Genomic DNA, 52,906 nt, shown 5'->3' on the forward strand with positions numbered 1-52,906 from the left:
TTGAAATTACCGTGAAACACTCTTATTTGAAAGAATATTTTTTCTATTCATTTGATTATTCAATCTTATGAACTAAACACACTAAACAAAGTAGGTTAGATCGTAATTAATAATCTTATTGCCCGAATAAACAATAGAACAACGAAAAGCCAAACAGCACAAAAAATTATAATTATAACAAAAGAACTTAATTTAGTATAGGCGAGGTAGGGACATTACAGTTTGCTAATAAAGAATTTTCTATAGAAAACCTGCCTTACAAAATTAGGTTACAAAAATAATTAGGTTATATTAACAAATCCGCTCGCTATATAAATTCGTTTTGAAAATAATTAGAGAATAGATTGGTAATATATAGTTTGGTCGTAAAGTATACCACAAAACTGTAAACCTGTGGAATACTATGATTATTGCAAACGCACTAATTATGTATTCCATTGAGTCGAAGTCTACCCAACTAAAGCGATTTTGACGCGTGCGTTGATTCCTTTCATATGATAATGTAAAATAACACCGCTTCCAGTAACAATCTGGAAGCAGAAATAACTGACTACAGACATTTGCTGAATTCATTGTATGTTTTAGTTTATTTTTCTTTTATTTTCCTTTCTTTGGCACTAAATGTTTTCCTAATATTTTAAATGCGAAAGTTTAGACGGATGTTTTTTTTAATTTGAAGCCTAAACTGCTGAACGCATCTCGATGAAATTCGGCATAGATGTAGAGCATAATCAGGAAGGTTACATAGGTTTTTTTTTTACTGAATGGCCACTGTTTGCCTTGACAGATTTACAGATTCACCGGGCTTAAGGTGGCCGAGCGCAGTGGCGCTTAATCTAAACTTCGTTTATGAGTAAATTACGTAGGCTACTTGCTTTTTTTTTAATTCCACTCGGACAGCATCTTACACAAGATTGGAAAACATTGTCCAAATCTTTAAGTAGCTTTGAGATAACTGTTGTCAAGTATTTTGACATTCAAGTATTTTGTTTGTTTTAATTTCTTGCAGATCGATAAAATATTATATCCCAGATAAGCAAAGAGATTTTACAGACAGGTGTACTGAGTTGTGATTTGAGATAAGTGTAGTTACACTAGTCGCTAAATGCATTACTATTAAAGTCTATACCTCCTCTCGAAAGAGGATAATTTAAGCCATCGAAAAAATGACTTTAGAGAAATCTAAAGTCATTTATTCGATTGATATTATTAATAAAATATCAATAAAGCCAAACTTATTGGTTATAGGATTGTTATGGTGGACAAAACATGGGCAGAAAAATTACGCAGTGGTCATTTCTGAGTTGAAAAGATGAGTTATAACGTCGTGCGCGTTAACAAGTCTTCAGAATATTTCACGTTATCACTGATATTAAAATACGTTTGTCCACTTTAAAATAATCGAAGTTAGTAAAACCAGAAAATATTATCAGTAACATCGGTTCTGACCAGCAGTTTGAGAAAACAACATTATTTTGTAACAGATAAAATAAGATAAGGTATGTGCTTGTATCACAGTGATCAATCAATATCTCTGAAGAAATTGCATAATCTTCTAGATAGTTGGTCAAGTGAAATCCAAAACTGAAGTACAAAGGGAGGGGCAGCTGCCACACTCCCTAGAAGGCCGAAAATTACAAAGTAATACGAACATTTACAAAAAACAGAACATTGACAAAAAAAAATACGCTTCACTAAGTAAATTCCAGGAAATAAATTACTGCAGCATTCTACCTACATTTTATTACAAAAGCGCGCTATCACATTTCTTATTAATACTACAAATGCAAAAGTTTGTATGGATGGATGGACGTTTGTATGTATATCCAAACAGCTGAAATAAAAAGTAAAAATAGCTTTATTGATTTTCCCTTTGAAGGGATTGGTGTCCAAACTAGGGTAGCGCCTTGTGTTATAGATCACCATGACCTCAAAAAATCTCGATATTTAGCTCAGATGTAGATCACAGTCTCAAAGAATCCATTGGTCACTTACTTTTAAACATTAATACAATTGTAACAACGTAATTAATTTAAACACTTAGACCACTATGAATGGCGCGCTATTCTAATACGACTGAATGACATTGACAGCTGTCACAGGGACGAGATGTATATGTCAATGATGTAATGTTGCTCCGCTACTCCGGTACAGTACTTATTTCTTCTTAACATTATTAAGTTTTTGGTTTCTTAATTCCACACAAACGAAGTCGCGAACAAAAACTAGATTCTATTTTCTTTAACAGAAGTTACGGTAGTCTGTAATTTGATTTCTACTCTCAACCGCTCCTCGTGCCAATTTCAATTGATAAGATTAGGCTTTTTGTGTCACTTGTCATACTGTGACAACCTTATCAGCATTCGAAACTTTTGAATTATCGATACTTACGATTATCTCTGGGTGTGGATTTGTTTATTCATATTGTTAATGTTCGTAAAATAGTACTTTCTTACGATTAGGTGGCTATAGCTACAGTAAGAAACCTGTATCTTACGAACATTATTTTTGTAAAAATCGGGACATTTGAAGGCTGTGTTTTTTTCTTATAAGAACTCAAGTTAACTTAATGTTTGCAGAATGTATAGTCAACCATATCTGGAATTACAAAAACATTTGAATAACGCTTTCTAATTAGTATTAGCTAAATGTTTTGCCTGCTTTTGAACTAAAAACTTGATTAGTAGATTGTGTTCGTCCAGACTATGTTCCACATCTATTATGGAGATATATAGCAAACACTCAACCATGAATTCCCATATTTTACGTCACAAATAGAAATATGCTACAACTTGATGACAACTATAAAATAAAACGATTTTTTTATAGCTGTTTATCCGTACATGTAACATAATACACACTTATGTTTCTAATTTAGTGAAGCATTGTCTCGGTGACGACATCCGCAGAATTGAAATCACAATTAACACTTATATATGTACATACTGCATTGGATCACACGAAGACATTAAAACAGTGAATAGGGCAGTAGCATAGCCCAGTACTGCTATTATTTGATCGCTCTTCTGAACAGTAAGTATCCGATTTCTCAAGATACTACATAGTCCTACTCTCTGCTGTATTCCTCTGTGAAACTAATGTGAAACGGAAATAATAATGCGATGAAGTAGATTGGTTACTCATTTTACACACTAATTTTAGCTGACCTTTGCGACATGATTTGTCAACGAGAATAAAAAAAACTGAGTCATGTTACTCCCGCTTACAAAGCTTCTTTCCATTAAAAGTCCCGTTTCTTCAATCGCTTCATAGACTTGATTTTTTATTTCAGTAGAAGTAATGCAGATACAAGCTAGATTTTTACAAATTTGGTTACATTTTCAAAATGTAACACTATAGAGTAAAGTTTGTCCAATCGTGATTCTTTTCCAGCAGATTGTAGTAAAAGGCCTGAATTGATAGACACTAAAATGAAATGAAACAAATATTTATAAAAGTCCTGTTCCAAGCTTCCCAAAAAGCGCAATTTGGTCCTTACTCCAATACTTTATACTAATATTTTAAATGCAAAAGTTTAGATAGATGGATGGATGGATGTTTGTTAGAGTTTGTAGCCTAAACGTCTGAACAGATTTTGATGAAATTTGATAAAGATGTAGAGGACTGTCTGGAAGAACACATGTGCTACTTAATTTTGTTTTTTTTTTAATTCCAAAGGGACGGAGTCGCGGGCGAAAGCTAGGAATTTAATAACTTGAAACATTAATCGAAGTTTCGTCACTAGGTTCCGGTTAGTTTTCTAATCTTTTCTATAAGTTTATCGTTGTAAGACGTCATCCCACTCTAGTCAGATTACAGTCGATTGCATGAGATTATGCATCTCGTTTACTATCTATAGCAGAGGTTCACAACCTCGTCGCCGAGGGCTCCATGACGCTCGCGTATTTTTTTTTAAACATTAATTAAAAATGTGAATTTGTTAGTTTTAATTTTTTTGGAGTGCCCAGCAAGGTTTATTAATGCGATATTCTATGTAGGAGTAGTTAAGTTATTTTTTTTATAATAGTAGGGGGCAAACGAGCGGCGAGGATACAGAAGTGGTCAAAGACACCCATGGACATCCGCAACACCAGAGGAACTACAGATGCGTAAATATATTTTTTGGGTGTATAGATTTGCATAATAAATCTATTATTTTGAATGTTAAATTTACGTTTAATTAAATTTATGTTCACATTTATTAATAAATTATAAGAAAATATAGATAAAGAATCCCATTGGCATTCTTATAAGTGATGGGAATGAGAAGATACGGAAGGTGTGGGTCGATTAAAAATAGGTGGTGCTCTCTGTACTTTAGAATGTGCTCTAGATTACAATAATGTTGGAAACCCCTGATCTATAGCGTTCGCTCATTTATCTTGTATCCGGTGGTTTGTTTTGCACGTTGAGAACAAGAGCACTCTTATGTTCCACGTGCCAATTTTTAATTTGAGATAATATTGATAATTGATTAAACAAAAGTCATATTCTACTTCAGTACTTCATTCAAAAGTACGAGTAGGTAGATACCTATTTCACCAAATGAAGATTCATTCGTTAAAATTAATACATTTGTCCGTAGACTGCAGACAGCCACAATCAAACTGACACATGCAGAATCACATAATTTCACTTCTAATCAATACTTTAAATGCAAAAGTTTGATGGATGGATAAATAAATAATCCAAAAATGTTTTTACATTTTTTGGTAGTGTTACATGTGACATAGTAAACAAGATTTTCTCATAGCGCCTGTAAAAAGTAAATAGCAAATACGTTTAAAGCAAAATAAGCTCTTTGATCAAAAAAATTAAAATAGGAGATGAAATCAAAACTATAGGGTTAAGTAAACTACTGGATTATCTTCCGCTGTTAGTTACTGACTACTACCATTTGTAAAATAAGTTATTTGAATGCAATTAATTTCTGCAAAAACCTTGTTTCAGCAGTTTAATTCGTATCTTTGAATTTGTGTTATCGCTGCAGTTTGTGAGTTAATTGTATTTTCCGTATTCTTTAATGGATTTGTCTAAAACAATGTGTAGCAGCAAGAATTAAAGAATTTTTTAGTTTATGCCATTCTATATTTATATTAAGCGAACGTTTTATTTTTAATTTAGCTGTTCCCGTGCGGTATCATCCGCATGAAATAAAACTTTATTTCATTGTTTACATTTGTCAAATTTCCCAATTGCAAATGTCAAAATGCATGCATAAATGACAACGAAGGCCCTTGACATTTGATAACAATTACCGTTACCATAATAACCTTGCAGCCTTAATGTTGGCATCTTGTTTATGGTCTCTTTCCCACATGAAGGATTTTTTCACATTTGTTTACCATGTGAATTTAATAGCGTGAAAATATAGTCTAAAGCGTGTCGTGAGTGTAGGGCTATTTTTTAAAGAGAGTATTATTCAAAAATATGCTGTGCTTGCTGATGGCGTAGGATCCACAAAACAGTGTGCTTTATTATGTTAAGTATTGATTGATAACTTAAAAGCACATAAAATGTAAATTCACTGCATAATATGTGGAAATAATATGCATAAAATTAATGGCATAAATTAATCTCTAGTCTAAAAAAATAGTTTTCACATCTCTCTTACGAAGATAAAGTCTTTTGTAACAATGAATCTCAAAACGGTTATGTACTGGAGGAACATTATTTAAATTTTGGATGAAAAAAAAACAAGAGTAGTTTCTGAAACTTTGAATAAACTCAATTCAAATAATAGCAATTGCGTGAAGTAATATTGAGCAGACGATTTTCTGAGTCACCAAGAAGATTTCAAAGTTATTTTGTCTCTTTAACTCTAATTAATTTCTACTGTAATTGGAAAACTTGAAACTTGAACTTACTTGTAACCACAACACCGTCTATAAGATGACGTAGCCTAATGTACAGCCACGGAAATTGTCGGTGTCAAACTTACAAAAATATTGCCTTGTACGCAACAAGACAAGCTACGTCTACTAACAAATAACGAATTAGGTAGTAATCAGTTGCTCAAACGATGGGATAAAAAACATACAGACGAGAGTACCTCCTTCTTTTGGAAGTCTTTCAATAATAAAAAGCAATTATTTGTGGACCACTAGTCGGCATTTTTCGTCTAATATTTAAAATTTTTTCTGCATTGTCGTCTCAATGTGTAAAGACAAACGATTGTAGTAAATACGTACAAACATGGAAACTATGAGAAAAAAAAACAAATGCAGAGAAATAACGCAATAACTGCAAATAAAACACTGATTTCTGTTACACAAAAAAAAATCTTATAACTTTTTAATTATAAATGTACATGAGATATCGAAGAGGTTATTTGTTCCATATTCTCTATAGATTTTCTATCGCTACTTAAATATTTTTAATTAACTGTGTTCAAATATTTATTTAAACAGTTATATGTTTTACTTCAGTCTTCAATATGCAAAATAATTTAATGAAAAACAGATGAGTATTGTTGTTTAAGTCCATATTTGCATCATTAATAATCTGCACTAACATTATATAGAGAAAAGATTTGCATTACATTGCATATACATACAAAAATGCATGTATAACTCATAAAGTAATGGGCCGATTTGAATTAATTTCGCCAATAAAAGCAACGATATCACAGAGTTACATAGGCTATACTGCTTAATTTTTTTTATTTCACTGAAACAAAGTCGCGAGCAACAGCTAGTATCTTAATTAAATCAACCAGAATGTTTCATACTTGTATATCAGCTGACCCGTTGCTCTCTTGGAATAATTCCCACGCCTTGCAATATTAAAATGATAAAATAGGATTGGTATAATGAGAATTTGCATTCTATGTTCTATCTTTAGGGCTGTAGTCGTTTAAACGATTTACTGTTCAGCCCACTACCACCCATGGCCCCACCTACCCTCGAATCATACGGGCCGAATCGCGGGAGGGGCGCGCGGTTTGGTTTAAACAATTTATACACATTGGAACTTTAAAAAAACTAACAGGAAGCAACTTTTAAATGTGTTTGTACGAAAAAGTCTCTATCAGTACACGGCTAATTGCTTTTTACTATTGTCTCGTTGTTTGAACAACTCACCTCCCTCCTCTCCTCCTAATTAGTTATTTATAAGAAGAGGCGGTGTTTGTTGTTGTTCCTTACAAAGCAATTTCTCTGCAAGTAACACCGCGATCTTCCGCAACTGTACGTGAATGTAATGCAGTATTGAATGTGTTCATAGAAAAATAATTTAATTTTCATCAAATTTACTTTCAACGAACAATCTGTTGAGTTTTCGAATCTATTGAAGCTCAATAAGCGCTGATGTAAACTCGCTACATCGGGTTAATTACGGTCTGGGGACGGAAAATATAATTTATATCCTATTGAAACATTATAAACAAGATCAATGGATATCAATAATGATTGATTGATTCGATATACACAAAGGATCCAAATGGATCTAAAAACAAGGGTTTCGAAAAACAGTTGACATTACGCGTACATATATTCACCATCATCATCACCAGCTCACTATACGTCCCCACTGAGAGGCTACCTACCCTAAGTAAGAGTGACTAGGCCTTAGTCAACCATTCTGCACTGCGAATTGACTTCACACATATCTTTGAATTTCTTCGTCGACATGTGCAGGCTGCATCATGATGTTTTCCTTCGCCGTTGAACATCGGGTAAATTGTGTACATATCAAATTAGAAAAATCGAAAATCACATTGGTACATAGCGGGATTCGAACCCAAGAACTGTTGAATACAAGTCAAATTACTGAGTCACCGACGCTCGTACAAATAATATTAAAGCATAAATACGGAATTTTCTACGGATATTTTTACCCAATACATTATTAAGCTTTCTCTTTTTCACAAAGCGAAAGCGGCAGTTCCATTCAGCACAACAAGATCATAAAAATACGAATTTCCGAGAATTGAAAAATCTCTTTTGAACAGATTGTGCTGGCTTATTTAATTAAATTACCAAGAAACAAACTCCAAGACTTTTTTAATTGTAGATAGTAAATACGAGCATATAACTGTATGATGAATGAATATTCATAGATTTTTCTAACCTATCTAATAATTATTTAACTTAATATTATATTAGGATGATTAGAAATTTAAAAGAAAATTGTAATATTGAAAATGACTGCCAATATCAATTATAAGAAAAAAAAAACTCGAATATTCTGAATTCAATACATTTATTTTATCATAATACGAGTACATTCAAATATAGAACATCAATATGTTTTTTTTTTAATTTCATTTATACGAGTTAATATTTATATACTAGGAAAATAATATAAACAGATAAAATAATATTAAAGCTTAAAACAAATTTATCTCACTCCAAATGCACTAATTATTTACATAAATAATTTTGAAAAATTGTTACAATCACAGATATCGGAATAATCGGGCTTATCATTAAAACAGTGTTTATCCACATTTTAGGGATACATTGACATTCAAAGCACTTGTACAAAAACAAACTGTCATCTATAATTCAAATACTTAAGCCCGCAACACACGCTCAGTTTTATCTGAACAGTAACTTCGTTCAGATAAATCTAACGTGTGTATCGGGCTTTACTCGTAGTATCAATCACTAAATCTCGCACAAACTAAGTCTTTACAAAATCGTTTGCATATTTAGTTAATACTCATAGTATTTAATTATAAATATTTAAATTCTAATGCATGAATTTAGTTTACTATTTACATCAAATTATGCCTATATAATGTTAGTCGTATACAGATTAGAAACCCTTACTGTCGAATACTGAAAATAATCTGAAATACTAATCTGACGTCAGTATTCAAATAGTGTTTGAAGTGGAGTATTTTTTAAGCCGCTGTTTTAATATTCGGCCGTTCGTTGCTTTAAACTATGGATTAACAATTTTTAAATTCAAATATATACATTTCTTAAAATCAGGTACGACTAAAGCTCTGTATATACAATCGTTGTTTTAATAAACTGATTTACATCTTATTTTAATACAAATTACTGTTTTTAAAAACAGTTAAATTGGAACACATTTTTAATGAATATTTATATATGAAAAAAGCTACACGGAATATAAATAAATTTTTAAAAACGCATCATAGACATAGTACGTAACTATTTTTACATGTAGAAATATACATATACATTTAGGTTTACAAATATGCTAAAGCTTCCATCACTTATTTGAACATAATAAATAAACACAAATTTACATAAATTTTGTAGATATTTAATAACAATTAGATCCTTATTTTTATAATAGTTTTTTTTTAGATATAATTCGTTTTCACTTGCTAATTACAAATAGCTATAATAATAATAAATAAAATACAATTAAAAAACATCTTAATATCACTACACTTAAGTTACCTTTTGAGCACTTCGTATAATCACTATTTAGAGTATAAATTCACGAAGCGGGATGGAAATGTTCACTTCACAAAATTCACTTAACTCTCAGTTTTAAACTTTACTCATATAGTGGGTGTGCGGGCACATTGGCCTTGGACTGAGCGGTTCTGGGCCAAGTTATACGATACAGGAATTGGCTGCCTTCTTCTCCTGTCTCTATTACCTGACGTGAAAGGATTAAAAGATTTATCAAAATTTACGTCATACCGATATAAGGAAGTTCTAGCTTTTAAGAAATATCTCTCCATATAACAAAACACTTTATGTGTATTAAATTATTTAATAATAATAAATGAATTTTTATTATCTGATTTCTATTAAGACAAGTTAATTTATGTTGCTCTCAAAAACATTGAATTAAGTATAATAATTACATATCAAATCACACTTTAGTTAAATTTCGCTAACTTAAAAATTTAACTTTGTTATTGAAGTAATGCGATGCATACATACGTCAACAAGATGTTATTATAGTGAAGGTAAATAACGAATATTTGCAACACAGTTGCGAGAATATATTTGGTGATTTACTGAGATTACTTAAATTGTACTGTACAAAAAGTATGCAGATGTTGTCGAATACGTTACGAAAATCCCATGAATTTTCGTGATAACTCCTCTATTAAGAGGGATACGCACTTGAGTGACAGGACGCGAGATGACGGGCGCGGGTAGTGCGGGATGCGCGGGGAGGCCGCCGCTGCCCAGAGCCGTGCTGTGCGAACCGCTGTGTGAGCCGCTGCTAAACACACTCCTCTCCTTCCAGTCCATCCAGCTCTACACAATAAAACATAATATAGTAAACATTAGTAGTTTTTCGTTAATTTAATAATATTTCCTTTAACCATCACAACTAAGCTTTAGGCTTGTGCTAATGGTTCATGACAATAATCGAACGGAGGGATTCGAAACCTCGATCGCAAGATCGGTAATCCGTACCACAAAGCATTAGGCTATTGTCGTTATACATTAACGTCGTAACAAATGAATATTTTTTCAGAACGGACACAAACCTACTAATTAAATTCAAAGTTGGACGGTATTATACCCTATATATTGTAGTACTTTTAATACAAAAGTATAGTACCTGTGCGTCCAGTATGGCTGCCCCTTACAACGCATGCAGTAGCGTCCTGACTGGACGGCGGCGGCGTAACCTGCTTACCAGATTCCGACTTGTCTGGGAAACACCGCCTGCAATACTTATTTCATTTTGAAAGCTGGAGTATACCATCCAGAGAGATTCAAATGTAAAATTATAGAGCGGACATACTGGATATCTTATTAATATTATAAATGCGAAAGTGTAGATGATTCAATGGATTTTTGTTAGAGTTTGTAATTTATTTAGATATACCATTAAAAAAATTGAAAGACTGCTGCCACAAAATTAGTCATGTGGAAAATTTGTAGCTATGAAAGAGCTATAAAAAACATAAGTGGAAAATACATATTCGATACATCTATATAACAAACTTACTTAAACAATCTGCAACTTTTCAACAAGTTGATAAACGCCTGTCTAAATTTTCTATTCATGAAGCAATACGTAATCGGGTTGCAGCAGGATGAGCAGTACGCCAGAAGTTGTAGCGATACGATACCCTTCGATCCAACGTATTTGTACAATTCGTCAGGATAGAACAAATAGATCTGGAACGATCATTTCAATGTTTACAAGGAAATGTATCTGTTCAAATAGTATTGCCCTTTATTTGGCATTCAATAAAAAGAAAATCTTACAAAGTATTTACGTAGACAGTCAAGAAATCAAGTTCTTACTATGACAGATAAGGGAATCAATAAAGGGTTTACAACTATATTGAAATTTTACTGTGTAGTATAAAAAGAAAATCTGACAACCGTAAGCATTAAAAAACCTAAAAGCTGTTTATATCTAGCATATGTTTACTGTTTACATTTTACGATAGACCTTGATACAAACATCAGGGGTGTCACAAATTGTAAACAACTTTCTAGAAACTTTATTGAACGTAATTAAAGTAAAGCTTTTAGATGTCTTTTTTGTCGAAAAGTTTTACTTACCGTATTTATAACATGCAATGGAGTCCAGCAGACGAAAAATTCTAGGATAATAACAAACAGCATTCGGATAACCTGCAAGAAAACATTGTGATAATATTCTAAATTATTTTAAATTATATCGGGTCTGTCCCACCAAATTGCAAATTGTCTGATAACAATCTAACGTGTAAAATGCATGATAGAAATATCGGATTTTGTTCCCTTATCTGGCAGCAACGTCATTGTTAAACTATATGAGCCTCTTCAACCAGTGGTGGGACAGGCCCTTACTATTTATAAATTATATTAAAAGCGTGGAAGTAGGTCACGCGATGCTATACAATTTCCGCGAGCAGCTAGTGACAAATTTGAGGTGATATTTTAAAAAGAAATCTGCGCTGCAAATAGATTCCAAAAACAAATAGAGGAAGCATAGTCGATCCTTCATTTGAGACATTTTTCACATGATCCACTAACGCTATTTATTGATAGGTCCTCAAAACAGATGTCACAATAGTTAATAGTATTTAAATTAATTGCCAATAGTTGTCATTAAATAAAATTTAAATGGTTAAGGTGCATAGACATGAAGTGGCGTACCAAACTTAACAACTAACATAGTACCTTGCAAAGAAGTTACCGGTGAAAAAAAGTTATTCCCTATGTCTAGTCTGTATATTTATTAAATTTCTTTGGCGCACTGCAAGTGAAACTAAAGTGGATCGTTTACCGCGGGGATCCGCTAGGCGCGATTGGAACCGGAATATCGTACAAGTATTACCGCACGGTTAAATACTTGTACTGTCATTTTATATGTTAAGAAATCATGCATGAAAATTCTTGAGAAAGGAAATTATCATCACGAGTTTATTTATTACGCTAACTGAAGAGAAGTGGCTGAAAAACAGCTTGACACTGGATTTCAACCATTATGAATTTAGCTGAGCCTCCTCCTTTTTGCCATCTCTTACAAATATTCATATACGTTTTTTATTACACTGTATTTTATTACGACAGCAAAAACGTTATTTATTTATTTTAATCATTACCTTACGCTTAGCTTCAATACTTTTATCAATGTGTGTTGAACGCACCACATGTCGAAATTCAATGTCAGTATGCATGCAATACGTTTCCTTCTTGTCCGCATCGACTTCGTAGTTTTCCTGTTGCTATAATAAATGTAAATCAGAGACATGTGAATCTTTTTAATTACGTATAACCTAGAAAAAATCATGAACCTGAATATCATTCCATTTATTCCACTATATCAACTACCTATCAAAGTGTTACTTTGTTTCGTTAGTAATCCCCATATTACCTTTACAAGTGGCTGCATAACAAGGAGAGCGTATTTTATTGCTTGTTTCAAATAAAGGAAATTTTTCCTTATTCAAAAAATTCTTTTCATAATCTGCATCAAAAGTAGCATTTTTCTGAATTGATAGCTAAGATGAAGACCTTTTATGATGTTGACTTAATAAAATAAAGTACAGTCGGGAGATTCTGCGGTGTTCTATATTTGAAATTGCCTTGTTCCTTTTAACAAGATGAACCCCGCCTCAAATATCCAACAAGATAGCAGTCTGTTGCGCAAAGACGGATGTAAAAGCAATTACCCGCGTACTACTGACCGACCTTTTTTCGAACAGACACATTGAATAGCTGCCTTCTATTGTTTTTTTTCTCACGTTGCCGTCTTTTTACGGTCGGGCACAACCAGATTTCCCGACTGTATATATCCCACGGATTCTAGATAGCAAGACCAAGGTGTAACCCACTGCGCCGACGTTATAGTCTTATTTAAGAGCATTTATAAATAATAACATATTATTAAAGATATTTACAGTTTAATTAAATCGTTCTAACTTACCTTGGTTACACTCTTCGATCCCCAAGTGTCCCTGTAGCAAACATCCCTCTCCTTGCTCTTCAAAGTTGGCGTCCGTGAGCCTAAATGATTGCTTTTGCAAGATTCCTCTCTAGTAACTAAACATTTCTATTATTAATATCAATTTTAAAAAAGTTAATTTAATTTAATAGCTTAACATTTTATAAATTTTAGCAAGAATGTCCAATTTAAGAGTTATAAGAAAAAAATTGTCTTACGAGTTTTTTGCCAGTTGAAATTATGTTGAATCTCATGTCTCATGCCTCGCCACAGCTTCGTGACTATTAGACAATACGCGAACGACATTATAAAGAATGGGACCAGAAGTAACGCTGCATCCAAACCCAGATTAAAGGCCCTCTCCAACTCTAAGCTGGACCAAACCTCCCTACATTTGTACGCTAAAATTTTAAATTTATATATGAATATAAAAGAACAATCAATCACAAACATTTTATCAAACGCATAAAAGTACATTAAAAAGAAAACTATACTCTACGTTTCACGTTATGGAATAATAATGACCCTTTCAACAGCATCGAAAAAGTTGCTAATATTTGATAAGATGCTTAAAACAAACAACAGAACAAACTCTATTCATTATTAAGCTAATAAAACCAAACATAAGCCAAGAATAAGTTAATTAAATCAAGTTGTGTTTTACCTGAAATGTAATCGTTAAAGTCAAATATTAATTTCATTGTTTATTACATTTGTTTAAATATTCTTACCATTTCCTCTCATAGGTTGTAACGTTGAGACAATTAATATCGGCGCATTTAGAACAAGAGATAGAATCCAAACCATACCGATCATTTTGTATGCGTGGCATTGTGTCTGCCATTTCCTAGATTTCAACGGCCGGCATATTGCAAAATATCTCTCCAGAGATATAGCTACTAGAGTCCATACATCCACCGATACTGATACAGCTAAAAAATTAAATATAGTGTAACATAGCTTTACAGAAGTAGTCCGGAATAATATTTTATGCATGAATAGTTTCATTCGCACTGTTCTATACCACGAAGATCACCCACCCACCACACAGAAGATCGTTTCAGTCCCTTTCCTGTCCACTATTTTAGAACAAAAAGCACGGTAAGACGAAGTGGAAGGAAACTATACAAAAGAAGTGTGAATTTTCTGTGCGTCTTTTGTCTTTTTTTTATATAACATAAGGTGGCAAACGAGCAAGCAACTGCAGATGCGTTGCCTACCCTTATACGACGGAGGAGGAGACGCACATAAAGAGGATATTTCCCCTTCCTATGCATCTCCTCCACCGTCAAATCCACTTCCTCTTCCCAACCTCTCCTTATAAGAAAAGGGTGGTAAAGAGAAAGGGACTTAAATTAGGCCTCCGGCACCACACTCATCAGACGAAACACGGCATTGGTTCCATTTCACGCCTGTCTTCTGTGTGGTCGTGGTATTACACCGGGCGTGCCGGCCCATTCGTGCTAAGATGTTAAATCGGGCACTACCACTGTTAAAAAAACTACTGCTACGTTTAAACTGTCTTTTAAACGTAGCATTGCAACTAACTAATTTTAATGGGCAACGGTCGCTTTGATTTTTAGGTAATTGTTGAGGTCCCTCGTTAGTATAATATAAAAAAAAACACAATAGAAGAGATGTATAGACTGTGACAAATTACAACGTTACGAGTTGAACCTAGAGTGGAATAGAGAAATGATAAATCCATTGGTAGAATTTATCTTTAAATCTTATACCGTAACTTATAAAAAGCATACAACGTTAAACTTGTTAACAACGCGAAAATAAATTTTAACATGAGCGTTATATAAAATAAGGTATCAGTGCTAGTCTAAAATTAACTACAAAAATCATTACAGCGAGAAGCATTCCCGTTTTGAATTCATATACGAGTGGACCGCAGTATTGATTAAATTCCGTATTGATGGTCCTACCAACACCAGTCTCGGTTAGCCAGAAACATGTATGTTAAATGTAAAATTATCTTACCTTGCAAATAAGGAATCAGTTTGCACAAAATCCCTCCGAATAGAAACCGTCTATATATTTGTCCAACTAACGTGAAAGGTAAACAAAACACGCCGAGCAAAAAATCTGAAATCGCCTAAAACATAACAGTCGTATTAAGCAATGTTTTATGGACAAAATCCAAATATAAATTCGAATTGTTAGATATTTTTGTTTATGATGCATATTGTATGGAAAGTAATCAATCTCTAAAGTAACAGCATACATTTTAAAAGAGTTTAAAAACATCAAGGATATATCGACGTTGTCATCCGTATAGTTTATGTTATATCATGTGTTTTAGTTCTTAATATATTAACAAACTGCCGCACTCAAAGTCATTATGTGATCGCTAAAGTATAATTTGGTATTATTTTTATACCATTTCTACACTTAATCATTAAATATTATGGCAACTCTACTGTAGTTTGAGTTATATTATTTATTGAACAGAATGTTTGAAGTAAACTTACCAAATTTAATAAATATACATTAGTGACAGTTCTCATTCGTCGATTGCTCGCTAACGTTGTAATAACAAGACAATTCCCAGATATCGAAAGCATGAAGATGATGAAGTACGGCGGGAGAACAAACCGCCATTCGTACGCGTTGCTGACAACGGTCGTGTTGCGAACCGATACCATCGTTGTCGCGCTAGACGGATTCCTCGACAGTAATAATGAGCTGACATTGTAAGTCAGCGTCAGATTGGTCTCCTCCATGTTTGCTATAATAAAATAGTTATTGTCCATTCAATTAAGGTACTTAATTCACTAGAAGAACGAAGTTGGAAGTCAATGTAGCAGCCGAGGGAGACTGGCGCCTGACAGTAACCTTGGAAAGTCTGACTTGACGGGATTAAAAAGCAATTTGTAGTTGTCCAACAAACTGGGATATCTTACTTCTCAACAATGTTGAAATTGTTTCCTACATAAACGTACAGTTCTTGTCATAAAAGAACAGAAACATTGACACAAAAATAACATCCGATATTGGTTTTGTTTAAGTACATTATTACAAGAAAGATCTTTGTTCGATGTATTGTATTTACTTAGTATACTCAAAGTGTATTTGAAACTATTTATGCCCGTGACTCCGTCTGCGTGTAATTAAAAACTAAGTAGTACATGTGTTCTTCCAGAGTATGCTCTATATTTACGCTAAATTTAATTGAGACCCATTACGCCACAATCTCTAACAAACAATCATCCATTCATTAAAGCTTTTGCATTGACAATATTAGTAAGATATTATATAGGTTGGCGACAGGAAGGCGGCCGGATGTAAAAATAACGTAAAACATTCAGGTTTATAATATCTTGTGGGCCGACTTTACATGAGTGGCCAGGACAGGGCGACTACAAAATATATAGAAATTCCCTTTTGATCTTTTCGTCCCTTAAAATATACACTTAAATATTAATTATCTGTCAAGTATATGTCGTTCGTGTATTAAAAAGTCAAATTAAAAAAAAAATCTTCTTGCGACATAAAAATTATTTTATTCTTCATTAATACTTTCATTCTTAAACCTTGGCTATTTATTACATTACCTATCAAGAAACATAACATAACAAGAAACATAAACTTTTAAGGGTTTTTTTTAAAGAACCTTTTTATTATCTACTAATTTTCGGAGTTAAAAAAGCAAATGCAAATATCCTATATGTTCTTCCAGACTATCCTCTACATCTATGCCAAATTTCATCGAAATCCGTTCAGCCGTTTAGGCTACAAACTCTAACAAACATCCATCCATCCATCTAAACTTTCGCATTTATGTTAGTAAGGTGGAGACATGTCCAAATATTCCTAAGAATTTTAAACTCTGTGGGAATTATCGTAGCTTCGTATTAGTGGAAAATGATATTCAGCTCGATCATACATACATAATGACCAAATGTAACTGACAATTAAACGAAATGTACAGCCAGTGATACCATAAGTTCCTCGAAACAAAGTTCACCTTCAAAGGCTATTGTAACAATTCCGGATATTGAAACAACGTCCGTCATGTCGTACCAACAATGTTAGCCTAGAATTTACCTTTGGGATATCACTCATGTGTAAATGTACTCAATGGTAGTAACCAATAGTAGTTCAAAACGGATATAAGTAATAGAACAACAGAGATTACTCGAATCGTCGGACGTACTGAGAGCAATAAATGAACAACATAGTACGAAGTACTAAGGATCAATAATAATTTGAGATCGATTTAGAAATCATTTTCATGACTTTCTTTGTAGCTGAGTACAAAAAATATTCATCCTCAAAACAATCATACTGATCATACTAATATTATAAATGCGAATGTTTAGATGGTTTGTAGCCTAAACGCCTGAACGGTTTGATGAAATTCGGTATAGATGTACAGGATAGTCTGGAAGAACACATTGGCTACTCTCTTTTGTTTCTTTTAATATCTCGCGGACGGAGTCGCGGACGAGAGCTACTAGATAATAATTTTATTGCTCTTATGATCTTTTTATTTATTAATTAGAACTAAATTTAAACACTGGATTTTAAATGTAAACTTTATTTAAAATGCGGGCAACACAGCTGTAGTTTCTCTGATATTGCGAATGTCCATGGTTGTCTTTGATCACCTTGGCGTTCCCTTAGTTCGTTTACTCCTTTGTCTTATCTCTATGCTATTATTGTAAAGAGAAAATATTGGTATTTTCGCATGTATTGAAATAACTCAAAAACTACTGAGACGATAATAAAATTCTTTCACCATTAAAAAGCTACACCTTCACTGAGTGACATAGGCCATATCTTTTACTTTTTTTTTAATTTCACGCGGACGAAATCGTGAGGAACTGATAGTAAAAAATAATCTCATTTCAAATAACATATGTATATAATAATCGCTAGTCAAAACTTTTAACATATTTTAAAAAAAATAACAAAGTACCTCTTATAAGTTATTTATGCTAATTTATTAGTCTTAAATAAAATAAAATTTTACTAAGAATACGAAAGTTTAGATGGATTAGTGTTTGTTAAAAGGTATCTTCTATACGCCTGAACAGATTTCCACGAAAGTTGGAGAGCATAGTCTAGAGAACACAGGCTACTTAACCATTATTTTAATTTCACGCAGACAGAGTCGCAATCGACAACTAGGAAATAAATAAAGTTGTATAATAATCACTAATTAACTTTACATTAACGTATTTGTAACTTAAACTTAATTATGTATAGTTTTCTAAACTTACCTTTTGGTTATATTAAGTTTTCACAAATTGTATTTAAGTTACAATGAATATGAACCATAATTCCACTGTCGTATAGACTGCTTACACTAAATACACGATTAAATTCATTAGATTAATAAACTTTAAATTGATAATAGTTATTCACTCACAACACTATATTTACAACTACGAGAAAGTAAAAAAATCACACTAATTTAACACTACACTTAATATAAACATTATTTTGAAAACATTACTTTACCACGAATTTTTGTTTATTATACTTAACTTTGAAACAACGGTCGCGAGAACGGAACTTGGACAGATTTCGAACAACACTGAACTTGTGCGCTTTTACGGAAAGCGTCGGGACCGAGTGAGATTTTAAACGACTGTGACCAAACTAATACGTCTCGGACCAAACGCATGCGCAAAATGAAATATAGCTTTATACATGTAAATATTTACTTCAACAAAATGATAAAACATTTGAAATCAATCTGTTTTTTAGATTCAAAGTCAAATATAACTTGAATCGATATTGCATGAAAAAAGCAAATTTATTAATAATTGTTTTATTATAAGGACATTGTCCAGTGGTAAAAATTTATTTTGATGATGATTGTGATGATGAAATAAAAATAAGCTGTTTGAGTGTATAACGAATACAACGAGGACCATTGTAGTGAGATAAATTGTCATACCAGTTGTCAAAAAAAATTCTAGAAGTGTTAATATAATAAAAATTTAATAAGTACACTGCGTCCACGGTCTCTACTCTTGTAATCAAGGTAAAATCTCATTGCGTTCTTCGTTGTATCCTTTAACATACCCCGATCATGTCTTACTCTTCTAATCCCCTATTAATTCCAAGTATACTTTCCTCTAATCTTAAAGATATTCTGCAATACAAATCAAAATTGCTAATAATTGCTTTACGATAAAAAGTCTACATTATCTTGTTGCTAATAAAATGCGCCACTAACTTAAGCTACTTTGAAGGGAAAATGAAATAAAACCATGATTTGATTTGCTTTGAATAATATATTTTATTTTACATTTTAGAAAGAAATAAATCTGTGACGGATTAATCTTCTGATTCTATTTTATAAGTAGCATCTATTGAACGTTGCAGGTCAATGACAGATATTGACTCGACGTCATTTGATTCACCTATCCGTACCTTTATTGGTCCCACAGGGAAAAATCTGCTAGAAAATGTGACTTCACCATTACCGAAGAATAATTCGATCGAACTTGCATCAATATATGCTTTCAAATGTAATTTATCAGTAGGTCTCCATTTAGCACGACGAACGCCATCTTTGCCTCCGCGATCTAACGTCACTATACCTCGCTTGTAGTTGTAGCTGATTAAAACGTTGCTGGATTCATTTGTAGATTGGATCCATATTTCTAAATCTTTGTTTGCCGATGATTTGATATGGATTTCTCCACTTTTGTCTCTGAGATTAATTTCAGCACCTGCTCGTCCCTTCCCAATGAATCTTGTTCGTCCTCTGATTGATGCTATTTCTTTTACGGGTCTCTGAATTAGGCGATTATATTTGTCTAGTGATAACTCTCTAGGAATTGTCATTTGACCGGTAAAACCGTCCTCAGCTTCCGCATAGTTCTGATCCCACATATCCATCCAAGCAATTACTATTCTACGTTTTGATTTGTCCAGAATAGTTTGCGTAGCATATAAATCGTGGCCGTAATCCAATTCAATAAATTCAGTTTTAGGAGTAAACATATTAGTCTTGTAATCGAAATCTCCGACAATATATCCAGTTTGATATAAATTCCTGTATTTATATCCTGATGGAGGTATTCCTTGTGGTGAAAATAAAAGAACGAAACGACCGTTCAGTTCAAAGAAATCTGGACATTCCCACATATATCCCAAAGATCCATCAGATTCATCCAAAATTGAGGCGAAGTCCCATTGGATTTTATCTTTAGAAGTATATAGAAGAGCTCGCCCTAGTGTACTATTAGTCTCTTCATCTTGGAAAGAGTTTCCTATCACCATATAATATGTGTTTCTATACTTCCAAACTTTGGGATCTCGAAAGTCTGGCTGATAATTACTTCCATTAATTATTGGATTAATCTTTTCTTTCGTAACATCTACTCCATTAGTGCTAATTGCGAGTACTTGGTGTTGTTGGTGATCAGGATATTGACCGGGTTTGTTCACATTGCCGGTATAGTAAAGATAAAGTTTATCATTCTCAACTAAAGCACTTCCGGAAAATACGCCACCCTTATCATACCACTGATCTGGGTACATTGCGATAGGTAAATGTTCCCAGCGGAAAAAGTCTTTACTTTTAGCATGGCCCCAGTGCGCTATGCCAGGTACAAGACTGCTATTCGGGTTGAATTGATAAAATAGGTGGTATTCATTTTTAAACTCACTGAAGCCATTAGGATCGTTCATCCATCCATACGGCGGGGCCAAGTGGTAGCGTGGATAATATCTGTCATCGACAACCGCAGTAGCTCTGTAACAAAAGAGAATAAACAGGAAAACCGTAATTGCTAACATTGTCACGCTGAAGTCGATCAGCAAACGGTTAGAATTTGCAACAGATTACTTCAGCTCGAGTAGCCTTTTTATATAGTGTCAATGTCATGTCTCTGTCTAATTGTTATTTGAACGCGATTTTGTTCTCTGCAACGGTGTTTTAAAGTATAATGGAATAATTTTGTCATGCAAACTATTGTTTCTTATTGTAATTTAAATTGAATATACTGGAGACTTAGACTCTATACAAATATGGCAATTTCCTGTAATACAGAAAAGGACTGTGATGCCGTATGATATTGCTTTAGAAAATATCATGCTCATCTGTTTTAAATAAAATATTGTTCAATTATTTATGTTGGTAAAAGTAAGATGATAACTTGTTCTAATAATTAAACTTTGTAGATCTTCCGTCTTTCTAAAACTTCTCGGTTAATGTGATAATTAATTTCTTTGTTTTATACTACCTGTTGCTCGCGACTTCGCCCGCGTGACTTGAGATAAAAGTGAAAATATATGTTACTCATGGTCAAGGGTTCGAATCCCACCTTTCGACTATTGTCGTGAACCATATTAGTAAATTAACAAAAATCCACCAACCTTTTCATAAAAAAAATATATTACAAGGACACAGTCCAGTAGTAACAAGTTATTCGATGATGAATAAAAATATGCCGTGAGGGTCTATCACTAAAATATTGCGTGACATTTGCAAGAAGTCATTAACGTAATTTTGATATTTGTTGCTGCTCTAATACAAATTTTGCTGCCGTTACGAAAATGTGTTCACGAATATTTGTATTAATGAATAATCTCTCGGATACTGAGATAATGAAACATTATGTCGTTACGATACGTAACGTTACGCGTAAGCCTAAAAGTAGGTAATTATTATCATACATTATTTGTCCATATTTCTGGTTTATTTACTTTATTAGCATATTAATTTATTATTTTTATTGAAAAAAGGAGTTACCAATATGTTTTATCACCAGTTTTATCTATACTATTATAACAAAGCATGAACACACACTTTTTTGTTGCCTAAGATGTCAGCAATTACAGTATTATTTTGAATAATATGTTTTTTTAATAAAAAGGTCTACACTTACGTCACGGTTTAGGCTATATATTTTGATGTCGTTAAACTTAAGAGGTAAATATTTTGGATAAAAACCCTAATGTGGGAAAGAGACCATAAGTTGCTGCCAACATCAAGGAAGCAAGGTTGACATCATGTCATGTCATTTTGACTTTGAAATTTGACAAATGTAAACAGTAAAATAAAATTTTCATAATTTCATGCGGATGAAGCCGCACGGGAACAGCTAGTATAGTATAATTTTACGGACTCTAACTTCTATCTCTAACAATAACGCAATTAGACAAAGCGCTCCTATCCCTTTTGTGTACTTCATCACGAATGCTTATCTTGTTGAATATTATGTACTAGCTGTTGCCCGCTTCTTCGTCCGCGTGCAATTTAAAAAGTACAAAATTTACGTTCTCCCCTTATTTAAACCTTTACACAGTAACAAAAATCTCTATGCAAGATTCCATATTTCTAAGCCCGGTAATTTGTGAGCTGATTTTTCGGTTATCCTTATTGTGTTTGTTCGTGATATCTTCTAAACTATTTATCCATTTTAAATACTGTAAGGATAATTTTATTCTACAATAATTTCTCTTGATAACAAACGCATTTATTTGGATAAGGATTGATACTGAAACCAATAAAACAACGACGCAAATAGCATGCGCTTTTTTAATTCATTTTTAAACAAAAAAGTGATTATTGTAAGAAAACTGTTACAAATAGATATATGCTTTAACAGACTTTTCTGTATAACTTTATGAGTTCTACAATTCCTTATTACATCACTTTTATATACCCCCAACGGTTTAGGCAGCGTAAGCCGAGAAAAGTTAAAATTTATTAATTTTTAACGGGGGGGGTCCAGAAATACGCTCTGTATTAATAGTTCCCAAACATAAGTTATGACAAAATAGTACAATACAAACAACAATACATTTACGCTTGTTACTGCCACTTCCATCTTTTGAATGCAGTATTAATTTTTGTTCTCTCTAGCGGCTTATAACATTTCCGCGTGCTTTCCTACCTTTCCGTCGAAGTCCCTTCCGAACAAGAACATTTTATATTTGTTTTACCTCTTCTTGCTTCGGCAGAGTCAGCATGTTAATGCAAAGTTTAATGAGAAGCTTGCAGTAAAAGTCTACTGTCTTTCAACGCTTATGAATATTTAATCGTAACGTTTATTCTATGTAGAATTATCGTATAGAAATACTTAGGACATTAAAAACACATTAACATAATTTCACCACAAAGCTAAAGTAATAAAGCGAATTTCAAGGACCACTGAGGTATAAACTCTCATACCAGTTGTCTAAAAATATTTCAAGAAGTGCTAATAGAATAAAAGTATATTAAGTACACTGCGTACACGGTCTCTACTCTTGTAGTTATCTACGTTAAATCTCGTTGCGTTCTTCGTGATGTATCCTTCATCCCTTAATAACCACGATCACGTCTCACTCTTCTAATTCTGCATCAATGCCAAATATAGTTTGCTCTAATCTTAAAGATAATCTGCAATACAAATCTAAACTGCTAATAATTTTTTTACAATAAAAAGTCTACATTATTATCTCGTTGCTAATAAAATGCCCCGCTAACTTAAGCTGCTTTGAAGGGAAAAACAAAATAAAACCATAATTTAATTTGCTTTGAATATATATTTTATTTTACATTTTAGACAAGACCTACATATTGTGTGATGGATTAATCTTCTGATTCTATTTTATAACTGGCATCTATTGAACGTTGCAGGTCAGTGACAGATATTGACTCGACGTCATTTGATTCACCTATCCGTACCTTTATTGGTCCCGCAGGGAAAAATCTGCTAGAAAATGTAACTTCACCATTACCGAAGAATAATTCGATCGAGCTTGCATCAATGTATGCTTTCAAATCTAATTGTTCACTAGGTCTCCATTTAGCACGACGAACGCCATCTTTTCCTCCGCGATCTAACGTGACTATACCTCTCTTGTAGTTATAGCTAATTAAAACGTTGCTGGATTCATTTGTAGATTGGATCCAAATATCTAAATCTTTGGTTCCCGATGATTTGATATGGATTTCTCCACTTTTATCTCTGAGTCTGATTTCAGCACCTGCTCGTCCCTTCCCAGAGAATCTCGTTCGTCCTCTGATTGATGCTATTTCTTTTACAGGTCTCTGAATTAGGCGATTATTGTTGTCTAGTGATAGCTCTCTAGGAATTGTCATTTGACCGGTAAAACCGTCCTCAGCTTCTGCATAGTTCTGATCCCACATATCCATCCAAGCAATTACTATTCTACGTCTTGCTTTGTCCAGAATTGTTTGCGTAGCATATAAATCGTGGCCGTAATCCAATTCAACAAATTCAGTTTTAGGAGTGAACATATTGGTCTGGTAATCGAAATCTCCAACAATATATCCAGTTTGATATAAATTCCTGTATTTATATCCTGATGGAGGTATTCCTTGAGGTGAAAATAAAAGAACGAACCGACCGTTCAGTTCAAAGAAATCTGGACATTCCCACATATATCCCAGAGATCCATCAGATTCAGCCAAAACTGAAGCGAAGTTCCATTTGACTTTATCTTTAGAAGTATATAGAAGAGCTCGACCTAGTATAGCATCGGTCTCTTCGTCTTGGAAAGAATTTCCTACCACCATATAATATGTGTTTCTATACTTCCAAACTTTAGGATCTCGAAAGTCTGGCTGATAATTACTTCCATTAATTATTGGATTAATCTTTTCTTTCTTAACATCTACTCCATTAGTGCTAATTGCGAGTACTTGGTGTTGTTGGTGATCAGGATATTGACCGGGTTTGTTCACATTGCCGGTATAGTAAAGATATAGTTTATCATTCTCAACTAAAGCACTTCCGGAAAATACGCCACCCTTATCGTACCACTGATCTGGATACATTGCGATAGGTAAATGTTCCCAGCGGAAAAAGTCTTTACTTTTAGCATGACCCCAATGTGCTATGCCAGGTACGAGACTGCTAGACGGATTGAATTGATAAAATAGGTGGTATTCATTTTTAAACTCACTGAAGCCATTAGGATCGTTCATCCATCCATACGGCGGGGCCAAGTGGTAGCGTGGATAATATCTGTCATCGACAACCGCGGTAGCTCTGTAACAAAACAGAATAAACAGGAAAACCTTAGTTGCTAACATTGTCACACTGCAGTCGCCAGCAGACGGATAAAATTTGCAACAGATTGTGTCAGTTTGCGATGCCTTTTTATATAGTCTCAATGTCATGTCTCTGTCTATTGTTAATTGGAAGCTATGTTGTTCTCTGCAATGGTGTTGTGTTTTAAAGTATAATGGAATAATTTTGTCATGTAAACTATTGTTTCTTATTGTAATTTAAATTGAATATAACTACTATAGACTTAGACTCTATACAACGATGGCAATTTCCTGTAAAACAGAAAAGGACTGTGATGCACAAATTGCTTTGTAATATTTTACAGAACATGATATTTCATACTTTTGTTTTTGAAATAAAATGTTCTTCATTTATTTACGTTGGCAAAAGTAAGACGATGACTTTATCAAAAAAATGAACTTAAAAGGAAACTTTGTAGATAATTAAATTTTACATTATGAATATGTTTGGTGTGTGTTACATATGGTAAGAAATACTTGTAGTGTTTTTCCAGAAGTTTCGAATATCGAACGAAGATACATTGTAATAAATGTATTGTTTTATTTATACATCTTAAATAAATAACGTTTCGCGGTGAAAACAGTTTGAAGTTTACCTAAGCGTAACTTTAACATCGAACAGTTAAGTTATTAGTCTATTGTATCCAAAATCAGTCAACAAACCTCTGGCGATCCTTTGTAGTTAGATTTTTATTAGCACAGCAAAATGTCCATGACCTAAAATAGAATTGGAAAAAAATTAATTCATATTTCATCAATATTGATATATTGCTTTTTGAGTAATTGAAAACAATTTTTATGTGATCTCTATTGGTTTTATACCGTAAAGTAAACAATAACGTAAACCAGGAAAGTAACAAAAATCAAATAAGCGGTATGGCTAAATTTTATTTCCATCTTAACGAAAACTTTAACTATAGCCTAGTCACGCGATGATCATTAAGAAAATTTAATCACGCAGACCTTAAGTTAAATAACGGGTAATATTATACAATGAAAACAATTTTGTGGATTGAGTAAACACAACAATCAAAGGGCCTGATCACATAACACGTTTCATTTACCTTTTACCTTAACCATTTTATACCAGGACTAAAGTCCGATGATTTTCATAGTATACGTCAGCGGAGGACAAAAGATGCACAAATCTCTTACAAATTTCGTCACTAACATTATGCTTTTTCGCATTCGTGCTGCCTCCTATTCAATGCACGAAATAACATACGTTGATGTTGACAACAACTTATGGTCTCTTTCCCACATTAGGGTTTTTATCCAAAATATTTACCCCTAAATTTAACTGCGTGAAAATATATAGCCTAAAGCGTGAAGTAAGTGAAGGACTTTTTAATTTAAAAATAACAATCAGCAGCGGCTAATGCAACAAAAATAAAACTGACAGATACCAACGCGAGAGGTGAACGACATTGGAGAGCGTAATTGTGACGTCATTCTTTCAAAAACATTAAAATGGGTGCTTATTAAATACAACTCACCTAAATGTTTGTGTTAATGACTTCATATTAAAATAACAAATGTACCAAGAATTATTAAAACAACCGATGCGAAGAAATTGCGTACCGTACTGTGTGATTTGGCTTTTGCTCGTCATAAACGCTTTATCGCGAGACTCAGCGGACGATGACACTGAGGCGAGGGTTGTCAAACTGTATGCCATCCTTGAAATCTAAAAGACTCTCTGTATTACTCCAAAATACTAAGACACTGTTTAACTAAACATTTATTTATGCTCTTTGATTATCTTTAACTATTGATCTTATGGCGCATTCAATTTTGAACTATTGTTCAACTGTTTACTCTTGCTTTGATTCCCATGCGCACTCTACTCGATTTATATTTGTGCAACTAAACTGTTGAATTGGCTGCAAAACAAACGACAATCGCACAACATTGTGCGATAGTTTAGTCAACGATGTGCTCCCGCTCTTTTAGATTGAGATCCCAGACCAGGATGACGACACCTAAATTCTAAAACCCTACTGTTATCTGATTAGATAGTACTCGTTTGTGATCTAACTGAATGGCCATTAGTTATCCTGTCCAATGGGGCAGTTACGGACTATCAAGGTGTGAAGTTGGTAAAAAACACACTTAAAATCACTGAATACTCCTGTGATAAAATACAAGCAAAATGTAAATTACATTTAAATTAATAAATGTGAAATTTATTTCATGTGCTTTAGCACAAAAATGTATTTATTAACTCGCTTGATTTACATTTCAGATGCTTGTAGTCGATGCATTCATATGTTTTTATCTACGTTGTAGGTACAAAGCCTAATTAGTTAACTTAAAGTGCGCTTGTGACAGTCGTCTACCCACTAACGAGCTTCGCATGTGTACAAACTATGATATATAAGTTTTGTAGATACTTAAGGCAATGTTCACATGAATACTCGCGCCGAAATATATTGTCATGTTCTAATTCTACTAACATGTTAGATATTGTGATAAATCTACGGCCGATATCTCTTCCAATGTTCCTATTCTCTTAATAATTCCGATCGTTAAACAATTTTAAAATAATCCAAATCACTCTTAAGCAATCCATGTTACAATTTAATGAACAGCAACACAAAATTGAATGCCTTTATCAGGTTTGAGAGGGTTACATCTTTGTCAGAACATCAACATTACCTGTATTTATGTTATATTATATGTTCTATGTTACATCAGAACTCCACGACCCCAAAATTTGTATAGGTTCTTCGTGTACACAATATGAGTATATATCACTGCAGTAATAATTCCCACTTATGACATGCTTAACATCACGATGAATATTTCAATTTCAATTATAAAAATATTATATTGAAATTTTCAAATTGCAAAGCATTCTCCGCGGAGTATTTCGAAAAGAATTTAATCTCAACTTTACTGTTGAAAATGTGTATTCATTTGTTTCAAATATGGCAAATTTCGAACATTTCACATCAGACAACATTTATGTTGTTTTAAATGTAATGGAATGTAATAATTAATCATTATTTTGCAAATAAAACCATTCATGCGTACCGAAGGGTCGCCGGGAAAATGTAACCCGCAACAAAAAGATTAAACTTTTGATTTATGCGGCCACCGATACCCTTTGCTAAGATTTGTATAGAATACAAATATAAAAGGGATTCCTTCCGACAAAATACTGACTAAGTTTGATGCTTCTTTGCACACTTTTTATTTCCCCTTAAGGAATCTGCAAAAAGGTAACTAGGTTTATTTTCACAACTCACTAAAAGGAAATGTCCAAGATCATAGAATAACAAAAGTCAAACTCTATTTTTCGGCATTACTCAAACATTTTAGTTATAAAACTATAAGAAAACCAAAACGATATTTCGAAACACTAGTAGTACAGTACAATAAAATTTCGCGAATGTTTAATTCAGATCTCATTTTGGTAACATAATATTAAGTGTAAAACGTGTGATACTGTGTACATCTTATCTATTTGTGTGTGTGTGTGTGATATAAACATTTACATCACATGGACACATTATGAGATATCTTCATCATCAGGACGACAGCCTTTCCTCTGGTTCTCCCACAAAAGATAAAGACATAACGACTTTTCTACGGTTTGTTGTAAAAGTTTGTGCTCGCAAGTAGTTACTAACAAGTTCGATACGGCGCGGTGCTGCAGAAATTTCAGAAAACTCTCGTTCACTTCTTATTTCATTTATTAACATACCAAAATATTAAAACGTGCTAGGGCATTTAATAAAGACGAGCTGTCTCCCGCAAACTTCGTTAGCGCGTATTTGGACCACCCTGTACGCCATTTTCACAGCGCGGAATTTGAAAAAGTAGCCTATAATATGCCTGTCTATGTCAGCTACTCTTCAGTGAAAGTCCGATTAAAATCGGCACAGCCTTACGCGGCTAGCAGACAGACAAACAGACAAAAAAAAATCAAATACTTTTGTTGATTTTTGTTATCAGCGACGCAAATACATCATCTCCTCGAAATCCGCGATTTTTCTTTTGAAATTACAAGCAGACACTCCGATTTTATTATATGTATAAATATAGATTACTAACTCTCAACTTCCGTATGAAGGCACCTTTCAATTTCCTTTAAGGAAAATTCTTTTAATTCCAAAATAGCCGGACTGATTTTATTTGCGATAGAATAACAAATTCAATACGATGATTCCCTATAACGCGATTTATAGCTCTGCTCTGTTGGAAAAAGTGTTATACGAGGATACCTACAACACGAATTCTTATAACGCGAAACCATCAACTGTGTCATATAAACTCGTAATACTAGCTTAGATCTTAATATTGTACAGCCTAATACAGCCTAACTACCTGAACGTATCTCGATGAAATATAGTCTGGAAGAAAACATGTGGTACTTATTAAGTTTTTTTTTTTAATTCCGTGCAGAGGGTGCCGCAGAAGAAAGCTATTTCTGTGACTACTCTGTAAAGAAAATTATCAGCAGCAATGATTAATTGCAAATAAATCAAACGAAGTAGAATATTCGGTTCATGAAACTTCAGTGTTACCTGGACTGCATACAGGGAGAGACACGACAAAGCTCATATTAGCCACCCACGACTCCTCACCCCTACACCACGTCGCCGAACGTGATACCGAGCATAGATGCTAAATATATCTTACCTATCGTCGCCACTCATGTGTATTAAATTAAATATTGTTGTTATTTAACAACACTAATGTTATTCAAAAAAACAAACTCATGTTCTATTAAGTTAATTTTAATCAACTTAATATTATAAATGCGAAAACATAGATGCATGGATGTTTGTTACAGTTTGTAATCTAAACTGCTGAACGGACAGCGATGGAATTTGACAGAAATGTGAATACAGTCTGGAAGAACACAAAGGCTACTTACTTTTGATATTTTTTTATTCTAGGCGGACAGAGTCGCGGGCGGGCGATAGTATAGTTTATATAGGTACACAACACATGTAAAAGATTCTAATACCATTACGCTATCCTAATCAATCTGGTGAAAATAATTCTTCAATTGTTTTCGTATTCATCGTGTCGTAGCACTTAACCAAAATCAATTATCTTAAAAACAATTATTTGGTCCAAACAATACAATCTATTTACGTCTAAATGTATTTCTAAAGAGCCACTTCTGTCTGATTGAAGAGCAACTTGCGTACGACGGCCGATATGTTAAGTAATTTCGTATGAGACCGTTTAAAAATAACCTTAAAAAACTGTAAATCTTTGAAAATTTTATATTATTCATTATCTGAATTTAGTTTTTTTTTTTAATTTAGTAAAATTAAACTATTTTGTTCAAAATAAAAACTTCTTAATAAACGTGTTTGGTAACCAAAGTCAGCGAGAGTACACAGGCCTATAAAAGACAATTTATGTACACTTATGTATGTGTTTTAATTATTTTTATTTATCTAAACTGCAGCCTGGATGCTATTTAACCGACTTCAAAGAGTAGTTTTTAAATTCGTCTGTATGATTATTTTATTACTAGCTGCTGGTCGCGGCTTCGTCTACATGAAATTAAAAAAATATAAAAATAAAATCCTATGATACTTAGTGATAACACAACTATTTAACGGTGAAAGATTTTTTAATTGGCTTAGTTTTTGAGTTATTTCGATACATACAAAAATACAAATCTTTTCTCTTTATAATATTAGTATAGATTTGTGTTAATTAAACGTGAATGTTGCAAATTAATGTTCATTTCTCTGCGTCACGAGTCACGTAGCCTGAAACCGTCGAGTTATGACTGCGGTTCGCTTCCTAACGACGCATATCTGTCATTGGATTTACTGTTGGCCACTTTGTTACAGATATTAAAATGTTTCTTCTTTGAGATTGTTTTACTTACTTTAAACATAAGTGCAGTTTAAAATAAAAGCATAAGCAATATTTATCTGTCTTAAAATATCGCACAACTGTTTCATCTATAAAGAGTGAACACACGAATCGTTTTCTAGTTGTCCAGCTAAACAGTTGGCTTGGCTTCTTGGCTTCGAAACAATCGACACTCGCACAACGGTTTTGCGATAGTTTAGTCAAAGGTGTGTTCCCGCTTAAAGGATTTTGGTTTTGTCGAATATCGACCAATAGAAGACAACTAGTTTATAAATCTACATTTCAATGGTATAAAAAATAAAACAAAATTTCATGTATATTTTATTACAATCTCTTTTATAGCTGAATAACATCCCGAAACTAAAACTAACAAATAGAATAACAGTAATAACGTATTCTTCCAGAGAATGTATTTGAATTTGCCCAAGCCTCGATCCCATTTGTGCACGGTTTCAACGACTATCGGAATAAATAGACCCAAAGTTGAGAAGAATATTGCGCCGACGAGGCCTATTAAAAGTTCGAGATCGGGCACAGCGACTGCCAAGATAACTGAAAACAATATAATTTTAAACATCATCAACAGCTCACTGTACGTCCCCACCGAGAGGATTGGAACCTACCCTAAGTTGGGGTGACTAGGCCATAGTCAACCACGCTGGCCAAGTGCGGGTTGGTTGACTTCACACATATCTTTGAATTTCTTCGTTGATATGTGGAGGTTGAAACTTTTTAGATTCGTAGTATCTGACCGTAATTGTTAAATGGTTAAGTAAGTTATTACACCTATACATACTTTTTTAAATAAATAAATGTATTTATTAAATAGTTAGCTTCCGCCTGCGACTCCGTCCGCGTGGAATTAAAAAGAAATAAAAGTAGGTAGCCCATGTGTTCTTCCAGACTATCCTCTACATCTGTACAAATTTCATCGAAACCGGTTCAGCCGTTTAGGCTACAAACTCTAACAACCATCCATCTAAACTTTCGCATTTATAATATTAGTAAGATATCTGTTCCCGTGCGGCTTCAGCAGTAGGATATTACAATAACTTTATTGTATGCTATGATTTACAAATGCTTTAATGACAACGAAGGCCCTAACCATTGGCTAAAAATTACCGTTACCATGGCAAACTTTTTTACTACGATTTTCTTGTAAAATCATAACGGATTTTCATTAAAAGAATAATTATTCCAAAATATTCCGTAATTGCTGATAGCACATAACAAAGAAATATGTTTACGTTTTATTATATTAGTATAGATAAATGTAATAAAATAATAATCTTGTCGTAGCTTAATTTAAGTAAATGTATATAATTTTGTGCAAAAATAATTAAATGAAATACCTTATTTATATTTAGACTCAAACTCTATAAGTAATTCCAAGACTGGCATATGTAATGTAGTCTAAGAAGTTTTAATAAAAAGTTGAACCATAAAACTTCGATGTTTTATGATTCAACAATTTAAAGAAAGTTAATGACTTACAAACCTGTTAAAGCAACGCTTAACGTTCTAAGAACTATTTGTCCGGTGTTGTGGAATTTCTGTCTCATGGAATCCTTTATACGGGTCCATATAATGTCCATAGGAGCGTACATTTGCAGACAATACGTGAAGTAGACAGCCGTTGCCACCATTACCTTCGCTGTCAATGCTAATCTGAAACGTATTGTAGTAATACAATAGAAATATAAAACCCTTTAATACTACACTTTTAACAAACTAAACACAATCTGTTTGTCAACAGTGTTTTAGTTAAGATTTTTTTTTTAATATAAGGTGGCAAACGAGCAAGCGGCCACCTGAATCTACCAAAATGGAAAGACCTCTGCCCGTAAACAACCGCAATTGCAGATGCGATGCTTACCCTTAATTGACGGAGCAGGAGACGCATATAAAGAGGACATTTACCCTTCTTATGCGTCTCCTCCACCGTCAAATCCACTTTTCCTTCCCATCCTTTCCTCTTAAGAAAAGGGTAGAAAGGGAAAGGGACTAAAATTGGGCCTCCAGCACCACACTCATAAGACGAAACGTGGAATTGTTTCCACTTCACGTCTGTTTTCTGTGTGGTTGTGGTATTACACCGGGCGAGCCAGCCCTACAGTGCAAAGATGTTAAAGCGGGCTCGGCTTGAAAATTATAATTTTCAATTAAAAAGTAGATTTTTAATTACGTTTTTAAGTTTGTTTGTATGGAGAGAGAGACTACCAGTTTCCGTTACATCCAAAGCTTTAATAAACCTTAGATCGACAAGGACATGCCTAGTGGACATTAAACAAACTAAATTTTGGCAAGTCACTAGTGGTCCCATGTTAACATCTAAAAAGTGTGTCTATCGGTAAGTGGTCTTTGAGATTTTATGATCAACGCATAAACTCATTAAATCTATTTCCGGAAATAAAGACTTTATGATTCATTAAAGACCACATCATTCACAAAACAGAGTATAATAGAATGAAAAGAAAATTCCAGCCTATCCTTCTTGTAAAAGCATCTCGATAGCACTTTAGAACTGAATAAAAATGTCTTATTCAAGGCACGTATTCAATATTTCAAAACACCAACGTTGTCAGATTTATTTTTTATCTACTAAAGACGTGAATATATTTTTGGAATATCATTCTAGGAATGTGGATAATAACACATTAAAAGAGACTTAAAACTGCGACACATAAAATATGCATGCATACATACTTATAATAATTTTGTCTTATTTTAAGTAAGGTGTTACTTAGCCAGTAACAAAAAAACATCAAGTTAGAAAAACAAACAGTGCTCTAGCTGGACTTATCCCATGCATCACTTTGCTCCTGTCAAATTTAATTAGCAACAAAGATTTACTTTCTTGTAAAACCACGACGTCAATTCCTTTAAGTAATAAACGTGATAAAACTGTTTGTATCTTTGTTATTTTTTTTAAAATTACATTTACGTGAGATAAAAATCTAATTGCCTTTCTCAATTCTTTCTCTGTTACCGATAGGTTTGTACTAATCGTCACTTATGGCCATCGGGTCATAAACTAATCAGACTATAGACGTAAAAATTCTAAATGACTCACATTTCGTCCTGTGGTAGATTGATTGTGATACTCCCCTTAACATCATCACCGTACTTTAAATAACCAAACACACCGACAACCGCGTATAGCACGGCTACCAGCACCATAGTGACATTCAGTACTCCAGGACAGCCCAGGAAGTGTTGCGGCTTCCTCATCTCGTTCTCAACAGGCATCACCACGTTGATACCTTCCATAGCAAATATTGCTGTGCTGCAACAAACACAGTTACTGGGTTTCTACATACCAGACGTTTAAGCTCAGTTCTCATACCTTTGAGTATGTAAAAATTATTAGTCTAACGAAGCAACTTACAAAGTAGCGATTCTAAATTTTAGTCTTTGATGTTTCTATCGTTCTTAGCTTTTAAATAAGATATAAAAAGAAACTTAAAGATATTAGAAAGCAAACTCATTTTATCGACTTAAAAAGGAATGGACCAAACAAATTTAAATCTAAGAAAATGAATAATTAAGACATCTCAGATAAAATATAACAAACAAGTAGTTAAGTAATTTCAAAGATAAAAAACAAGCTCATAAAATAATAAGGAACATTTCTATATTTTGACTAGCATCAACAGTTTACTTCAAACTTATTAACTTAATAACTTCAAGTTGAAATGCGACAAGCACTTTCATTTAGTATCTGTACATTTCCATTAAGATAAAAGGTGTATGAAACCTATTTTTAAGTGTCCAACAATATCTCTGAGCAATTATAACCACAACTAGCTGTTCACGTGCGGCTTCTTCCGCATGAAAATTTTATTTTATTGTTTACAGTTGTCAAATTATCAATAGCAAATGTCAAAATGACATGACGCGACAAACCTTAGCAATCCTGCTTTCTTGATGTTGGCAGCAACTTATGGTCTCTTTCCCATATTAGGGTTTTTATTCAAAATATTTACCTCCTATGTTTAATGGCGTGAAAATATATAGCCTAAAGTGTGACGTAAGTGTAGGGCTTTTTATGATATTAAAAAAGGATTATTCAGAAATATGCTGTTATTGCTGACATCTCAGGCAACAAAGAAGTGTGTGTTTACGCTTTATTATAATAGTATAGATGAAAGGTAGCATCTGAACGTAATTATCTACTGGCGTTTGTTGTACGATAACATAGATTAAAAGACTCTTTTTTAAACAACCGTTTTTTAAATATACGCCGAAAGCGAAATAAAATTAGCTAACTCAAACCGGTTTTAGTGCTTAGTTACATCCAATAACCTAAGCTTATAATGAAAAAAAATATCCTATCTAACTAACATTATAAATGCGAAAGTTAAGATGGATGGATGGATGGATGTTTGTTACAGTTTGTAGCTTAAACGGCTAAACGCATTTCGGTGAAATTTGGTACAGATGTAAAGGATAGTCTGGAAGAACACATAAGCTACTCACTTTTGTTTTTTTTAATTCCACGCGGACGGAGTCGCGAGCGAAAGCTAGTAATAAAACACCCAAGCAACAACTGAGTGTAGTAATAACTGGCTGTTGTTCGCGACTTCGGCCACGTAAAATATAGCCTATGTTACTAAATCTGAACACTCATAACGTAGCTTTTTAATGGTGCTAGATTTTTTGATATTAACAAAATAGTTATTGAGTTATTTTAAATCATACAAAAGTTAAAATATTTCTTCTTTTTTAGTTTTAGTACAGATACAATGAAATAGTTATAGTGAGGCGATTGATTTGGTTTGTAGCGCAAAATACTTCAGACCTCGAAGTGTCAAACTAATTGGCAGAACTTACCTTAAGAACAGCGGCCATTGTGTAGGACTGGATGCAAGTTTGACTGTCGATATGTCATTTAGATCACTGAAAGTGTAGATACACGTTATCACAAACGTCAGTAAGAGACAGATGTTCGCTAACAATGAGAACGGGACGAGGAACTTCAAATGCCTGATTTGAGTTAAGGCGATGAGTGGTATGAGCAAAAAGCCGCAGTATTCTTTCACTGAAAACGTGTAGTTTGGATTGAAATGATCGCAAATCTGGAAAAGAAAATATAAAATTGATATCAGAATAGAGAAGTCTTAAAAATGTATGCGGAAGCAAACGTGATATTTCAGAGTGGGATGTCAGCATTTTAAATAACGCTTGTTAAAATTTTTAGAAAAATTCGGGAATATAAAATTGAACAGATCTTAGTATGATTTTTCTAAAACTCAGTATGATTTATCTGTCTATAATAATAAGACCAATACTATCATTATTTAAGCAAATACACACGACTTATTTCCATGAAAACTAACTTTCAAAATGTAAACTGTTCTTTACGTACAGTGTTTTACTAGCATAGAAATTTCATTTTAACCAACATTTTCCGCAATCGTGAATTCTAAAGAACACAAACTCCGGGGAATTTATTGCTTCTAAGAAAAGTATATAGTCGACCAAATGGAAGTTTTATCCTCAAAATTATGCTCCATACTATGTATTAATTAGATAGAGCTACAATAGTGTAAAATTTATATTCCAGTTAAAATATTTTTTACTCTTACTTAATAGCCATTATATTGGCAAATAGATGGAATTGTAAATTTAAAAGTTATTCGATTTAGACAAAGAAAACTGAAAGTCAAGCTTAGAATTAGACTGAAAGCAATTTCCTTGAAACGTGTCAAATAAATTCCGATCGAATAAATCGGAGTTTCCCAGACTTTTATCGGACCTTTTATTTTACTTAACTCCACTTAGTAATTACTTATAGTCTAGAGAACAATATCTATTTAAAGACTGGTGTTCAATAATACAAAACGCATAGAGTACTGATTGCAAAACAAACGCACATAGGAAAAAAATTATAAAGTTTACCAATTAACAAATAATAATTGCAAAAATAAGTCTAATACAACTTGAAATTTCAGTAAAATTATAGTTAAAATCTTCTAAAGACATCGATATGTATAATAAAAAAAAGTGAATAAAAACACAAAAAAGCAACAACAAATCGGGAGCTAAAACAGTTTTAACGTTTCGAATTACGTTAAAAGTTGTCGGATCTTTAACATAAGCAAAATAAGTACTTAATGAAACATTCGTATTATATAAACAAATAAATAATACGTACTCACATCTTTGAGAGAGCTAGCGATGAATATCACATAAACACTGGTACCACCCAAGCACACTCCCGCCATCGCGTAATCCGCAAAATGTCTGCGAAATAAATGGAGGTCAAATTTCTTAAAATCGAAAGACATTACATTTGAAAGACTATAATTAGGAATCAAAAAGATAACTTTTTCCTTTAAAACTTCACTCACGACTCCCTTCTCCTGAAGTCAAAAAAAGAAATAAAAGTGAGTAGTCTGTGTTCTTCCAGACTATCCTCTACATCTATACCAAATTTCATTGAAATTAACAAACATTCATCCATCTAAGCTTTCGCATTTATAATATTAGCATGATTTTATTCTTACCTGACTGTTTGTGAGTATTTTCTCAACGTATGCGGCCCATGCTTGAATACCTTCTCACACGTGTCCGTATAACTCAATGAACTGACACGACAATGGCCGCAAATCTCTCGGGACGTCGACACCTGAACAAAATTTGAGGACCCATCATTTTACAATTCTATTGGCGACTTTGACGTATATCACATTTTCTATAATATTTTTCAGACGTAAAAATGTGAAGCTTCACAACAGCTAAACTGGATACATATTTTATTGTTTAAAACATATGTGTGTTCAACGTTGCAAGATTTCTTGTTCTAAATGCTTTTACTTTATTAAAGAATATTGAATTCAACAACGCCTGGAAATTTGGAAGTAAATTGAGATTATAAAAAAAAAGGATCACGCTTTCTAATGTTACTAATATTATAAATACGAAAGTATAGACGGATAGATGGAAGGGTGTTTTGTAGAGTTTGTAGCCTAAACTGCTGAACGGAATTAGATGAAACTGGGATAAATGTAGAGGATAGTTTGGATGAACACATAGGCTATTTGCTTTTGGTTTTTCTTAATTCCACGCGGACGGAGTCGGGGCTAAAGCTAGTTTTAGTATAAGTTAAATATTATTACTAAAATATGCACGCAGTGTGTAGCTATCACGCCGACTAGTGCTGTACCAATACACCCCGGTATCAGGCCGGTGTGCTTGAAGGCAGCTGGCATCGCTAGTAAACCAGAGCCCAATGAAGACTTCAGCAAATGGAAGAATGAACCTAAAGTTCTGTAAACGGACGATTTTGAAATTTAAATAAACTTACGAATTCTCTCTATGTATTACAAACCGTTCACAATTTATACGATATCAATTCTGGCAAAGTAAACGACAAATAACAGGCTAAGTTAATGGCTGTCGAAAGTTTTGTAAGCTGTTAGACGAACTCGACAAAGTTCAGTGTCTACCAAGTTCAGTGAATGTGCGGTATAATACATAACTTGTACAATAGAGCCGCAATAAATCAAAATAAGGAGACATAAAAATTATTTTACTGTCGGTTATATTGTTTAAATTAATTGATAAACGACAGAGTGTTAAAATTTACATTATTATTACAAACAATATAAAGGTAGAGGTAGACCTAAGAAAGTATAGAATAATCGCATGAGATAGAAGGGCACTCCCTTCAAAATCAAAATCCACTGATTTAGATATGACGGCTGATAGAGATGAATAGAAGAGCAGCACATATTGTGCCGACTTTCCGTAGGGAGGAGGGCAAATTGAAGATGACGACAAATCCAAGTCTTAAAAATGCAATAGTGATAATAAAAAGTGAAGTAAAAGGTCAAAGTAGTATGGGATTATTATGCGAAATGAGATAGACATTTAACTAAGAAAATTATACGAACGAATTTAAAATTCTAGAAGAATAGAAGACCCAGAATGTATGGATAGATTCAGATGAACATCTTACTTACTGATGTAATGTTCGTAAGGTACGGGTTTCTTACCACGATTGAATTGTTTTAGCTCCCGATATTTCGGCACAGTTGCATACGCCATGTTCACGGGCTGACTGTCAATCAGCTCGTGACTGACGAGCTGACTGGCGCATGCAACTGTGCCTAAATATATGGAGCTAAAACAATTCAATCGTGCTAAGAAACCCGTATCTTACGAACATTACATTTGTTAAAACCACGACAGTTTAAAGTTACATATCTTACTTACTAACTTAAGAATAAAGTAAAACTTACGAAGTCGGATGTAAAACTTTCCGATGATCAAAAGGATTATACGTATCTTCGCTGTAGACATCTTTTTCACTTATGTTCAGCGTTATCGTTGACTGCATAGGCAGGGGGTCACAGCTTTCACTACTGGAATATGTAAAAAAAAACTTTTTTCATATTAACATCGTATTAGTGGCTCAATGGTTAAGCACTTGACTTGTAATCTTCTCCTTGGTTCGAATCCCACCATTATACAAAGTTGTTTTTTTTACATTTACCCGACGTTCTTACGGTAAAAAGAAATTCAAAGATATATGTGAAATCCACCCGCAGTCCAGCGTGTTGTATGGTCTAGTCACCACTAACTTAGTAAGCTCTGAGCCCAATACCAAGCTGATGGTGATGAGATTTATAAAGTTGATAATGTCTAGATAATCATTTAATATACATTTTTATCTACTAATGCTATTCAAAGAAGATCAATTACAAATGTGAATGACTTTAACGTTTTATCTGAAATTGACAAAAAACAAACATGCTCTTAAAATCTCTATTCATCCCACGCAAATTTGTATAACGTCTTATTAAGGCAATGTTACATAATCGTTAATAAAAATAAGCATCATTTATACGCTTTTAGAATTTCGATTTTCAACTCCATTTATTTTTATCGCAAATTTCAAGTGTAGTCTTAAATTCTATTTAAATATCTTTACTTAATTTGTATCTTAAGTGATGTTAACTATAAAGTAACTAAACTAAATTAAGTACATCAAAATATTTACACTAAATTTTTTACCAAAAGTTAGTAATTAACGTCTTAATAAATAGTTTTAGGATATATAATATTTATGTTTCCTAATAACTATCAGATTAAACTAAAAAAATATGTAGATTTTATAAATAAAATTAAAATAATTAAATAATTGTTTATTATATAACAATTACAATGACGTACCTTGTATTGTAATTCATTTTATAAATCCAACACTGTACATAATCACTAACACATCAGCAGTTCACAAGATATTTTTTAAACGTATATTCCACATGAAAACAACATTGCGATGAAATGTCCGACTCTAGAATAAACCTGTTTAACCGCAACATAAAGCGAGGTCGACGTAATGTCGTGGAAACCCAATTTTTTACATTTTTGATAATCATGTACTTGAATATTAAGTAACAATAGTGGCATATTATGTTTATCTATTTAAGGTTATTATTTTCAACTTGTTGCGGCGATTAAGTTAATAGTAAAGTACTATACAAGCGCCGTAACGTGATACTAAAGTAACTTGACGTCATTTAAAAATATAATAAAATCAGAGTGTTTGTAATCTCAAAAGAATAATTCGAGAGAGAAAATCGCATTTTAATTTTGTCTATCTGTTCGTCTGTCTGCAAGCCGCCTTTGTTTTGGGTAAACTCCGAAACAACTGGGCCGATTTCGACCAGACTTTCACTGAAGGGTAGCTGACATAGACGGGAGGACTTTTTTATCTTAATATTGCGTGGACGAAGTCGCGGGCAACAGTTAGTAGTAACTATACTTCTTACAAATATTATAAATGCGAAAGTTTAGATGGATGAACATTTTTTAGAGTTTGTACCCTAAACTACTAGAGATCTCGATGAAATTCGGTATGGAAGTAGAACATAGTCTAGGACAACACATAGGCTACTAATTAAGTTTTGTTTTTAATTCCCCACAGACGGAGTTGCGGGCGAAAGCTTGTTTTAATATTTGTACTTCCATTAAGGCAATACATTAATCTTAAGTAATAGAGTCCACAATCCTTTGAAGACGTATTGTTTTTTTCTCTCTTTTGTTTTATCAGATGAATTAACACGTATGTTATCATCTAGACAGAATGTCAATATTTGAATTGCTGTCTAAAGTCACTATGATAGCATTTCTTACCTCGTCTAACCATTGTTACCATTGTAAAAAATAATAACATTGGAATGCGGCTGTCTATTAAACTCACGGTCAACAGCTAAGCACGTTAAATTTTACTCTATAAAGTTATAGAGTGTATATAAATGACTCTATGATTTAAAAAGATAAGGAAAGAGAGAACTAATTTAAAATATGCCGTGGATGAGGAGTTTTAACATTGTTAGCTGTAATGTCAGACTGCGTAATTCCTAAACTTGTTGCGCCCCTTACTGTCAAGCGCCCTGGGCTGTCGCTTAACCGCGCCTCACCCTAACGTTAGTAATTTGCATTAAGATTTTTTTATTTACCGTCATAATAAACTATTGTTAATTATTAAACAAACACGTGCAAGGATAACAGTGTTTGTAAAAGTAAATAGATAAGATTCGATATCAAAGACGGTATACACAGGCACTCGATGGAATACATTGTTAATGCACTCGTAATATATTTCATTCATAATAGATTTAACAAGCCTGAAGTTATCTAGCGAACATGTAATAAGTGGAGGGGACATGTACAGATACATGATGGACACAAAAACAATACAAAAGTAATGAGAAAGTATGTACATTTAAGAAAGTCTTGAAGTGGAAGAAATTCCGCGATTCGTTTGATGTGTTTGCATGCTGGTGACCTAATTTTGGTCATTTCCCATTTCCTTTTCTTATATTGGAGGGTAAGGCAGAATTGGGAAATCGTAATAAGCGGAAACACCCTGTTAATAATTAAAACTTCTGCAAAGGCAAATGTCTATGGGCAACAATAACTTCGATATTTTTAGTGAATTCAATGGCAGATTGCTCGTTATGGTCTCTCTCGTATCTCTATTTTTTAAATAAAACATAATGACAATAATGCAGGTGAATCCGCGATTTAAATTCACCGTTAAATAAACTCACTTTCACGCCCAGAGCGTGTGTTAAGATGTAAGCTTAGGATTGTTCATTCTGTTTAATCTGTCAGCCTGATGCACTGACAGAAAACATTCTCTACAATTTTATTCTCCGCGCTATCTCTAATTCAATCCACACGGATATACATATTCTTTAGTCTAGTCATAGTCTTTTACTTTAAAAACCCTATAAAGAGCATAAATAGAAATGCAAATCGTATTGCTTGGAGTTTTCTCTCTGTTCGCTTCGCATTAGTTTTAATAAAAACAATTTGTAAATTCATAATCATTCGTTGCGTTTCAAATTAAATTTCTCCGAAGTGTTTCCGCATCACGGATGCGTCGGTCCACTACACTCGTTTATTCTCGTGTGAAACTAAATCGACATGTTTGGATTAACCATTGATTTTACAATGAATTCCAAATATTTGTAAACAAAACTTGAAACATTCGTTGACTGTTTTCTATCAATGTCTTGAAAATAACTCTTCTTATAATTATTATTTTATAAGTTCAAAAGAGATAGTAAATTAGTAGCCTGTGTTGTTCCAGACTATGTTCTAAATATAAGCCAAATTTCAGGGAAAGCAGTTTAGTTAGTCTATAGGTAAACAACAAACATCCATCCATCCATAAATTTTAATATTAGTAATATTAATGTTACATTAGAATGACACACTGTAATACTTGAAATTTAAACCGATACATTACCTTGTTTTCATAGTAATATCGTGTAATCCATATACAAGTAACAAGTGCACTTAACTTAGTACTCAGCTTCGGTACAATAAACGTTCACAAAGACGTACCGCGTCGTGCAATAACACGCAACCACTGTTATCTTGCGATGTACAGATTAATATTAAAACAGTCGGTGCATCGCGAGAGTAGGGATTGTTTTTTTATTTAATATCTTCATTACGTAATAAAATTCAGTCTATACACTATACTAATACTATCAAGAGGAAAGATTTGGATTTTTTGTATGTAAGATAACTCAAAAACTACTGGGCTGATTACAAAAATTGTTTCACCATTAAAAAACTACGTTATCGATATTTTCATTGTTTTTTTTTTTAATTTCACACGCAGAAAATCAAGTAAATGCTCAGTTGACTATTGGAATTTCAAAACTAAGGTAATTAATCTCTCAAAGGCCGACCTACAACTGTAGGTAAGTAGATGTCCATGGAACCGCGTAATCATATGAATTAGCCTGATCTAACTAGACTATATCTCTTTTCTTGTAACGCGACCTTGAACCTTTGAGATCCTTTGTCCACTCACGTCTTTGGTGACTATCGTAAGTCGGTGTAAGCAAATATTATCTGTTTTGCGGAGAGATTTGTTGCCTATTTCCCCAAGTTAATAAAAAGGTTGTCTATGGTCGTGCGTGTTTACCATTTCTACGAGCTATTTGTGCATCGGCGTAAATATAGTCATGAATATTCTATTAAGATGAAATACTAAATAATTGAGTTTTTTTTTTAACGTAAAAACTATTAATTTATTTGATTTAGTTGTAAATTATTTGATATTGTTAAACTGTATAAATTTAATTTATTTACTGATTTATGTAAAAAAAATACGCAGGACATGAACATTTAACGTGAGCTTTCTTGTAAAAACGTTACAATGTAAAATACAATTAACATTCTTCGTTAATATTTCCGCATTCCAAAAAGCTTTTGTGTGCAAACATACCTTTTTTGATTATGTGAGATCACGCGGACCGCAGGCCATTATCAAATTAACACAAACCGCAACAAAGCTGGTTTACTGCATAAAGTGCCTTATGAAATATCATCACCTCTATAAACCCCTTTGAAAAAAATTAGACAATAATATTTTTAATAAAATGTTGACGGCAGCAGTATCGCACTGTAACAGTGTACACCTATATGGGTTTGGAACATTTTTTTTTTTATAATATAAGGTGGCAAACGAGCAAGCGGCCTGAATCCACCGAAATGGAAAGCAACCGCTGTCCATAAACATCCGCAATTGCAGATGTGTTGCCTACCTTTAATTGACGGAGGAGGAGACGAACATAAAGAGGACTTTTCCTCTTTCTATGCGTCTCCTCCACCGTGAAATCCACTTTTCCTTCCCATCCTTTCTTTTTAAGAAAAGAGTGGAAAGGGAAAGGGAAAGGGACTAAAATTCGGCCTCCGGCACCACACTCTTCAGACGAAACGCGGAATTGCTTCCACTTCACGTCTGTTTTCTGTGTGGTCGTGGTATTGCACCGGGCGAGCCTGCCCATTCGTGCGAAGATGTTAAAGCGGGCTCTACCACTGTTATGCACATGCGAAACATTTTTTGAAATGAGATTTGTTTATCGAATGTTTTTAATGAAACATTTACTTCAAATTCATATGTGGCTTTGACTTATCATACCTTTGTTCTTTTCACTAGGGTCAGCGTTTCAGGATTTTTTCCTCCAGGTAGATCTTCCGATATCAAAGTCCTCTCCCTTAATAATTATCTCACCTGTTGTCTGTTTTAATGTTCATCACTTTTTAAATATTACGTAAAACTATTTAACATCTAAAATCTGTAACCAACTTTATTGCATCTGACAAATCTACTAAATTTCAGCGGTTTCATTATAACTTTGACTTCAACTTCGCTTTGTGCTATGACACGAAACCTGCAATTCAAATAATTTCGTTCGCTTATTGCGAAGCGTAGATTGTGTAACGTATTTTAATATGCATTACACAAGAATCTAGAATTCTTAAAACTTTAATTTATGAATAAAATATTTAACACTGGATACTCAAAAAGTATACGGAAGTGGTAAAAAAAAATATTGTAGTAAGTGTTGCAAATGTTGTAACAGTGGTAGAGCCCGCTTTAACATCTTCGCACGGTAGGGCTCGCCCGGTACAATACAACAATACCACGACCACACAGAAAACAGGCGTGAAGTGGGAGTAATCCCGCGTTTCGTCTGATGAGTGTGGTGCCTTTCCCTTCCCACCATTTTCTTATACGGAATAAATGGGAAGGAAAAGTCGATTTGACGGTGGGGAAGCATAGGAAGGGGAAATAACCTCGCTGTGTGCGTCTCCTTCGTTGATTAAGGTTTAGCAACGCATGTGTAATTGCGCATGTATATGGGCAGCAATCGCTTCGCTTTCTAGGCGAATTCAGGCGGCCGCTCGCTCCTTTGCTACTTATGATATAAAAAAAGGTTTGATGATATATCCATGTACTCTTTTCTCGATAAACAAGCTATTAGTAGATACAAGAATACCCTAGTTTTCTTTAAAATATCAAGGATTATGACCCTCGTACATCAGCCTCGTTACCATCCAAAGTAATACGTGAAAAATGACATCACAATCAACTTCCTTAATGGTGACCGCGTGTCATTCGGTCAATACTGGGACAACACTTTTCATGCTTCGCATCAATCATTCACTCACTCATTCTGTTAATGCTACTCTCACTCATCAATCATATCGTTCTATGCCATTAAGCACAAAAACATTCTCGAGTTGCAATTTTCTACGCGGACTATAAATGTTTTAGCACCACACTCGTAAACCGCTAGAGTATCGCCGACGCCCGCTGTCAGTTATGTACGTATTTTGTTGTACTCAACAATATGTGGAATAATTCTTAAACTTAACTTTTGGCGCTCTAAGAGAGGTTTGGTTACTAAGGATTGATAGCGATTGGCAAAATAATTGTTTCCTTTTTATTCTGATTAATAAAATTGTAAAACAATCAGGTATGTGGCACGTTTACTGTGTTTTTGAAGAATCTTCTTATTTTTGTGATGATTTTAAAAAGTTTTCTAAATCCGATGAAAACAAGAAAAGAGCCTTAATATGCCTTTGCCATGTCTTGTTCAACATACTCGTAGTAGAGAGGATGAAGGTAATGGAATTCCGTTTTGGCTCTATAAGTGACATAAATGTGCACTTAAGAAAACCTGAAATGTGTTCCATTACTGACAATGTGGTGTCACGATGCGCTGAAACGTAAAAGAAATTAATATTGTTCCTTATTAAAAAGAATGTTAGAAGTTTGTTCTACTTAAAAGTTGATAAAATAAACTATTTCTTGCTTTACACGTCTCTATCTTTTTGATTTTAGACAATTACAAGATTTGATTATTTTTGGTTTACAACCACATTCTCTCCGAAAATAAGAGCTAAAGTTTTTCGAAAGGCTTTTAGCTTCTATAAAGTTAATGCCTAAAAGTATATTTCACTTAATTAACTTACATAAAACTTGTTAGTTACGTCGTTAACTTAACCGTCGACAAACTGTCGAAGGTAATAAAACTGTTCAGAATTAGGCTACTAAGATATCTTTATTATTTAAGTTATTTATTATTATACCATAATTTTCTAATTCTGTGCCATTTGCTTAACTTAAGAGATTAAATTTCATGTCTGTGAGACAAATGTAGTTACTGTCGCGGATATCGTCAAATCATAAAGTATCAAGAAATAATAAAACTAAGATGCACTATTATTATGTTTTAGTATTTCAGATACATATGTCATACGATCAAATAACTTAGTAGCGAATGACTTAACCAATTATAATTCTAAAAGACCTGTGTGCTTAATTTTATCCAGTTCTTTTTTTTCGTATCAAAGGAAGGCAAAGTGGATAAACTTCTTGGAAAGCACTGAAGTTTGTTTCGCATATGAAACATAGTATGAATATTAAAAAGATGTTTGACAATGTTTACAATTAGCTTTCATATGCCAAGATTTTTAAATTCACACTTCTAATTAGAAATTGTGTTGGTGCCTAAAAAGGTTTAGCTAATTTCAAATTTGAATTTCTTGCTCGAAACTCTACAGACTTTTATAAAAAATTCAAATATTTTATTGTATCGGAATACAATGTTTTAGGAATTAATTCATCATCATCTGATGTCCTACAGCCGCCGGTGTGCCTGGGCCTGGTCCAGTAAACTTCTCCAATTCTGTCTCGTTTTGGGCCTTTTGCTTCCAGCCCTTGACGCCCATATTCTAAGATCGCGTTCGACGTCATCTAGCCGTCTATGTTTCGGCCTACCACGTGTTCTACGTTTATGAATTTTATAATGTCGAAAATGTTAACAACGCAACTCATATAAATTGTGTTCAGTCTATTAAAACATTGTTATTAATAACGCTCTAGACGATTATTAACTCTACTTTAGATAATAATACTTGTTATCTGTTTAACCACTTTTGATTTATTACACCCAAAATTATTACCTAAATCGAGGTTCAAATTAAAATTGTTACAATAATTGAAAAACTTCTTAATCTAAAATATAATTTTGTATAACGCCATCTATTGTTCAGAGCATACACCAAATGCGAGTTTTAATAAAATCTAGGAAGTAAAAGGAAAAGAAAAAAACCAATTCTTCACAAATAATTTATTTAGACATCACAAATTTATAGCTACTGATAACATAAATTTCTTAAAATTATTATTTTATAACTTTAAATTTATGTCAAATGACTATTACCCCTCGTTCCTTTTTCCAAGTTACTTCACCCGTTAGGTATAAAAGATTTTTCTTCGCAGTTTGGTAATGATAAGAAGAAAATGAGTACCGTGCTGTAGAATTGGCGCAACACTAGATTATCGGTATAAACGTCACGTCCCTAGCTGACAGCTGTCAATGTCATTAAAGGGTTATTAAGGGGTTATTCGCGCCCATTCCCGGCGAGTTCTCTAGTGTAGTGTTTCAATTAATATTGCTAGTAAAAATTATATTAATTGCTTAAAAGTAACTAGTTACAAAACAAATTACTTATGAATAGTTATCTAGTAGTCCCTAGCAGGGTTTGGCGTCACGCAGGCGGCCGGCTTATAAAAAAATTAAAAGCCAAAACATTATTTCAACATGTGCTGTAGCGTTGAGGGGTTACTAATTGCGATTTAGAATGTTCATGACAATGGTACCTTGTGAAAAGGGATTATCTTTCACTTTAGTGACCAGTCAAGATTTTTGTTAACGTGGGCAAACTTCTAATTTCATGCCACCAATAATGGCGACCGAGCCGTTTGAAGAAGAGAGTTTAGAGAAGGAATTAAATGAAGAATGTAAATACCCATCTCGATGTAAACCGTCTCCATACCACGTACAACTCACTCTGTAACGGCGAAAATAAAGAGCAAGGAAGTAAGATCAAATGGAATACAGGCATCGTAGATTTGTTTTTGGATTTACTTCGAGCCCATTTTTACTATCCGCTACAAAACAATACGACTTGGAGCAGACACAATCCAAGACTTTGAAGAACGAATTAAATGGCCACAGGGACTAGTAATCTAGATTTATTCAGGAAGACATGGTGCAGACAGAACCGCTAAGGTAAAAACAGCTTCTGGATTTGACATTCGGCCGTTTCAAAGATTGTACCAGTTAGAACTTCCTTCAGAGGTGGAAAGAAAGGAGGACTCTGCCAGTAAGAGTAATAATCCTAATAGAAGATATGCTGTAGTCGTAAATCCAAGCAGTACATTAATGAACAAAAATGCTGCGAGAGGGGCAGACAGTAGTGTACCAATAAACACAAAGCATGCTGTTTATGCAACTGTAGTGTGTCACTCAAAATAATAATAATCTATACTTATTATAATAAAGCGTAAACACACACTTCTTTGTTGCCTAAGATTACAGCAATAACGGCATATTTTAAAATAATTCTTTTTTTAGTAAAAAGCCCTATACTTGCGTCACGCTTTAGGCTATATATTTTAACGCCATTAAACTTACGGGGTAAATATTTTGGATAAAAACCCTAATGTGGGAAAGTAACCATACGTTGCTGCCAACATCAAGGAAGCAAAATTGCCATACTTCGTCATCATGTCATGTCATTTTGACATTTGGAATTGAATTTGACAAATGTAAACAATAAAATAAAATTTTCAAATTTTCATGCGGATGAAGTCGCACGGGAACAGCTAGTAATAACTAAAAGTGGGCTAGTTAAAAAGACATAGCAATTATAAATATGTGAACAGAAAATCAAATAAATTTTTCACTTCGTAAGCACATGCCGGTCGTTTCAATTCACCCCGCCACCATTTCTTAACAAAACTAACTGCAGTATCATACATATACTAGAACATACAGTCCAACCTACAGTGTAGTACTATTAAATCCAAGCAAGACTATACATGCTGAGTGTTACTTAAAACTCTTTGCTAGATTACGATAATAGATACTAGGAATTGATTGTCATGCTATTCTTACATGATTCTGGCTCATATTTTGTTATTAATTTAAAATCGCATTTGGCAGTTGGACTTTGTTTAAAAATGGAGAAAACTTTGGTATTTTTACTAAGCAAAAGGTGTCACCAAACTGATATTTGATGCATGTGAATACCATGTAAAACATACGTCAATGGAAATAAATTCTGGCATTGTAACAAGCCAGGTTGCAAAGAGAACAAAACAAGCCATGAATGTAACATAGAAAAAGAAAACCCTCACAACTCCGAATGCCATAAAAATTCCCTAAGTGAATTAAAAAAAAATCTGCACAATGAAGAAAAAAAATTGTACAACAAATTACGAACCAATTCAAAAACAATAGGAAAAAATCTCGTGTGAAATGAAGGAAAATAGCTGCCAATTCCACGCTACTAGATACCAAACGTTGGTACTACTTTGAAACCACAAGATTCACAATTTCACTGTGGTGTCCACACGCCCACTATTTGAAATGGGAAGAAATAACAATAATAATAGTTTAGCCGAAAATGAAAAATTATTAAAATATTTGGATTTGGCTCACGAGATTACCGACATGATGCGTTGAAATCGACTACCATTATTCCGATGGTCGTTTCGGTACACGGGCTAATAGCGAAGAGCTTCGAACATCTCAAGAAGCTTTCGATAGACAGTTTGATTAAGGGCCCGATTCGAAAGGCGGTTATTATAGAAACCGCACGCATAGTGAGGAGGTTCCTGTCTCTGCAGCCCTGACCACTGGTTGCTTGAGTCATCGGAGTCCGCAGCAGGTGGACTTCTATTTTTTATATAATGTTTTATTTTTTTTAATAAAAAATCATGTAAAATATATTATATGTAAAAATAAGAAATTAAAGATATATGGAGGATAATAATAATAGACAATTATTATTAATAACATTAATTATTAATAATTATCTATCAGCAACTTGCTCTTAAGTATGCTCTTATGGATAGAGGTAACGTATTACCAATACTAGTCTTCACCAGTTCTAGAAAATAGCCGTATCACGCTCTACTGGGTTCGATCTATTATTACGGACAGGACTCTTCCTGCCGATAAGCCTGATATAGTAATAATAGATATATAGTAATCCTACCTTTTATTAATATAATAGATAATATAGTAATAATAGGTCTGAGTTGTGTAATGTTACTCGATATCATTATCCTACATTACGAGAATATCGAGAAAGCCGAAAATGAAAAATTAATAAAATATTTAGATCTGGCTCACGAGGTTGGATTAAGGGCTCTATTCAAAAGGCAGTAATTTTAGAAACCGCACGCATTGTGAGGAGGTTCCTGGCTCCAGCCCTGACTAATTCCTTGAGTCATCGAATTCCGCAGTCGGTGGTGCTCTATTTTTTACATAATGTTTTATTTTTATACCAATCATGTGAAATATATTATGTATTAAATAACTAAATAAAGATACATGATAATAATCATTTAATCTATTCAATACATTAAATAGTACTTGTTATAGTAACAGATGGCCCGGGAAATAAAAAAATGTGCTCACCCTACCGGTTACAAAAGAGGAAAAAATGTCCCTTCAACAACTAGTTACCAAACCGCGAAGAAAAATGTTTTTACCTAACTGGTAAAGTAACTTTGGTAAGAAAAAGTAAAGAGGGATTATTATCTGTTTTGGTACATTATTTTTAAGCATATCAGGCTTTAGAACATAGATATGTTTTTGAAGAATTATTTAGATATGAAATTCTTATCTTAAATGTTCGTTAATTTCGGGTTTCTTACCACGATTGGGTTGTTTCAGCTTCCGATATATTTGTAACAACCACGACAGCTTAAAGTTATATATTATCCTTAATACATATTATGTATTAAACGAAAACTTAAAAAGGCAAGAAATCAACTAAGCTCATCTTTTTATTTTTACAACAATATAAAGGTCAACGATAAAGGCGGACGAGGTATTATTCCCAACCGTCACCCCGCTCTGTCCCCACGCGGGAACCTAGGAGAATAAAAAGTTTCATACGCCCCATTTTTGCGACGAGGGGACGGTTGGAATTTATTTTATTTCATAACGGTTCCATCTGTCACCTTATTGGTGACTGTGATACTAAAACGTGGGACGGATGAAACTTTTTATTGTCGCGTGAGGAATTAGCGGGGTGACGGTTGGGAATAATGCCCGACGAGACATTGCCTTAACACTTTTTTCTAAAACTGGTAGAATTGAAACGAAGGCCGGAGATGATCTTAAAATTTAACTTGCAAAGCCTTACATATATTAGTAAATAATTTTGAAATATCATATATACAGACTAAATTAAATTTTATTGATATTAATTCCTTTGCATAGATATGGTACTTTAAATTTTATTCCGTATGGAATGATTGCTGAAAATAATAATTAAAAAATAGTTCAAAACATATTAAATTTGTAGTATCCTGTGCTAATTTTTATTTATAGTACAAAATTATAATTTGTTTGTATTTCTTTTAATTCTAAAATTAAAAGTTTTAATAAATAATTTCCTTTCTTATGCAATAAACTTTTTTATTACTAATATGGTTTTGTGCGAAATGACTAGAGCTTAGGAACAAATGATTTAGAAATTTTTGGCCGTTTCTCTTAGTTTTTACTATTTGGTAAGGACTAAAAAAATAATAGAGATCTTGCGTACTTATTCTAGGAAAAATAGAAACAAATATGTTTTTAAAATTAAAGAAAATGGATCTTTATAGATCTATTTTCTATAAAATTTGTGCAACGACTTGAAAATATAAGTAAATATTTCTTTTTACTCAAACAAAAAATAAATAATAATAGCTCTTCGAACAAATATAGTAACATTATACTCTGTGGTACAAAAAAAAAGAAATTTCTCTAACACTCGTATGGAGAAAATATTAATATCGTTTTTATAAGGTAGATTTATACTTTTAATAAAAAGCGTCCAGCGCTATCCTTATCTATAAAGCGGAGAAAATTGGAATTATAATTATTTTGAAAAAAGTCACATATTATCCACCAATCAGCTGCCTGCATTATCGACGGTGGCGCCGCCACTTCACATTGGTCAAGTTTACGCAAAAAATGAACAGAACTAAAGAAAGAAAAACTCATCTGAACCTCAATACCCATCAACATTATTATGCCACAAAATCTTTGTTTTTTATGTGACATTTCGCATAAGTTACGGGCAAACAGAATGGTTACAATTACAATCTCAATTGGTCAAATAAGACTCATCATATACAGGGAATACACATGCCAGTAAAACAAGGCAGTATGCCAGTTACTGACACAATGCAAACATATGCCAGTTATGTCAACGAGGTCGTATGCAATTTGCACTGTCACGAAATCAAATATTACTAGCTATTTACATTCCAGGCGTAAATTTAGTACTTTGAAAAATGGA

At 33.3% G+C, this 52,906-nt stretch overlaps 5 protein-coding genes across 8 annotated transcripts in view; all 5 read right to left on the reverse strand.

Annotated features, from left to right (window-relative positions):
- Positions 1-9,344: 9,344 nt before the first annotated feature.
- On the reverse strand, positions 9,345-18,922 carry LOC106105702 (cholecystokinin receptor-like). 2 transcript variants are annotated; one of them, XM_013286128.1, is made up of 12 exons: positions 18,573-18,922; positions 15,819-16,075; positions 15,328-15,442; positions 14,070-14,270; positions 13,557-13,739; positions 13,321-13,436; positions 12,497-12,619; positions 11,469-11,540; positions 10,903-11,075; positions 10,510-10,616; positions 10,062-10,199; positions 9,345-9,585 (listed from the first exon to the last, which is right to left on the reverse strand). In XM_013286128.1, exons 2-11 carry the CDS (start codon positions 16,068-16,070, stop codon positions 10,165-10,167), a joined length of 1,377 nt encoding a protein of 458 aa, XP_013141582.1. In that variant the 5' UTR covers positions 16,071-16,075; positions 18,573-18,922; the 3' UTR covers positions 9,345-9,585; positions 10,062-10,164. The 2 variants fall into 2 exon arrangements, with proteins under 2 accessions (XP_013141582.1, XP_013141583.1); XM_013286129.1 differs by having other exon boundaries at positions 10,510-10,624.
- A 716-nt stretch (positions 18,923-19,638) lies between these two features.
- Positions 19,639-21,315, reverse strand: LOC106105654 (sucrose-6-phosphate hydrolase-like). The gene has a single exon (XM_013286078.1). The coding sequence runs from the start codon at positions 21,106-21,108 to the stop codon at positions 19,639-19,641; it is 1,470 nt and encodes a 489-aa protein (XP_013141532.1). The 5' UTR covers positions 21,109-21,315.
- A 2,537-nt stretch (positions 21,316-23,852) lies between these two features.
- LOC106105782 (sucrose-6-phosphate hydrolase-like) lies at positions 23,853-27,471 on the reverse strand. The gene is made up of 3 exons (XM_013286220.1): positions 26,854-27,471; positions 26,021-26,074; positions 23,853-25,316 (listed from the first exon to the last, which is right to left on the reverse strand). Exons 1-3 carry the CDS (start codon positions 27,033-27,035, stop codon positions 23,891-23,893), a joined length of 1,662 nt encoding a protein of 553 aa, XP_013141674.1. The 5' UTR covers positions 27,036-27,471; the 3' UTR covers positions 23,853-23,890.
- A 4,044-nt stretch (positions 27,472-31,515) lies between these two features.
- LOC106105783 (proton-coupled amino acid transporter 4-like) lies at positions 31,516-43,084 on the reverse strand. Of its 3 annotated transcripts, XM_013286222.1 has the most exons (10): positions 42,978-43,075; positions 40,388-40,522; positions 39,454-39,576; positions 38,329-38,479; positions 37,717-37,838; positions 37,369-37,453; positions 36,041-36,285; positions 34,281-34,493; positions 32,706-32,875; positions 31,516-31,759 (listed from the first exon to the last, which is right to left on the reverse strand). In XM_013286222.1, exons 2-10 carry the CDS (start codon positions 40,402-40,404, stop codon positions 31,518-31,520), a joined length of 1,368 nt encoding a protein of 455 aa, XP_013141676.1. In that variant the 5' UTR covers positions 40,405-40,522; positions 42,978-43,075; the 3' UTR covers positions 31,516-31,517. The 3 variants fall into 3 exon arrangements, with proteins under 3 accessions (XP_013141676.1, XP_013141677.1, XP_013141675.1); XM_013286223.1 differs by lacking the exon at positions 40,388-40,522 and having other exon boundaries at positions 42,978-43,084; XM_013286221.1 differs by lacking the exon at positions 42,978-43,075 and having other exon boundaries at positions 40,388-40,624.
- An 8,773-nt stretch (positions 43,085-51,857) lies between these two features.
- The window catches only part of LOC106105655, a 5,337-nt gene continuing 4,288 nt past the window's right edge, over positions 51,858-52,906 (reverse strand). Inside the window, exon 7 of the mRNA XM_013286079.1 lies at positions 51,858-51,878. Coding sequence (XP_013141533.1) covers positions 51,858-51,878 — 21 coding nt within the window. The remainder of the gene's footprint in view (positions 51,879-52,906) is intronic.

The sequence above is a fragment of the Papilio polytes genome, unplaced genomic scaffold, assembly GCF_000836215.1.
Source record: "Papilio polytes unplaced genomic scaffold, Ppol_1.0 DF822733.1, whole genome shotgun sequence".
NCBI lineage: Eukaryota > Metazoa > Arthropoda > Insecta > Lepidoptera > Papilionidae > Papilio > Papilio polytes.

Bases quoted from the DNA above. Each gene is read 5' to 3' on its own strand.
- LOC106105654 (XM_013286078.1), bottom strand. From the start codon at position 21,108: ATGTTAGCAATTACGGTTTTCCTGTTTATTCTCTTTTGTTACAGAGCT.
- LOC106105782 (XM_013286220.1), bottom strand. From the start codon at position 27,035: ATGGCATACAGTTTGACAACCCTCGCCTCAGTGTCATCGTCCGCTGAG. The intron at 26,075-26,853 runs GTGAGTTGTATT...ATTCTATTTTAG, and splicing joins TCATTAACACAAACATTTAG to GTCATGGACATTTTGCTGTG. The intron at 25,317-26,020 runs GTTTGTTGACTG...GTTTTGTTACAG, and splicing joins ACTACAAAGGATCGCCAGAG to AGCTACCGCGGTTGTCGATG.
- LOC106105783 (XM_013286222.1), bottom strand. The intron at 37,454-37,716 runs GTAAGAATAAAA...TTTATTTCGCAG, and splicing joins AAATACTCACAAACAGTCAG to ACATTTTGCGGATTACGCGA. The intron at 34,494-36,040 runs GTAAGTTCTGCC...TGTTTGTTGCAG, and splicing joins CAATGGCCGCTGTTCTTAAG to CACAGCAATATTTGCTATGG.
- LOC106105702 (XM_013286128.1), bottom strand. From the start codon at position 16,070: ATGGAGGAGACCAATCTGACGCTGACTTACAATGTCAGCTCATTATTA. The intron at 13,740-14,069 runs GTAAGAATATTT...TTAAAATTTTAG, and splicing joins ACAACCTATGAGAGGAAATG to CGTACAAATGTAGGGAGGTT. The intron at 11,076-11,468 runs GTAAGTAAAACT...TGATCGTTCCAG, and splicing joins CATTGCATGTTATAAATACG to ATCTATTTGTTCTATCCTGA.